The 68,344-nt window shown below is 41.8% G+C and overlaps 8 protein-coding genes across 22 annotated transcripts in view; 6 read left to right on the forward strand and 2 right to left on the reverse strand.

The window, feature by feature from the left end:
* Positions 1-2,455: 2,455 nt before the first annotated feature.
* LOC133955682 (uncharacterized) lies at positions 2,456-4,284 on the forward strand. The gene is made up of 2 exons (XM_062390650.1): positions 2,456-3,435; positions 3,511-4,284. The coding sequence occupies exons 1-2, from the start codon at positions 3,198-3,200 to the stop codon at positions 3,933-3,935; spliced, it is 663 nt and encodes a 220-aa protein (XP_062246634.1). The 5' UTR covers positions 2,456-3,197; the 3' UTR covers positions 3,936-4,284.
* A 1,199-nt stretch (positions 4,285-5,483) lies between these two features.
* On the reverse strand, positions 5,484-11,111 carry dnaja2b (DnaJ heat shock protein family (Hsp40) member A2b). Its single transcript, XM_062390086.1, has 9 exons — positions 10,952-11,111; positions 9,796-9,855; positions 9,207-9,433; positions 9,031-9,111; positions 8,773-8,906; positions 8,485-8,681; positions 8,017-8,161; positions 7,280-7,407; positions 5,484-7,164 (listed from the first exon to the last, which is right to left on the reverse strand). Exons 1-9 carry the CDS (start codon positions 11,027-11,029, stop codon positions 6,976-6,978), a joined length of 1,239 nt encoding a protein of 412 aa, XP_062246070.1. The 5' UTR covers positions 11,030-11,111; the 3' UTR covers positions 5,484-6,975.
* A 1,823-nt stretch (positions 11,112-12,934) lies between these two features.
* Positions 12,935-27,918, forward strand: ppp6r2b (protein phosphatase 6, regulatory subunit 2b). Of its 8 annotated transcripts, XR_009920894.1 has the most exons (28): positions 12,935-13,911; positions 15,293-15,448; positions 15,588-15,746; positions 15,864-15,962; positions 16,216-16,402; positions 16,949-17,086; positions 17,176-17,241; positions 17,335-17,447; positions 17,532-17,645; positions 17,868-17,988; positions 18,522-18,683; positions 18,764-18,997; positions 19,113-19,177; positions 19,263-19,378; positions 19,533-19,618; positions 20,150-20,227; positions 20,320-20,417; positions 20,502-20,559; positions 20,787-20,908; positions 21,020-21,195; positions 21,323-21,479; positions 21,893-21,972; positions 22,378-22,588; positions 22,794-22,817; positions 23,900-24,046; positions 24,397-24,437; positions 25,698-25,767; positions 27,316-27,918. XR_009920894.1 is itself a non-coding variant. In XM_062390560.1 (27 exons), exons 3-26 carry the CDS (start codon positions 15,619-15,621, stop codon positions 24,428-24,430), a joined length of 2,814 nt encoding a protein of 937 aa, XP_062246544.1. In that variant the 5' UTR covers positions 12,935-13,911; positions 15,293-15,448; positions 15,588-15,618; the 3' UTR covers positions 24,431-24,437; positions 25,294-27,918. The 8 variants fall into 8 exon arrangements, 6 of the variants coding, with proteins under 6 accessions (XP_062246544.1, XP_062246545.1, XP_062246542.1 ...); XR_009920893.1 differs by having other exon boundaries at positions 24,397-25,767; XM_062390560.1 differs by having other exon boundaries at positions 25,294-27,918.
* A 948-nt stretch (positions 27,919-28,866) lies between these two features.
* Positions 28,867-33,476, forward strand: LOC133955325 (MOB kinase activator 2). The gene is made up of 5 exons (XM_062390116.1): positions 28,867-29,330; positions 31,045-31,184; positions 31,298-31,394; positions 32,516-32,640; positions 32,734-33,476. The coding sequence occupies exons 1-5, from the start codon at positions 29,248-29,250 to the stop codon at positions 32,970-32,972; spliced, it is 684 nt and encodes a 227-aa protein (XP_062246100.1). The 5' UTR covers positions 28,867-29,247; the 3' UTR covers positions 32,973-33,476.
* Positions 33,477-36,647: 3,171 nt separating this feature from the next.
* Positions 36,648-43,974, forward strand: adm2b (adrenomedullin 2b). The gene is made up of 2 exons (XM_062390573.1): positions 36,648-37,515; positions 41,682-43,974. Exons 1-2 carry the CDS (start codon positions 37,412-37,414, stop codon positions 42,088-42,090), a joined length of 513 nt encoding a protein of 170 aa, XP_062246557.1. The 5' UTR covers positions 36,648-37,411; the 3' UTR covers positions 42,091-43,974.
* Positions 43,975-47,266: 3,292 nt separating this feature from the next.
* Positions 47,267-51,522, forward strand: miox (myo-inositol oxygenase). 4 transcript variants are annotated; one of them, XR_009920895.1, is made up of 10 exons: positions 47,267-47,424; positions 47,518-47,598; positions 48,388-48,468; positions 49,011-49,224; positions 49,320-49,387; positions 49,871-49,980; positions 50,303-50,370; positions 50,605-50,714; positions 50,788-50,837; positions 51,029-51,214. XR_009920895.1 is itself a non-coding variant. In XM_062390570.1 (10 exons), the coding sequence occupies exons 1-10, from the start codon at positions 47,407-47,409 to the stop codon at positions 51,329-51,331; spliced, it is 912 nt and encodes a 303-aa protein (XP_062246554.1). In that variant the 5' UTR covers positions 47,267-47,406; the 3' UTR covers positions 51,332-51,522. The 4 variants fall into 4 exon arrangements, 3 of the variants coding, with proteins under 3 accessions (XP_062246554.1, XP_062246555.1, XP_062246556.1); XM_062390570.1 differs by lacking the exon at positions 50,605-50,714 and adding an exon at positions 51,223-51,522 and having other exon boundaries at positions 51,029-51,141; XM_062390571.1 differs by lacking the exon at positions 50,605-50,714 and adding an exon at positions 51,223-51,522 and having other exon boundaries at positions 49,062-49,224; positions 51,029-51,141.
* Positions 51,508-58,147, reverse strand: lmf2a (lipase maturation factor 2a). The gene is made up of 14 exons (XM_062390569.1): positions 57,942-58,147; positions 56,688-56,941; positions 56,564-56,592; positions 56,207-56,400; positions 55,852-56,030; positions 55,444-55,582; positions 55,008-55,136; positions 54,735-54,840; positions 54,540-54,636; positions 54,233-54,415; positions 53,834-54,002; positions 53,319-53,430; positions 52,644-52,752; positions 51,508-52,515 (listed from the first exon to the last, which is right to left on the reverse strand). The coding sequence occupies exons 1-14, from the start codon at positions 58,033-58,035 to the stop codon at positions 52,141-52,143; spliced, it is 2,169 nt and encodes a 722-aa protein (XP_062246553.1). The 5' UTR covers positions 58,036-58,147; the 3' UTR covers positions 51,508-52,140.
* Positions 58,148-59,497: 1,350 nt separating this feature from the next.
* Positions 59,498-68,344, forward strand: part of LOC133955657 (beta-1,4-N-acetylgalactosaminyltransferase 3-like) — a 12,892-nt gene continuing 4,045 nt past the window's right edge. The window contains exons 1-15 of one of the 5 annotated variants that reach the window (XM_062390609.1): positions 59,498-59,682; positions 61,958-62,013; positions 62,114-62,185; positions 62,869-62,940; positions 63,491-63,586; positions 63,955-64,045; positions 64,147-64,247; positions 64,449-64,516; positions 65,162-65,240; positions 65,389-65,455; positions 65,671-65,799; positions 65,910-66,019; positions 66,767-66,861; positions 67,629-67,678; positions 67,767-68,145. In XM_062390609.1, the coding sequence (XP_062246593.1) occupies positions 59,550-59,682; positions 61,958-62,013; positions 62,114-62,185; positions 62,869-62,940; positions 63,491-63,586; positions 63,955-64,045; positions 64,147-64,247; positions 64,449-64,516; positions 65,162-65,240; positions 65,389-65,455; positions 65,671-65,799; positions 65,910-66,019; positions 66,767-66,861; positions 67,629-67,678; positions 67,767-68,145 (1,598 nt within the window). In that variant the 5' untranslated portion in view covers positions 59,498-59,549. The remainder of the gene's footprint in view (positions 59,683-61,957; positions 62,014-62,113; positions 62,186-62,868; positions 62,941-63,490; positions 63,587-63,954; positions 64,046-64,146; positions 64,248-64,448; positions 64,517-65,161; positions 65,241-65,388; positions 65,456-65,670; positions 65,800-65,909; positions 66,020-66,766; positions 66,862-67,628; positions 67,679-67,766; positions 68,146-68,344) is intronic. The other 4 variants (XM_062390610.1, XM_062390611.1, XM_062390612.1 and 1 more) reach the window with 4 other exon arrangements.

Genomic DNA, 68,344 nt, shown 5'->3' on the forward strand with positions numbered 1-68,344 from the left:
ACCTAGCTCCGAGTGATACCAGACCACGTGAGGATGTTGTTCTAAAACTAAAGTCTGGTGTTGTGATCAAAAAACTATTTAAGAGCTGATGATTTTAAGTTTAAATTTATTAGAGGAGAATTCATCCACCAAGGTCCCTTATGAAACAAGGTTTAAATTCACAAGGTCTGGATTTTTTATAAAGATCTGAAACAAATTACACACGTTTGTAAATATCAGTCCCTTTAACATGCAAGATTTATTTTCATCAGGATCCATGAATCATTCGCTGAGAAATGTTGAAAAACTTCACATCGCACAGTTAACGAAAGTGTTTTTGGATCTGGACAGAAATTGAATGGGCTCTCTCCTGACCCATACCACATCCTTCAACCAGGTTTCGTGATTATCCATCCAGTAATCATGCATAATAACAAAACAAACAAATGCAGATGAAAACATGACCTCCTTGACAGAAGTAACGATGAACAACTTCTTGTAACAAGCTAACCATCAGGTGTTGATATGGACGTGTGCTATGATTATGATGTTGATGTGTGTTTGGCTTTTTGTGGTCAGATTGGCATCAGAGGGTGCGCACAGCTTGCTGCCCTCTCCCTGGCGAGCCCAAAGCCTGAAGGTCAAAGGTCAGGCCTGGGGCTGGGTCTCCCTGTCAGATGTCCTCCTCCTGGTGGACGAGAAGTATGACGTTATGAGCCACTTGCTTTATTCAGAAATGCTTCAGGAGCATCACAGTAAGGAACAATGATTCACGCAGAACATTTTCACTTAAAGCACAACTTAGAACTTGTTCACTCCTTTTCGTGTGATAATTGTTGTTGTTGATTCCTCAGCCCCGAGCGTCTGGAAAACCTTGCTGCCATGTCAACAACGCTCAGAAGAGGAGGGGCTGGAGGACATGGCAGAGGAGGCTTTGGAGTCAGGTGACATGCTCCGTCTGGCTGAGCTGCCAGGAGCATTCAGGATGTACAGGTTACACACATGCATCAAGACTGCCAGTGTAGATTTAAGATTTAAAAGAAAATGTCCTTTTCCCAACCTGCAATATATGGAGTCTCTATTAGATATAAAAGAAAAAATGCAAAAGGACTATTTATTATTTTAATTTTAACCCAACATTTGAATAAAAACTGATATGTGCATCAAACAGCAGCAGTATGGTTACACCGATTTCCCTGCAGGGCCTGTCTGGGTGCATCCTTTAACTCCAGGGAGCTTTGCTGGTCTGCTGCTTCGTTCCTGTGTGAGTTACACTCGTCCCGTCAACAAGAAAAGGACAAAGTGGCAGTTCTGGGAGAGAGGTAATATTAATCTAAATCTTAAGTCAATCCTCATAAATAAAACGATGTCAGATAAGATGTCACATAAATACAGTCCGTGTTCTGTGACATCTATAGTCTCATGTCACATTCTTGCTCTTAGAATTCAGGTAACAGCTAATGTAATGAACAACTGATTAGTTCCTCCTCCTCCTTGCAGGCTGGACGGGGAGAGTCTGAAACTGTTGTGTCTCTACATCCGACTGGCAACTCTCAGAGCTCGGAGAGAGAAACTGTCCTACAGAGCTCTTCTGGCAGCGAAGCAGTCCTGGGACACTTGGTAAGTCAACTAACACTGAGTGAAAACCACTGAAAATGGGCTTCGAGTCACTTCCATCAAGTTGGACCCTGACTCCCTTTGCTCACTCAGTTTGAGCTAAACCCTGTCTGACCCTGGTGTCTCTGCTCAGGCCCAATGTTCCCAGTCCCTGCCGAGCGGAGCAGGCTGCTCTGTGGATACGTGGGGAAGAGGAAGCAGAAAATGAAGACTTGATTTCAGCGTCACCACAGCAGGTGCTGTAGCTCATTGGGCTGTATTGATCTTACAATGCACATATTAAGTTCTCTTGTAATGCTTAAAGTTTAAAAAAAACAGACACTACACCACAGCAGTGTTATCAGCAACAACGGATTACAAACTCTGGCCCTCTCCCAGCAGGCCGCGCTGCAGTTGCTGGTGCTGACTCAGGAGCAGGACAGGAAGCAGCTGGTCAAGCTGGTGCAAGGGGTTTCCCCAAAGGATCTGCAAGGTCCAGGTTGCACAGATTCTCAGAAAGACGGTAAATCAGTGTCCCACCTCTGGAGTCGTAAAGTTGATGTTCCGACTTTGATGTGTTCATTTGCTTTGTCAGAATGTTAGACGTGGACACTGTAACAAAATGTGTGTGTTTGATCTGTCTGAAGCTTTTAAATAACACATTGACACATATTTACAACATTTGCATTAAAATGAAGATCAAAGAAAAAGGATCAGGTGTGAGAGGCATATAAATAATTTAACACATAATAATAACACATACATTTTAGTAATATTATGTATTGTCTAAACATCTGGTGTTAGGTGCTTGTGGGAGATGGACATGCAGTTTCATTTCATTTATTTGTTTATTTGACAGGGACGATGCTCATCAATCGACCATAAATGAGTCAGAGTGTGGAACAGTCTAATTTTCATCTGTTGTCCCCGGCCAGGTTTTTAAATGGCAACCTAACATTTTAATGAAATGACACACACACAAGCAATATATAGAGATTAATATTCAGGCATGTACAATACATAACAATAAATAACAACAGAACATATTAGACAGCAAGCACTAGCACAGCAAGTAAAGATCAACAAAAACAAACTGCAGGCAGCAAAAGTCAAAAGTTAAACATTTGACTAGCTCACATTATAAGTTCTGATTTGCAGCTGTTTGTGAAATTGTGTTGATTGGTTTATAATTCATGATCCCTTGCAGGTAATAATACAACAGTTTTAAGGAGTGGCTGTATTAAAATGCTAAGGCAAATCCACGCCTGCATGCAGACGCACAATGAGACTCAACCCATCCTTGAGCGAGCTACCTCTGAGCCTCAGCTCCAGCCCCAGCCTCAAACACAGGCCCACATGTGCAGTAAGGCAGCAGTGTGTTCTCAACACCAGCTGGAGGAGTGTTCCCTGCTCCTCTTAACTCAACTGATGGAGCTCCACGACCTCCAAGCTTCCGCATTTCTGCCACTGTTAAAGAACAAGGTGAGTCAACCAAAGCATCAAATCCAAAAAGAATCCACAATGATGCATATTCTTTTAATGTGTAAAAACTCTGATGTGTATCTGTTAAGAGCGCACAACATCTCCAGGTTCTGCGAGATGAGTATGAATCTAAACTTCGGATGCAGAGCAGCACCAACCTGCTCCAGCTCCTCACCTCAGACGTGCCCTCTATCCTCGTCTCTAAGAGCTGCAACGAGCAAAAGACTGCAGAGTGCAGCAGCTCTGGAGCGGTCGAGACCCAGAATGTGAGTCCTGGGTCGACTGAAGTTTCGGCAGCTGTTTTTGTCAGATGGGCGGACAGTGAACTGAATGGAGTCCAAGCTGCTGATGTGACTAACACACAGGATGACTGCACAGGTACCTCAAACACGGCCAAACATATTTAATCGTACTCTCACAGCTGCAACTACAACCTTCTTTGAATTCCCCCAGACTGTGGAGCGGTCGTGGAGGAGATGCCCTACTTGGAGATAGTTTGTGTCTCAGATGCGACGGATAAAACGCATCTCGCTGCAGGAGGAGGATGCCAGGAGGAAGAAGGAGGCAATGCCACAAAAAGCCCCCAGTCTTATGAGAAACAGGGCTCTTTGATCACGCTCGCTTGGAGCAAGCCACCAGAGGAGGATGAGGTTGACTCTGACGCAGCGGCTGCAGATGGAGGTGCAGAAATGAGCCAGGCCAGTGAGAGGATCCAAGTCCTGCCGAGTGATGAGAGCAGGACTTCTACATCCGCTTGTCGAGAAAAGGCCGATGAGGAGCTGAAGCCCACTTTGTTCCAGTCTGGATCCACAGAGTCTGCAGCGGAGCAGTGCAGCACAGACGGACAGGTGCTCTGCATATTTGTAACAGACCACTAAACACTCTCTATAACTATATCAAGCATCTGATCTTATTCCCTGATTATTTTCTTGTCAGCTGACCCTGGAGGAGAGGACAGTGGTGGACAAACCACACAGGGGAGAGGATGCATTTAACCTGCAAACACATGCTCTCATAGCAGAAACCCTGCAGCATGTGCAGCCACATCTCTTCACCGAGCTTGAGCCGCACTCTGATGACCTGTGCTCTGGACCGACCGATGAGACAGCTGAGGCTGACAGAGATGGGGTTGGTGTGGAGGTACGTGCCACGGCAACAGAGACAGAGCTGTGGGACCCAATAGAGCCAGACCCCACTCCTACTGAGGACCCGACACATGACTCACAGGTGATGGTTGGTCCTGTGTTATATTGTTGTGTACCAGATCTTATTGTGCAGGTGAAAATCTCATGAACTAGAATGACACGCAGTAGAGCGCAAAAAATGTTTTACAATTTTAAAGAAAGTCCTGGAAAATCCTAGCCTAGGAAAATCCTGAAACCAACCCCTAATCTTGATCTGAACCAAAAATGTAAAAGGTTTCTTCTTTTACTTATACCACCTCCTTTCCGGGGAATCTGTTTGGTTGTTTTTGTTTTCTCACAAACATACAACCAGAGTGAAGACCTAACCTCAAATGTTTTTCCTGTTTTTCAAGTTTGACTGTGGCCGCGCAGAGAGGGATGCAAGGAGAGAACGAGTGAGAGAGCCAGTCTCAGAACTGGAGAGAGAGAAGACGATTCGCAACCTTGTGGACATGCAGAGGAAGGTGGAGCAGAGGCAGCAGAGAGACAGAGAGAGACAGATGCTCAGGGTGAGAGAGATATGGACAGACAGAAAGAATATGCACATCATTATGAATGAGAAACAAATGATGTGATGCGTCACTGACAGCGTTTGTCCTCCAGGTTCAGGAGCGTCTTTCCATCATTCAGAACAGAAAGGCAGAGGAGGACCTGCTGGGCCTGAAACACACCGACAGACTAAGGCACCTCACACAAGATCTACCACAGGTAAATATACTGAGGGATCCTGTCTGCATTATTTACTTTTGTTAAGTTCTGTATCACCACCAGTTTTATGTTTTAGGAGGATAAGAACCAGCAGAAAACAGTTGTCAGAGAGCGTCTGGAGCAGCTGAGACGAGAGCGCTCTTGCGTTCTGCAGTCCAAACGAGACAGGCAAGTGACACTCCACTCCTATCAGTTAAGATAGAAAACACCTAACTAATGTTCTCTACCCCCCCCCCCTTTTTATTTTATCCTTCAGAAATACTGCAGGATTCAAGGAACTCCTGGCTCCAGTTGCCCTCCACAGTAAAGAAACGGAGGACAGCGCAGACTGAGATACAACAGCTGCTTTAATTCAGGTGTTCTTATAAAAAATATTTTTGGCTGATTCCATTTTCTCTATAGCTGTGGAAAAATACCACAACAGATTGATGGTTCACTATTCATTTAAAATGTTTGAAGTCACTTTGTTGTTCTGGTAATATTCTTCTGCAAAATATGACAAGGCACATTGAAATATGACAGATCTCCACTAACTTGTATCGACTGTTTATTATAGTTTAATTATCTTCGACAAACATAAGCATCAACAGTAACGTCATTAATCAGTGACCCCCCCTTTAGTTGTGTACATATGAATCCCATGTGGCCTAAATTACATACACGATGGGCCGCAGAGGTGCATTTATAGTCTACAGAGGTTCTGTCAACGCTTCTTCACATGAAGTTAATATTTATATATTGGCCGTAAATCATTTGTGTAAGAAATAATCTTGGGATGACAGGAAGGACACTGCTCTAGACTCTGAATGCACCTATTGACTGTGGCTGTATTTATTTACAGGTATGGAGGGGGTTGGGGATAAAATGTCAAAGGACATATGTGTGGCTGACAACTCTACGATGCAGGGAAATGTATAGTAAAGAGGGGGTTTGGTGCGGTCCCGGTGGCGTTCCTGTCTGAGAGGAGGATCTCGGTCCTGGTGAGTGGAAGGGGAAAAAAGAGACATGTCTACGAGAGAGAGAGACTCTCGGCAAATCAACATTGAGTTTTTTCCTCGTAAATTGACCCTATATATTGTCCACTCACACTGCAGTCCAACAAAACGCAGAAGGATCTATCACCCTAATAAACCCGAACATTCAACAGCAGCTCCCACACAATGAGTCACTGCATTACACACATACAAAGTACACAAGTGTGGCTGCAACTCAAATGAAGAGTACAGTTAGCTTCAAGCTCTGTGGTCTCGAACACATGAACATTCAAACCAACAAAGAGAAAAAAGAAATCTTAATTTCCGAACTAAGAAAACATGGCGCCTGGCTTACAGGTGCAACACTCAAGGCTTTAATATTGTAGCGATGTGATGGCTGGGGACTGAGCAGAACCAGCAAGCCTCTTTTCTAAATATCGGGGATGAAGTGGTGAAACGTGCGGCTCTCAGCTGGGCTGTGAAGAGGACACTCTTTAAGGGCTGTAATCAGTTCGGCTCTTATGACAGCAGGACACCTTGATAGCGGTGACACACTGAAATTTACACAGGTGTCAAATTTCTCGGTTGTGTCCGAACCTTGGATCTACGTGTGCAAGACCTTCGGCGAGAAGCAGCATGCGCTTGTGTGAGACTTAACTACACCATATACAAGATAGTCAACATTATTTGCATTTTATACACTAGACGGGTGTTTCCCTCAGTGAAAGGGAAAAGCCTGGGATGAAAACAGGGAGGCATTGAGCCGTCAATGAACCTTCTTGCAGGAGGTTTTGATGAGCACTACTGTCCAAACACACAAAAAATGGTCATCACACGTCCAGCATCTCTCTGACTTATGGGCACCATGGAACTGAGGAGGGTTGGTAAGTGTATATATGTATGTGTGTTTATCTCTTTTTCATGGGAATCATGAAAGGAGAGAAGTGTGCATGTATGCGCATCAAGCCTTGAACAGTGTTAGCAACGAGACTTGAGGGATGGTCATGTATCTATGCTTTTATGTATGTGCATGTCTTTATGGATGAGTCTTTCTATTGGTGTGCGCATTGCACCCCTGGGCCATGATGGCCCCCTTCCTCATCTGAGCTATCGTTGTAGGCCTCTCTCCTGGCTCCACTTCCGGACCCTTGACTCTTGTCAAAATCTGTCAGGTCAACCTCCTCTGCATCAGCTGCGATGACTGGATTCTCAGCACGAGCAGGCAGCAAGCACTCCAGTTCCTGAAAGAAATGTATTGACTTAAAAAAAAAAAAACTAAAAACAGGTCACCGTAATCACTCAGGATTACTGGAGTTTAAATTGTGCAAATAGCGATATTTAATGATTGGCTCTCACATTCATTTTTTCAGGGCTGATCCAGTTGTTTTCAGGGAACTGGACGTCAAACTTGATGTAAAGGTCTCCTTTCTCAAAAGGATTTCTGTACTGAGGCATTCCCTCGCCCTTCACCATTCGAATACAGCCTGCCAGACACAAGGGGTACAACGGTAGGAAAACAAAATTAGAATTTCATGATGAAGTGTGAGACCATGGCTCCTGTAGGTACTGTGAACTTAGGAGATGTATATTTTATCATATAAACTGTCAGACAAAAACTAAGCTTGATTTAAGAACACCACTGTGCTTTTGAATTACATTTAAATACAATTCTACAATAATACTTTTCATCACATACTAGCATTTCACTTTTTTATTTTAAACTCTAAAATATTGACATTTACATATACACTGTTTATGTCATATTATTACTTTCCAGGAGACTATAGATTTTTGTAAACTATAAGATTACGAGAAGCTGCACAATGGCTGGCAGAGATATTTCTCACTATGCTTAATGCTGCAACGAACAGCTCAACCGTTACTCCATATTTAAGGGGATCAGCCTTCAAACACGTTTTCTTAAATACTTTTAATCCAGTTGGTCCAGAAATAAATGTTGGAACGAACTCCTAACTTGCAGCGTTAAACAGTTAAAGCAATAATCTCCCCATTTTCACTTAAATGGTCTCTGGGAATAAAGAATGCCTAACAAAAGAGATCAAATCCAAAAAAAGTGTATGAAGATGGTTTACCGGGCTCGATGACCTTGCCAGGTGGGTATTTAACAAGCAGCTGACGTCCGTCTAGGTGGGCGACCGTCATCTGGAAGCCACACAGAGCCTCCACCAAGCCGATGCGTTGGACCATGTGGAGATCACTGCCATCACGGCGGAATTCCTGATATACATTGGTGGTGAACAAAGTTTTTTTCTTAGGTTCATTAAACCTATTCTAGTAAAAAAGGTTTCCCACAAACAATGATAAAATATGCCTTTACAATAATCAGAAACTTGTATAGAATAATAATTTCAGAAATCTTTGTTAAACATTATAATGCTCAAAAATGTAAGAACAATTATGCAAAAAATAATTAGTAAAGCTTTTTTGATGGTTAGGGTTTGTTGAATCTCAACTAATAAACTGTTCAAACACTCCCTGTAGGTGGAATATTCAGATGACATATTTTTCTCTTTTTCAACGAGGTCACACAGTTAGGCTACCTCATGCTCTTTCTCTTGCAGCACCAGGACTATATCTCCTGGTTCCACGCCTGGTGCTTGGTCAGCTTCCCCAGTGAACGTGATCTTCTGTCCGTGCCTCATGCCTTTGTCCACATGCACCTCCAGAAGCTTTGTCTCCTTAGACACTTTATGACCCTCACACTTTCTGCAGCGGTCCTTCTCATTTATCACCTCACCTGCACAAACAAAGATTGGAGAATTCAAAGTGCTGTTTTGCTCATGACTATGCATCACCCCTCCAATATGCGGGTGTAGTGAATACATTACCTTCTCCATTGCAGTCTGTGCAGACTGACTGCATCTGTTGGACCATCCCAGGGGCCAGTTGTCTGAGCATGATTCTCATGCCTCGTCCTCGACATGCCACACACTTCTGCACTGCTCCTGCCTTACCCCCCTGACTACAAGGCAAACATGTATGTGCAGTGTTATTAGAAGGAAGATATGACAAATCACCATCAGTCCGGACTATATATCAATATGCTGTTTTTAATAATGAGACCAAAACTTTAAAAGCTGACTCACCCATTACAGGCACCACAGAGCACGTTCTTGCTAAGCTGCAGTTTAGTGGTTTTGCCATTGTAGAGGTCTTCAAGAGAAACTCTGTGAGACAAAAGAAAAATTTGAGTTGGACAATTGTATATTGTATTTGAAGCAGCCACTGAACCACACAAACAGCATAAAAGACAAAAGCTTACTTCAGAGGGTGTACCATGTCTTCTCCTCTCCTCTTGCCTCCGTTGCGTCCTCTGCCCTGTCCGCCCATGAACCCGAAAAGTCCTCCGCCAAAAATGTGAGAGAAGATATCATCCATGCCAGGCCCTCCGCCTCCTCCATCTCGTAGCCCTTGTTCTCCACAGCGGTCATAAAGCTCCTTCTTTTCTGGGTTTGTCAGTACTTCATATGCAAAGCTGATCTCTTTGAACTGCAAAACACGTGCATGAAACAAAAGTCAGTCAGTACATCACAGCAATGAGGGCCAAGAGGGTTTGTTTTTGAGGAGCACATCTTATTGAGTTAAAAAGGAATTAAAAAGACAGACTACTCCTGTGTCACGTGTGCAACATCTTAAGAACAGAGCAGTACAAATAAAGAACTGTTGCACTTTTCTCTAGGGAAAATCCATTTCATATACTGTGCACTGATTGTGTTAATCCTCAGAGTTGGGCTGTGTGATTATGATTCTACGGTGGCATTATTTCTCAGCCCCAATTGTTGACAAATTGAGCTCCTGCTGCGAACAATAATATCGCTGAAGTTACAAAGACATGCTTTGGTGCGTCATACCTTGTCTCCAGCATCAGGGTTCTTGTCCGGGTGGTACTCTTTGGCCAATTTGCGGTAGGACTGCAATTTACACAAAGAAAAGAAACGTGAACAATGTCTTCAAGAACTCAAATCACTAAGTCAATGAACTGTCCTGCCAAGACAAGGCCTGGACGTGTGGGCGTGCTGTCAAAAACATCAGGACACTGTCAAGAGCATCTCTGCTTCTGACACCTCGGCCCCTCAAGTGTGGTGGAGACGCAAACAAAGCTCCGTTCGAAATTCCGCATATTCGGAGTTCTCCTGCTTTACCAGCAGTTATGTTTAATTCAACGAGTATCTATGATGATACTCTGGTATATGAGTTGTCCACTAACATTTAGGCATTAACAAAGATTTTGAAGTGGAGAACATCGTCGCTAGTTAACCCAGCAAGATGAATTTGAATAGCCGTGTCTATCACGCAGCGATCTCAAAATAATGTAAAGAATTATTCGGATTTATTTGATGACCTAGAATGTGATGGTTGCACGTGATAAAAAGAAAATGAAGCGACGCAGTGTTGTAGATTACGAACATATCGTGACTACCTGATGTTTGTATGAACTTTGTGGCGAACACAGCGACGTGCGTAATGCTAAGTACAGTAGCTAAATTTTCGTTAGCTAGCGAATTCAACCATAACCCCTTTCCTCTGGCTACACTTCACACCACGTTCAGCGTCACCAAATGTTGCACCGACGCGTTGGTTTGCTTTACTGGCGCAGGAATCGAGGTGAACTGCTAAGCTAACGCGTATTGCTTCCGATTTGGTGAGGGTTATTTGCTGGAATGTATCATCTGATAGCCTCCCGGCTATCAGACTCGTGGTTAGCCGGGTTTTTAGATTTTAGGGCTAATAAATTACATCTTCCAAATTCACTGGTGTAGAAACAATGAAAATGCCGAACACCCACGGTAAATTAACCATCGACAAGGTGTAGCTTTAATGTTTTCGGTAAAAAAAAATAACATCGAGCCACTAAGTATTTAGCCGATATCTAGCTTAGCTTCCCCGGCTAGAGTAGCCGCGTCGATTAGCTTGTGTTTAGGCCACATTTCGCTGGTGACCTCTCTTCCTCCTTTATTCTGCTCTCAAACCGGCAAATCCCCCCTTCTCATTTCAAACGTCTCGTACCTTCTTGAGCTCATTCTCAGAGGCAGATGGTGAAACTCCGAGGATGTCGTACAGCTTGGTGTCCACGACGTTGGCCATGATGCTAACCGGCGACCACAGAAAGACCCTATGCGGAGCTTCAGCTGAGCGACAAGCAGACTCTACCGGCTGGGCAGTAACGGTAAGCTCAAATCGTGGCAGCGGTAGCTTGTAGAGGCACTTCCGGCAGCTGCCTTAAAACAGTGGCAGCTACCTTTCTTACCACTCTGTTTATAGCAGCTACCTGTTTGGCATCTGCCCCTGTTTGTATTCATGAAAGCACCGTTACAATCACAATCAAAGAGTCACAATCATAATCAGAATGAATTTTTGAATACGTTATGGTGATACATTATGTGCGGGGGGGGCAGAGTCAGTGTGATATGTAGGGGGCTGGTTTGTGAGCCCCACTGCCTGTTGTATTCGATGTCTATGGATAGGTAAGAGACCATAGACAGTGTGACACAGGAGCCAAAATCATGGAGTTATTCAACATCTTATGTTTGTGTTATGCTGTACAACTGACAAAGTATTTGCAATATAAAACACTATAGGCTAACAATCTAAATTGTCTCTACCACAATACCTAAAGCTGCTAGACAAGACAAGAGAAGGAAAGACATGTTCTACAAATTTTGCAGGCACATGGAAACGAACAATAAATTCAAAAAACTATTTGATTAGCATATCTGCAGAAAAACACCAGATATTGAATCAGATAAAGATGTGCACAATAGGCTACATAAATACACATATTGAAATACCTGAATGTACAGATGGTAATGTAGTGAAGTGTCCACTTGTCACATGTTGCACATTGTTATGGTGCAAAGTAGTAATTATGTCCTCCAAAGTTATTTGACAGCAGAACATGTAATTTTTGAATGCAGTTCAAAAAATACAATTACTAAGAATTATGAGGACACTATACTTATATAACAACTATATATATATATATATCATTAGCTTGTTCTCCTTCATTTTTAGGTAAAGCTAGTGTGGGTAGCCCAAGTGCTCTTCTACATTATGTGCTGACTAGACAACATATTTTTCCATGGAGATTTTTTGGGGTTTGAAAAAAAGATTATGATATTGGTTCTGTCTCACTGAGGAGTCTGGGGTGTGGCACAGACACATCTTATAAATTAACAGTAGACAAAAATAAAAGGCATGGACCCATAACATGCTCAATAAATGTTTCACTATACAAGTGGAGAAATAAAGGTCAATTATTCTTGCTACTACTACGAACAGTAACACGCTGATAAACATTTAAAAACTACGTATAAATCCCAGAGGATAAGTCATAAACAGAGGTGGTTACCCTCAAACAGGGTGGCAACTGTGGCAGCTGCCTTTACATATAAGTGGGAGTTTCCACTGCCACCGGAAGTGCCTCTACGAGCTGCCGCTGCCACGATGTAAGCTTGCTATCTCTCTGGCTGGGTCCGTGCAGAGTTGCCAGATCCGGCTGTCACAAACACCCGCTTGGAGTCAGGTGCCCTAAAGCTGCAGCCATATTATGCTGAAGACATTATACCACATCACAACAAGAAGTATACATTGATTAAGGGTTTTCTCACCTAAATACTTTTTGAATAACCTGACAGGAACTCTGTTTTTTTTGTGTCCATGCCCGACCGGTCGCAGACATGTGCAGCATACAAAAATATTTCAGAATCTATGGTCTGACAATTCATACTCTTGGTTTCTAAAATAAGTGTTGTTGGTGCTACATTTTATCTTTCACATCATTTTGAAGTCGAGTTGAGATCTTAAGTGGACTCAGATTTGTGAACAAAATGTTCTTGATCCAATCATCTAACTGTGCCACCAGTAATTCAATGGAAAGAAATAGAAAACTTATTCAATTGCCCATTTGATAATCACCATGATACTTTATTACAGGTATCCAAATACAGATATTTGTAGGGACCACATTTTTGCAGATTCATTCTTCAGAAAGTAAGTCCAACATGTGTACAATCAAATCAGTTCATTCCTGGATATTTCAGAGTACTATAAAGTACTTTGCTCAATTAGTCAGAGAGAAACTGATATTCCTGTGTTCAGGATCTCTCTGACTGCCTACATACTGAATATCCTACATATTTACTGTTTAAATTAAGATATTTTTCAAAGTAAAGTCCAACATTTCACTGTGGAATAGATCATTTCAGGATACTTCAGAGTACTGTAAAAACTCTATGCTCAATAAGTTCAGAGAAAGACTGATATGTCTGTGTTCATGACCTCTCTGACTACCTACATACTGAATATCAAACATATTTACAGTATAAAGTAAGACATTTTTCAAAGTAAAGTCCAGCATTTTCACTGCGGAAGTGATCATTTCAGGATAGTTTAAAGTTTTATTGCAAACACTTGAATCAACATCGGACCCTGGGTTTTTCGTAATAAAACGGGTGATGTGAGGAACAGAGCGACAGCCAATATGCACTCGTCGCACTTGTCTAGAGATCACACCAATATTGTGACAATACTGAAACACTTTATCACATTCATTACCGCAAACTCAAACTTCAATACGTGGTTTGAGGACACGTCTGTTGTGTTAATTTAGAAATGTAAATATTTAAAAGATAAATAACCAGACCACAGTTTTCAGGGGCGACACAACAGATAAACATGATCAGCGCTTAGCCGAACTTTTGATTACGTTTTGGTGTCCGCCATTTTGATGTGTAATGTGTGACAGTTATATTGTTATATTGACATCCGGCCTGTCAGCTTGACCACAACACTGTCCGCGCGGCTCCAGCCTCCGTGTAACGGCGGAGCATCAGCATTAAAGGAAACGAGACCGGGCGAGCTAACGACGCAGTCATGAATAATCAGCCGCGGGCCTCCTCTGGGTGACCGGACCGGCTACAGTCGCCGCTCAGCCTGCACATGACGACGGATACAGGGATGCAGAAGAGGTAAGAGCAGCGGGTGCTTATGATGGAGAGAGGAAAACAAACGGAACATGTGACCTAACGTGAAACCGGCGCGCGACGAGGGCGGTGACAGCTCGGGTGGACATCGTCCCGTCCACCATCAATGGCCCCGCCGCTGTAAATAACTAAGCCGTACTAGCTTAAAACCCAAACCCCGTTTACCCCCGCCCCACCACCACTGGTGCCCGTTAGTACCGAATTACTCCGGTAACGTCAGCAGCGTGAGCGAGAGGTTGCTAGCGGGCCGGTGGACGATGGACAGCCGAGGCGAGTGAAAGACGATACGCGGTGGAACAGGTACAGACAGAGGTCGGTATCGTGAAGCTAACTTAACGTGGGGCTATGATAACAACACGGATAAGCTAATTCATCCCGGCCACCACCGATGGAACGGTTCCCCTGCTACATAGCTAACAGTGACCGCCACCAGCTGATCTCAGGATGGGAGAGGCCCGACCATTGTTGTTGTGCTCTTGTAGAACATTTAAAATTCACATGTATTTGTGAGGAGACACTCAAGACCTTGAAAGGACAGTGTGAGCGTGAAAACACCTGTTTGTTTAGAGTTCATTTTATTCAATCAAATTCAATGATGTCTAGAGACGAGCCTCCTTTTACATTTTAATACGATGCATTGACCGTCATGTTATAGTGTCCATTAGAATCATGTTGTTGTTAAACTGTGATTTAGAATATAGGACAAGATGTTGAATATCCCCTGTACTTGTCCTATACTGTAAATCATTGACCCACATGCTGTAGTGTGTGACTGCTGACTTAGCATCATCAGAGATCACATCCATTTTCATGCCAGGCTTCATCCCCAAACTGGATAAACATGCCATGAGAATCAATTGTTTAAAGCAAATGGACTAATGCATAATCATATGCCAGTTCTATTCAGACTGATTCTTTAGTATAGCTGTGGTTTAATGTGGCTCTGCTGGATATGATGGGAACGTCTCCCCCTCAAAGGCAGTGTCCAGTGACACCTAATGCTTCAAGTGTTCGGGCACTGGCACTATTCAGGCACTATTTCAAGTATTACACACATATCACACACACACACACACACTTAAGTGTTTTTCTGCATGAGATTCATTTTGTGTTTTGATCATTCTCCCTCCCATTTATTATTTGCTAATGCATCTGTACCCAAGAGGCCATTCTCCAAGCAGGCTTGGTAATGTCGGTGTCGTACAGATGTGCAGCACTAACTCAATTACACATGCACTGCAGAGAGCTCTACAAGCCAGGGCTCTGCACTTCTGCTGACTTCAACTCTTCCTCTGCCTCTCAGGATTACACAGCGAATATTCCTGGAAGTGATTGTCACGTGTTTTGTTTTTGTCTCATTTACCAGGTCGAAGACATTCTCTCCTTGTGTCCTGTGACCAGTGTTAAACTATGATTGAAGCTGCCGTTTGTGACTTCATCGTGTGAATTTGCTAATGCTGATTGATGTGGCTTGATGGCTATTTAGCAAGACTTGACTGAGGCTTCCAATCCTTGTTCAAAAGTAAGAGCGTACACACATATTGGGCATGGTACCACACAATTTTTCGACTCAAAGATAGAAATAGTGTAATTTGTTAACTTGCACTTGTATGCTGCACAGTCATGATACTGATCTCCATCACACATTCTCTCTTGTTCAGCAGCTAAGTGTATGTGCCGGTGACGTCAGCCATGTTTTGGAAGTTTGACCTGCACACATCTTCTCATCTGGAGGCTATACTGGACAAGGAGGATGTCACACTCGCTGAGCTCATGGATGAGGAAGATGTGCTGCAAGAGTGCAAGGCTCAGAACCGGAGGTCGGTTCACTGTGAGCTGTAGAATTCCAGCAGCAAATTCATATAATTACACTCCATCTACAGTCAGTCCTGCTAGTGATAACTGTTGTGTCTTTTGTCATCATTGCGGATTTGTAGACTTCTCCTGTTCCTGTGCCAGGAACAGTGCATGCAGGAGCTGGTCTGTATGATTACTACAGAGCCCCCTGCTGGTGGAGAGGAGACACAGCGTTTCAAGTAGGTGTCCTTAGGTAGAATACTCTTATGAAGTACAGTATACTGCATACAGGAAAAATTAGTTGTGGGGCCGCACTTTATTATATATCTTTTACGTCATTTTAAAGTGGAGCTGAAATCTGAAGTGGATTCAGCAGTGGAAACATAATGTCCTTGATCCAATCATCTTACTGTACCAACAATAATTCAATGGAAACAAATATAAAAACTACTCAATTGCCTCTTTGATAATCACTCTGTTACTTTATTACAGGTATCCAAATATAGCTTGTGAGCTGTTGACATGTGATGTGGGAGTGATCAATGATAAGCTGGGTAATGAGGAGTCCCTGCTGGAAACTCTATATGCCTTCCTGGAGCAGCCGTCCCCACTTAACCCCCTCCTGGCGTCTTTCTTTAGCAAGACAATTGGGAACCTCATCACACGGAAAACTGAGCAGGTAACACCAACATATACTATCACACACTCAGACAAGAGAACAGCTACTTTTTTTGTGCTGTCGAGATTTACGTCATACAGTTTGAGGGGTGATTACATTAAGATAAAATGGGGATTACTCCAAGTCCCAACCAACATTGTGGTTGAGTTTTATCTCTCTTAAAATGGCAAAATGCAGTCTCTCCAACAGACAAAGCAGGTTCCACCCTGTAGGTGGCAGGGATGAGGCCTGAGGATGTCAAGGTCAGTCTGTCGGAAGACTTGAGCCAACCATGCAGCTAAATGACTATAAAGGCAGAGTGAAACTGTCTGGGCTGTATATAAATCTGTGAGAGACGAATTAAAAGAGCAAACTGACTGATGTGCACTTTCATGCGGACATTTCTGACTTTTATCAATTTGTCCTTCAAAAAATAATATCACACTTATTCAGGAAGATATTCTGCCTCTCTATATAGAGAACTGTTGACAACAAGGTTGCATGTCCCTAATTGTGTGGACGCCAGTGTTATATTTTGTGTTTGGGTGTTTCCTCTGCTTTGTTTAGGTGATTAATTTTCTGCGAAGGAAAGAGGGATTCCTTTCTCTGGTCCTGAAGCATATTGATACATCAGCCATGATGGATGTGCTCCTACGACTCATCAGCTGTGTGGAGCCCGCACCTCTTCGACTCGAGACTCTTACTGTATGAAATAAACAGACCCAGATTCATGCTTTTACAGATTATACACTGATATTTTGTGCATTCATAATGTGAGCTTTTGTTCTTAACAGTGGCTGAATGCAGAGAAGTTGGCAGAGAGACTCGTAGAGCTTATTCACCCTGAGAGAGATGAAGAGGTATAAAATATACTTTCACCCTCAGTCAGAGACCAGTGAATAGACAGACCACGAGACTGAATGCCGACGTGTGTTTTCTTCTTTCTCTCACAGAGGCAGTCCAATGCATCTCAGACTCTGTGCGACATCATTCGTCTGAGCAGAGACCAGGCCAATCAGCTCCAAGAGATTTCACAACCTGACCCTCTGCTGTCTGTGCTGGAGTCGTAAGTCAGACATATATGCAACCACATGCAAACACACTCTATGAAAGGATGTGGAGATGACAATGTACTCCATTGTTTCTGCAGGCAGGAGTGTGTGGAGCAGTTGTTGCAGAATATGTTCTCGGGAGAGAGGACCGAGAGCTGTATCGTCAACGGGATTCAAGTTCTTCTCACATTGCTGGAAATCAGGAGGCCTGTGTGAGTTGGAAACTTGAAAGCAGTTTTAAAAAATGTATAAATAATATAAATAGTTTAACTCCATAGGGATCACAAATGTGATTTTTTTTATTTGATCCCTGACTTCCATTGTTTTTCCTAATTTTCTCCAGGTGAAGTTGGTCGCATCTCTCATGTTTGACCTTTTAAAAAAAAAAAAAAAAATCATTGTGTCCATTTTCTGTTTTGATATGTGGTTGACAGGGTGGATGGTGTAATGGATGCACAGGGTTTTGAGAGAAGTTACACTGTTAACAGCAGCATCTTGTTGGCCATTGAACCACACCTGGTACACTTCCACCAACTGCTTCTCGAGCCTCCTAAGGTAAGTGGTTATTGGGCTGCATTTATATAGAATTCTTGAATTTGGAGCACAGTGTTGACATTGCAATGTATAGTAAGAAACATTTGCAACAATGAAACTTTCAGGCACAAGTAGCATGTTATGAACGCTGTTGTAATATGAAATAACTCATGATAAACACAGTATGATAGGTATCAATTCAAAAATAACGAAATTCCTGTACAGTGATTTCATTCGGGTACCAGTAAAACCCATGGGATCAGAACTGAAGAGGGGCTTGCCTCACACTAAAATTGTTCTTTCATTTGCAGAAAATCAGAGCACACTATAAATATCAAGATATTTTAAGTTGGTCCAAAGCTGAGTTTGATGCGCAGCAAGCCTCTTTTTCAGTTATTTAGTTTGACTGCCACATAGATACCTTTTGCTTCACTCTCATCACACCTGTAAGAAAAAACTCTGCTCAAGCTTCGAACTGTTATTTCCTAAACCCCTATATGCCATCTGTGTACACTTTAAGTAAGCAATTGTCTGTGTGTTTTGAACACGTTTAGAGACATCCTATACTGACCAGCATGGGTGTGCTGGAGGAACCACTGGGAAACACGCGTCTGCATGTAGCTAGACTAGTTGCCTCCCTGCTGTACACCAGCTCTGCCAGCCATGCAGTCGTAGCACAGGAACTTTGCAGACTTAATACAATGGACCTGCTTCTGGTGAGTTGAGCAATACACTTTCAAAAGCAATTTCCCCTACAATGCGAAGTCCCTTTGGAAAATGTTATGCTTTTTTTCAGGATTTGTTCTTCAAGTACACGTGGAACAACTTCCTGCACCTGCAAGTGGAGCTTTGTGTTGCAGCCATCCTCCGACCCTGTGCCCATGAAATGAGACTCCAGCCTGGTTTGGGATCTCAGGACAAATTCAGGCTTCATCAGGATGCATCACAAGAGCAGGCTTTTACTGCGACCCCCACTCCTGAACCTTCAATCACCCCTGAAAACTCTGCACATAACTTAATGGTGACTCATGTAGGTGTCTGTGTTTGTAGCTCGAGGCTTACGTGGCATTTGATCTACTGGATGGGCCGATGTGGCTCTTTCTGAATTAAAACAATCGATTGACCCCTTGTTTTTCTCTCACAAGTTGTTTCATCACTGCCACCTTGTCCAGAGGATTCTACAGGCTTGGGAAGACAATGATAAAATACAGTAAGGAGCTGTGAGATGATGATTCTGTGGATTTTAGGAATAGGCAGACTTGTTTTACACTTAAGTTTGTTTCTTCTGTTTCCAGATCAGAAGGTGGTATGAGAAGAGGGTATATGGGGCATCTGACCCGGATTGCCAACACAGTGGTCCACAACCTGGAGAAGGGCCCGGTTCATACACAGATTAGTAGCCTCATCACAGGTGTGTGTGGACTGTAAATATAACATGAATACATGCAAGATAGTGATAATAAAAAGAGATAATCGAAGAAAGCAATTAGGGTAAATTGATGAACGTGTCCCTGAGCTGTAGTATTGTTTTCTAAATGCCACTGTCCTTATTTTTTTGGATGTAGATCTGCCAGAGGACTGCAGAGGACGCTGGGAAACCTTTGTGGACCAGACACTGTCCGAGACCAATAGGAAGAACACCATAGACCTGGTAAACTCTGATGAATATTGACAGTAGCTGGTTGTAATCATACACACACATGTAAAACTTTAAATGTTATATTTAGGACTGTAGGATTTAGGTATTACAACTGATTTTCTTATGTCCCTTGGGCACTCAAAACAGGTCATTCTGAGGAGGGCTGTTTTAGACAGGGTAAAAAGGGTGCTGTTTTAAATTGTCCTTTTTGGTGTTATACTTCCCACAGTTTTTCACCTGCACATTGCACATCTTTCTCGTCTGTCTTCAGGCTTGATGGTGCCTCCAGTGGAGCAGCTCCCACCACGTTAAATGCCCCTTGTGAGGCCAGATATTGTTTCATAAAAAGGCTGGCTTCACAATACTCATGGCTTTATGCTTATGTATCCAGGGGAATAGAACATTGACTGTAAACGGAATTAATAAAAGATTAATATTTGGATTTTATGAGTCTAGTTTAGATAATTGAAATGAAGATAGATAATAGAAATCAAATTTAAAAACACAGCCGAAGTACATTTGTGGTGGCATTTCCCTATTTAGGTTGGCACGGGAAACCCACGTCCTTCCTCAGAAGATGATATGGAGAGCCCCTTCCCTAAAGAACTGACACTCCAGCAGGTACACGTGCAAAAGAACACACACAAAACACACAGTGGGGCTTCTTTTATCAGCTATCGTCAGATAATCCAACTTTGTGATTATTATTTTAGGCCTTTTCAGACTACCAGATTCAGCAGATGACGGCTAACTTTGTGGATCAGTTTGGCTTCAATGACGAGGAGTTCACTGATCATGACGACAGCATTGGGTAAATCAACTGATATTCACTTTCTGAGTGTCAGTGTCACCTTGTCATTGTGAGATGATGAAGTGGTTTCTGATGTTGTTTCAGGGCGACGTTCGACAGGATTGCTGAGATAAATATCAACATCGATTCAGGCCAGGACAGTGTGAGTTTACTTACATTCTCCACTTTATCCACACATTTGTATGACATAGTTGTGTTCCTGACATTTGAACAGAAAAACTGACCAATACAAAAAATACTTTTTACATTACAGGATTTTATTGGATGCTTACAAAATGGTTAATTCAGCATTTGTTGTACAGAATTACATCAGTATTAATGCACACTGCTAAATCTTGCATCATGAAGATTCCCACCTGTCCTTTGCAGGCTAATACCGCTGTGTTTGAGGCCTGTTCCAAGGAGAGGATTCAGCCCTTTGATGATGATGAAGAGGACATCTGGGAGGAGAAAACGATCAACTATGCAACACAAACAAAGTCCCGAAACAGGTAGACGCATAATCAGAGATGCAGATGCTCTCAGCGTTTGGAATTATTTGTTTTAAATTACTTTTTCTTTGCTTAATCAACATACTTAAATGTTTTGTTTGTTTCTTCAAGGTTCGGTGGGTCACAGTCCTCCCAGAGCCAAGTAGACAATAAGGCCTGTGACAGGGCATCAGCTTCTGGCACTGAGGCCTCTGACAGCGCAGCAGACTCCGACTCAGAGGAAGGAGAGGAGCCCAAAGACGCCTCAGATCCTTTCTCAAGCCAAAGCCCGACTGAGACAGCAAAGAGTGAGACAAGTTACATTGTATTGTAAAGAAAAAACTGTCCTCCATGTTCTCAGGACTAAAATAGTATAAAAAAAAAAAAAAAAATTGTATAAGCACCTCATGCAGATGGCACTGGGTTCATATGCAGGCACTGGCTGGATAGCAGACTTCGGGGAGGTGAACTCGAAGGCACCTGCAGCAGGCGTGGGCTTTGCAGCGTGGGACACTCCACTCTCTCAACCAGCTGCCGCAGATGGAGAGGAGAAGGGGTGGGCCAAGTTTACGGACTTCCAGCCTTTTTGTTGGTGAGTCTGGGTATGGTCTTAACATGTGAGCAACATAAAGATGTTTCTGATTAAACTGATTATACTTGAACAAAAGCCCAAGCATAATAGTTTCTGTTACACTTAAAGACGTCAACTCTTTTAACTGAAATATTTCAATATTTAAAATAACATCAGTCACTTTGCCTATATCAAGCTTAATAATACAGTTTATGTGGAACTGGTGCTTTCTTTCTTCCCAGTGATGTTTGACATGAAAATGAATTGACTGCTCTGCATCGCTAATCACAACTCTGAAAAACTCAGATTATTTTGCATTAAAGCCTATTAGTAGAATTGCAGCTATAAACACACAATAATGAAAATACTCTACCTCAAATAAAAAAATGTGTGTTGTGTTTGAGCAGGTTTACTTATCTGTTATAAATTCCCAGCTCTGAAACAGGCCCTAGATGCAGTTCTCCTGTGGACTCTGAACTCAGCGGATCAGAAAACACCAAGACAAACCAGAACCGTAAGTTTCTACAGTATGGTGATTGTCTTAAAGTGGTGGACATTTTTTATTATATGTCATTTAAATACTCATCTTCACATGGATATAAATATGAATTTTGTGTTTTTAAAATACTGAGTCTCATGTTACTCACAATCACATTTTATACAATACATGACCATTTCATCACAACTTAATTTGCTCAGGATTAGAAACTGTTTTTGTTTCGGTTGGTAAACCTCTGCTGAGATAAAAGAAATGTGACAGTATAGCCCATAGAGACACATGAGTGCTGGATAAATCTATGTGCATGTGGCAGCTCTTATCTACTGCATCTCTTAGCTCTGTGATCATTTCACTTTTCCCTTGAAGCAAACGTTCATCTAATGTTTAAATGAGAGGATTTCCTCTTCCGTCTGCCTGCAGCTTGTGTGTGGAGTGTGTGTGTGGCGAGAAAAGCTCCACTGGTGGCGTCAGACAGCTCTTCCTCCAGCAGTTCTGATAGCGACGAGGAAGAAGGCAAGACTGTGTCTACATCCAGTGAGACGGTCACCACAGAGACCATCACTACTGGTGCTGGCAAAGAGACCATTCGGCTCACCATGGATGCTAAAAATGAGAGGGCAGTCTTCAGCAGGTACACATGCTCACGGAGCTCACGAGTAGTAGCTCTTTCTAATTGGTGCCCTCCATTTCCTATTGAACTTTCATATGCTTTTACAGACCGTCCTTTCCCTTCCACACGTTTTCCCACACAGTTTTACTTCCACCTTCCCTGTTTTTCTTCTGATATCGTCCTCCTCCTGTCTGTTCCCTCCTTTCTCATCTCCCCTTGACTCCAGAGTATTCAGACCAGCAGTCAGACGGTATGTCTCTCACTCTGGAGTGCGGAATGCTTTCCCGAAGTTGTATGAAGGATTTAAGAGGCCATCACAAGTACAGATGTGCCATATGTTTTTGTTTGCTTGATGTGTTTAACAGGATGTGGAGTAACAATTCGGGCCAAGCCATAATGCCATAATTCAGGCCAAGTCTCATTCATAAACAATGTACTAACCTAAGGCTGGTGACTTGCAGGTTCTATACTAGGCTCATCCCATATCCTCAAATGACAGCAATGACGCCCAGCATGAAACTGTTCACTCAGCATTGTGTAAATCTAAGGGTCCCTTAACTTGTACAGTTACACCAAAAACTGAGATCAGTGTACGATCATGCAATGTAGTTTGATGAGACAGATGATTTTTGTCTCAGTCCTAACACTGACGAGGCTGAAGTTTATGATTTGTTATCTTTCAGAGAACCCACACTACTAACAGTTTGTCAGATAGCATGCGATGAACAAAAGCTACTAGCAATCCAACATATCAGCATCTTAACAAATCAATACATAAGCAAGTTACTAACAAACAGTGCACCTAAGCATGCCTCAATTAAACCCCTCTAAGTCCTGTAACTCTCCTACACTCTGACTGGCCATCAGGATTAGCAGGACACATCACGGTGGGATGCTGAATGGGTGGGACAATTAAAACATTGAAAAGAAACAAACTTCTCAGACAACAAGGCTCTCAGGGAAAACAAAAGCAAAGCGAGGGTTATAGGGAAACAATTAATATGCAGATGATGTTACTATTCAATAGTCATTACATTATTCAAGCAACACTAACCTCATGATGATGAGTTAAAGGTAAAAACTTGACTGTTGCCACCTAATCTTAATTTGAGAGGAACTATCTTTTCCTTTGCAGTCACAGTCTGTTGTGTGGTGGCAGCACCAGAACAATGGACACATTGGTTACTGTGTGCACTGGACATATTTAGGACCACTGTGGACTGAGTTGAAACCAACTGTGATGAACTTCAGCCACTATTATCTACACTTTAATTGCAGTGACATCCCCCGGCTGTCATTCTAGTTTGTTCATCGTTTGTTTGTTTCTTTCAGTGAAGCGGTTAAGGTGCCAATAGAGGGGCTCACAGTGCAAGACACAGGGACAGGCAATGATAAAGACAACGAAAAAGGAAAGAATAATGAAGACTGTCCCAACCCAACTACTGCCAGTCCATCTAACCAGTCAGCTGCTGTCACACAGTAAGTGTTTGGCTGTGTGTTTCAATTGGTAACATCAGCACACAAATGCTTGAACAAAATGCTTCAAATCCCTGGTTAAGCTAAAAAAATGGGTATATTGATGATACTTGTCCTCTTAAGCTACATTATTAATATATTAGAAAGATCTTGCCCTGGTTATGGGCTATTTTTGTAGTTTAGGTCGTTTTCCTCTTTTTGCTGAGATCGTAGAGATGTTGACTTCTTCAAATCTTTCATTTCATTGCATTTAGGATTAGCAACCAGATTCCATTTGCATCTTTTGTATTTGGGTGATGGAAGAACTAATAATTTCGGAATCTCTGTCCCCTTTTTTTTTTTTTTCCTTACAGAGAGACGCAGGCCTCTGCTAATGGACCGGCCTAGTGATACGGTACAGGGACACACACACAAGGCACTTATCACCACTTCATTCAATATACAGCCATGGCCACGCATCCTTTGCTACCCGTTAGCGTCTCTTCAAAACCCTTGTCTGTGTCAAAAGAATGGGAGATCCTTAATGTCAAACAGGCCTTGACAGTATGTATGTTGGATGGCACAAATCTGCAAATGGGCTGTTGATGGACTTCATGACACGATTAACTCTGATCCATGTCAAAGGAGAGTGTGTGTTCTGAGCATATCATCTTGCCGATTGCCACGTTATGTTGCATACGAAAGATTTCTAGATCAAATTTTTACATTGAACCTTGGAAAGTGAAGCCCTCTTGGATTCTGTGAGGAAGAGAGCTGACACTAGGTGTGTGAGTGCCAGCTGTGTCCCTCAAATCTTAAGAAAACAAACAACTCAGTCGGACATTTCGATTAAGATTATGGATTAAATTCACCTTCAGATTTTCAGGGCATTAAACCACAGCCCAGTGCATTTTTCTAGAAAAGCATTTCATTGTTTACACTTTAGTAAATAAATTATATTTCAATTGTCAGCCAAGATTACAGAAGCCAAGATGTTTGCAAAGCTAGCTGCCATTTTGTCTTGAGCATTTGGATGTACATGCCGGGCAGATGATTTATTAGTGAAATGTGTGAGTGATAATTTGGCTTTTGTTCAAACTTGCAACCTGAACATTTCTCTCTCGACTATCTCATTAGATTTCTTTACCTTTCTTATGTGAAACAGGAATTCTCCCTTTTTTTTTCTTCAGTTAGGTAGTTTAGTTAAACTGTTCTCTCTCTCTCTCTCTCTCTCTCTCTCTCTCTCTCTGTGTGTGTGTGCTCTGTCTAAGGTACAAGAGTGCATTCTCAGGTCTAAGGAGAGGTATGCAGATATAAAGAAAGCACACCTGTGTAACACACACACAGACAGTGGCATACACATGTATACATGGCCGTACACACACGTGCAAATGAACCTGACACACAGTGATGTGCACATACCAATTCATATCACCCTCAAAGCTGTTTAAATGTAATATTGTGAAATTTGAACCTGTATTAGGTTGTGGCTCTTCTTGGTAACATGTAATCGTAATATAAATGTATACAGTATATATATAAACATTATATCTATTTTTGGAATAAATCCAGTGTATGGGAAGGCGGTTGTTTTGCAGGTTGCAACGTGTGTATCGTATGTGTGTGTTGTACTGTTGAAATGAGGCAATAATGATGTCTGTGTTTCGGTTACTAGCCCAGCATCAGCTCCTGATCCTCTGCTACATGCTTCCTACATGGAGGTTTGAAAGCGTGCGAGCATGAATGTGAGTCTGCAGTATGTCTTCCATATTGTTTACCTAAAGGATAGTTCTGGTTTTTGTCAACTTGGGTCACGAGATTTTAAGTCATAGCTTTGAAACAAACTTGAACATAAAGTAATGGAAAAACATTAATCGCAGTCCGTCTGAAATGTCCAGCTTCAACTTTGACTTTTTGTCATATGTGCACACTGTTCTTTTCATGTAAATGAAGGATTATTGACAACTAGAGCAGAAAAAATGTGTTCTTTGATCCAATCTTAATTTGAGAGGAACTATCTTTTCCCAATCTCTGCCCAATTGAAGCTCCTTTTTAAAAAGTCTAGTGTGTAGGATTAATGGGATCTATCAGCAGAAATAGTGCATAAACACCTGGAATTAACAAACATTGAGTTTTTTAACCTTCCAAAGAGTCTACCATGTTGCACCACCACTTTTTTACAGTAGGCCAGACCCAATGACTGTATATAAAGATGGCTGAAATTACAGTTGGTTGAACGAATGCAACATAGGTCATATCCACCATGTTGGCAGATTGGACATGGGCTAAACCAAATGGACAAATACATTTTTTCCAAAGAAGTTTTCTGTCATTTTAGGTACTTATTCACACAGATGTATGTGTAACTGTTCATTGTCCTTTAAAGTTATTTGATGCTATAAAAACCGCCTTTTCATGTTGGCCATCCATCCGTTAACTTTATTGAACTTAGAACTTCAACATTAGATGCTACTAAATCACACACTGTTAAACTTTAATGTGAGGATTTGTAGCTTTTCTTTGTCTAATGTGATAATAAACTGAACAATCTATTTCCTGACAAACAAAAACACTTTAGATCAAAGATGCCCTTTAGAGTTTTCTCCTAAACAACTAAGGGATATTTATATTCAGTGTTGCTCACAAAATGCATCGTGTTTATACCAAAAGATGTGTTGAATGCATTTCCTTTTTTTTTTTTAAACCTCAAAGTAGACATTTTTAATCCTCTACATTCATGTTTACTTGTTTGTTGTCTTCCGCCATTGAATTGTTTAGAATCTGTCCGATTGTCTGACGAGTCGTAGTCAGTCCAGCCATAACCAACACAAACCATCAAATTGCTTGGCCCAAGTTGAACTAAACCAGACTGATCCTTCAAGTCTGCGAATGCTGTACATGTCGTGCTTTTCTTTCTCTTTCTCCTCGTCTCTCTTTCTCAGGGCAGGAGTTGATCTTAGTTGTGTAAATGCCAACAGAACGATACACCTAGATTGTTGTGTTTATTTTAAAAGCACCTTTTTCAAAGAAGCACTTTTGGTTTGTATTTAGTGGTTTGGCTAACCACCATATTATTCCCTGGTGGGAATGTTTGACTTGAACGCTTGAATCATGTAGATACTTAAGATATATTTTCTCTTCAATGCTTTCTGCCAAAGTGTGTCTTCCCGCCAGTGTACAACTGGTTTTCATATCTGTGAAGTAGCCTCCACTTTCTCGCAGTAGTCTTACAGGTCTAGATTTATCTGAAGCTGTCTCTGTTTGATCCCTTCCTCTTGTTTTTTCTTTGAAAGTCATGTGACGGAGGTTATCAGCGGGAGAAGACGATGCCACATGTAAAAAGACTTTGAAGTTTCATCTCAGATCACAACGCTTTTATGTGCTCAGTGCTTGTTTGAAGTGGAACTGCAACGAGAATTAGCGCCGCTGTAAGTCAGGGTTAGAAGAAAAAGAGGGCTGGGTTTGTTTTGTCAGGGTTTTGTGCACTGTCCATTTTTTAGTCTGACCCTTTTCTTTGTATTTTTGTTGCATTGTGTATTTCCTTCACCTGGTGAGTGTGGTGCGTGTGCAGTCTAGCTACGGTTAGGTGGGATGTTATGCATTATGACATGAGGTCCGATGTGTGTTAAGCTTTTGCTTCATCCCGTTGTCTGTTACTTACACTTTGGTTTAAATCTCTCCTAATTTAGCTTCTTAAATCCGTGTGCTGGTGTGCGTGTGTGTGGGAAGTGGAGTGAAAGACATTGTGTCGTACAATGCTCTTCGTTCGCAAAGCGGACTGATGCTGGTGATTTTATTTAATTTGTTTCATTTAGAGAGTAATGTGTCTATTACCTGTTGTCAATTTAGCTTGAACATTCAGATATGAACTTAATAAATGTCAAGATGAAAATAAAGCATGAGCCTGTTATTGTTTTCTCTCTTTCACACATACAGAAACTCACAACCCCCACACACACACTGCAAACACACAAGAATACACACACACACACAGAACAAACACAGAGACAGGACTTGATCTTTTAAATATGTTTACCTTTGGGGCAGGTGAGCGTGTGGATTATGTTGCTTCCCGCTTGTCGCTGTACATCTCCTGCCCCACACACAAAATCCACGTTACACCATCCCCTCCAGCTGTAACACAAACCTGCTCAGCACAAACTGTACATCTCACTGTGCCGCAGGGCAGAAGTGAAGTGTGTTCATGTGACAGTGGGGGAGGGAGATGAAGACCCCCCTCTTCTTTTGTCTTCACACACTTTTCATGTTCTAAACTTTTCGGCCTGTGAGTCAATGTCCATGTATCATTATGCCTGTTGTGCTGGATGTGTGTTTTCCTTCTTTGACTCCGATGCACCATGTATGTCATCACATTCCTCTGTTTGTTACGGACACTGAACACACCTGCTGCTCCTCTGCTTCTTCTTCTCGCCCTCCTCCCTCTTTACAATCTCTTCCTAACTTCTACCCTGTCGAAGGAAAGCCGCCCTTAGTTTGCCATCTGCACTTGCCTGCTGTGTCCTCGTAGAGTGAGTACATGTGGAGAAGTGTGTGTGTGTGTGTGTGTGTGTGTGTGTGTGTGTGTGTGTGTGTGTGTGTGTGTGTGTGTGTGTGTGTGTGTGTGTGTGTGTGTGTGTGTGTGTGTGTGTGTGTGTGTGTGTGTGTGTGTGTGTGTGTGTGTGTGTGTGTGTGTGTGTGTGTGTGTGTGTGTGTGTGTGTGTGTGTGTGTGTGTGTGTGTGTGTGTGTGTGTGTGTGTGTGTCATGGGTGGAAAAGAGGGAAGAAGGCGGAGTTGTATTCTGTACTTAAATGGGTTGTGGAGAAACCAGCCTGTCTGCTTGGAGCTGGGAGAGGAGGAGCCTGTGGGGTGTGGGACTCCAGACAAAGGAGACATATACACACTGACACTGGATCTGTGGAGCTGAAGGAGACGCAGACAGCTGCACAGCTTCACTTTCCGCTCACGATCCTCAACCCCTGCACCACTTTTCTCGCTTTGTGATTTCGTAAAACTTTTTCTTGGGTGTGTGTTTGCCAGAAGGGGAAGTTGTGTTTGACAGCTGAATGGCTCAGTTAAGAGAGCTGAGAGATAGTCGTGTTGGCACTGTGGTGGTTGTCTGATGCTGCTTGTAGTGTGTAGAAGTGTGCAAGTGAGTGTGTATGAGTATGATTGGGATGGAAAGGGGGGGCTGGCTTGACCAACTGCTCTGGACTTAGCTTTACGCCATGGGGGGTTGCCATAGTTACCCCTCGGCGACGGAGGCAGACGGCAAGACGCTCCAGCCTTCTGACATCAGCAGTGACAAACAGTGAGTGAACTATCTTCTTCATGTTTCAGTTTCCTGTAAGGGTTTTGCATCAACTTTTTTTAAAACTACTTATACTTCCTCATTATTACAGAACAAAAACTACCATTGGAAAAAAAAAAAAAAAAGATTTAGTCATAACCCTAACCCTAGCTGGATATTGTTGAAAAACACGAGTACAAATCTTGATGCACATGGTTTACTGAGGAATGTTCTCCAGATAAAGGGAGAGAGAGAGAGAATGTGTGTGTGTGTGTGTTACATATTTGTCTGATGGCATCAGTGGAGGTGGATTCCTTCTGCAGCGGGAACACACACAGCCTGACGAGAAAAACACTATGTGAAAAACGCACTTTTATCACAGTCACTATGCAAATGTTTGCTCTGGGATGAATCTTCTGAGAGACGGCTGGAGCGAGCGCACTGGGGGGGTGTGGGGGGGTTGACTGTTTATCTCACCCTCAGCGCAGAGGTAAAGGTAAACAGGCGCCCGGGAGCAGGAGAGCAGGGTCACAGAGGACCATGTTTACATACAAACACAACATGTGTGTTGTGTAGCTCCAGGTTCACTGTGTTGTTTGCGTTCAGACGACTAGTAGCCGAGAGGCGATGGCCGAGTTAATACCATGGAGCCGGAGCAGAACAGGATGTTAACAAAACAAGTTCCTGTGGACATTGGAGAAGCTTGTCACGGTTTGGGTTTGCACTGCTTCGCTTTGCACAGTTAATGTTTACATTCTGCTCTATTCCTCCCTCTCTACCTCTTCTGACCTCTACTTTGGACAAAGAGCTGCTGTTTGGAAAATTAAAACAAAAATCTCCCTGCTCTGTCATCACACACACATTCACACCAGGGGGGAGTGAGGCCTCATAGAGAGCACAGTGTTTCCCTTATCACAGCAGGCAAGGTCACACTGAGTAAACGCTCAGCTGCCGCATGTGTGGACATATGAAAACTGAACCTGGCAGCTGCTTTATTCCAGCGCACTTCGATACATTCCCCACAATCCAGTGCAGCGTGTTTCAAAACAGACCCAGAGCTCAGTACCTGTGTCAGAGAGGCCTTCCTGTTTTGCATGAAGTCAAATCCTGCTGCCAAGGTTGACTTTCCAGTACACTTTCCATACACAAACAGGATTCATTCCCCACACTCACTCTACGTAGTTAGTGCCACTGATAACATAACACTACCAGTAACTTATCAGTAGCGTTGTGAGCTGCAGGCCTCAGCACTGATGTTTCCCAACATTACGCCTCCCATTCATTTGCGATGACCACTTCAGTAGCTTCATTAATAGTAATTACCCCGGCTCTGAATTGACTGCCTTCATTACATAAACTGCTGCTTTATTGGACGCTCGTGTGTGTGTGTGTGTGTGTGTGTGTGTGTGTGTGTGTGTGTGTGTGTGTGTGTGTGTGTGTGTGTGTGTGTGTGTGTGTGTGTGTGTGTGTGTGTGTGTGTGTGTGTGTGTGTGTGTGTGTGTGTGTGTGTGTGTGTGTGTGTGTGTGTGTGTGTGTGTGTGTGTGTGTGTGTGTGTGTGTGTGTGTGTGTGTGCGTGTTCTCCAGCCACAGAGGGCAGGCCAGACTGTAAATGGTGTTATCTACTGACTGCAGCAGGAGTAATTAATCCTCTGACCTATCGATTGTTATACACAGCTATATTTTCTGTCCCTCCCGTCCTCCTCTGCTTCATTACCTCTGCCCTGTCCTCCCAAGGGGAATTAATAACAATAATCTGGAGGAGCGTCCATATCTGCAGCAGGAGCATGTGTGCCAGCAGATCACACGCACGGACATGTTGGTCCTCACGTCTCTACCGCCAGGCGTAGACAAGGCCGAGTGGCTCGCCAGCAACAGTGAGTAAAAGCCATTCTTTGCTCTGCTGCTTATCCTTCCACACAAAACCGCAAACAGACGGAAATAAGATTATCCACAATGTGTAATTTTGCTTCCTCTGGATTTCTTTCAGCGGTGGCATTTTTCAAGCACATAAACCTGTTCTCCAGTGCGCTGTCCGAATTCTGCACGCCCACCACCTGCCCAACTGCGTGTGGACCTGGCAACATGTATGTTATTTCAGAAATATGGCACAGCACTAAGCTGAATGGTAAATCAACCCAAATCCCAAGAAAACAAAAAAACATTTATGTGGCCAGCTCCACCCACAGGTCTTAGATTAACAAATGACAGAGAGGACTGAATAAACCAGAAAGTTGTCTTTGTAAAAATGAATTGATGATGAATACTTCTAATCACAGTTTCTGATACTTGTGTTTCACAAATTAAAACTATTCACAGCCGATGTAAAAATATTGTTTTAGACATTTCACCAAGCAAGTGAAGGTTTGAAAGCCTTCATGACTTGGGTGAATTTGCCCTTTACTTCTGAAACATCTCATGCAGTTATTCTACTACAACGCAGCAAATGGCTGTGACATTAAAGACCATGGTGCTGTTTTTATCATCTACTTTAATACATTTTAATCCAGGAGTGGTGATATTTTGAGAAACACTTCTACTGGTATGTTAAACCTAAACGACGACAGTGGCAGTTCATTTTTCACCTTTTTAACGACCATCCATTCATTGACTATACTGATCATTCTTTGAGAATCATAGGGGGAGCTGGAGCTAATCCCTGCCGACATTGGGCGAGAGGCGATGTCATCAGTGTATCACAGGGCCAACATACAGAGACACAAAACCATTCACTCTCACATTCATACCTATGGTCAATTTAAAGTCTCCAATCAACCTAACAACAATATGGATGTCTTTGGACTGAAGCACCTGGAGAAAACACACACAGACATGGGGAGAACATGTAAACCACTCACAGAAAGAGAACCAGGATTCAAACCTTCTTGCTGTGAGGGGGCAGCACCACCCACAGCAGCAACAATTAAAAACAAGACTTGAGCTTCAGCCACACCTTTGAACCACATCTCTCAGTCTTCATCAAGGAGTTAACTCAGCTATCATCATGTGATCCAGGATCAGTGTCTTCACTTTAATCCTCGATTCCTGCTGGAGTGTTTTAGCTCTGAGCATAATTTTCTTCTAACAACAAATCGAATCTTACCCGATCACATTTTGTTTGAACCTGCAATACTTATGACCATTACTAAATGTTTACTATTAAAGTCCGATGGTTGTCCCCAATGACTCTGTGTGTTGGTGTTGTCAGGATTTTTGTCTGGACTGATGACCACGGCCGGAAGCTGAAGTGCTCGGCTCCACTTTACTTTGACTATGCCATGTCTTACATTCAGGACCTCCTCACTGATGAAGATGTGTTCCCCACAAAGACAGGTGAAATTGCGTTGACATCGTCTCGTGTTGCACGACTTCACATCTCATTACAGTTTAAGCGATACGTTTTTGTCTCTTCCCCTCTTTTCTCAGGTTCAGCGTTTCCAACTGGTTTTATCTATCTGGTCCAGAAGGTGTTTCTGCTGTTATTCAGGAGCCTGTCCCACATTTACTGGTCCCACTACAGAGAGACAGTTGCTCTGGGTCTGCAGGCGCACCTCAACACACTCTTCACACATCTCACGCTCTTCTGCCAGCAGCACGCGCTGCTCGAGCTGGAAGACACCAAGCCGCTGCAGGACCTCATCGCAGCGCTCAGAAAGCAAGGCTGAAACTGAAGAGCACACACACACACACATTTTCAACACACATTTATTGAATTTTGGAATGTGTCTCTGAACTCTCTGGGCCAAACTTCAGCTTCATTCACCGCATGGATTTCTCTTAAAGGTCTGGAAGTTGTATCCACTTGTATATAATTGTCATTGGTTATTGTGATTATGTGTAAAACATAAATATTGCATGATAGTGTATTTTAACCTAATGGTGCATTTTTATATTTCGATAAGGTCAAGATCTTCAACGTCAATCACGTCTTCCTCGTTGACTTAAAACAGGAATCATTTTAAAACAGAATTGTCCCCCGACTCAGACAATTCACAGTTAATATGCACAAAATTTGCCATAGTTACTTTCTGAATATTTTCCACAAACGTGTAACGGTGGTGTGTCCATGCAAATGTGATGACATTGTTGTGGCTGCATCTATATTGAATCTCACAGCTCCTCTCTTAATGTATGAATCTGAGCTTTGTAATAAACATTTATCAAGGACACATTTTCTGGATATAAGTAGACTCAGTATCTGCTCAGTGAACTGTATCTTAATACTGCAGTACCTTCTGATGAACTACTGTCAACGTGTCTCCAGCTCTTTGGTTGGACAGCAGCGCTCCCTGCTGGCCTATTATGAACACAGCATATATCACCGTTTTTTCTCACCAAAGGTACAGTTTAATTTGTTGGCTGCAAAATATCAACATTTTTCAGACAGACTAAAATCTGATTCATGACAATTAAGATTAAGATGCATTTATTAGTCCCAAACACATGCACAGACATGCAAAGGCACACTCATGCAGGTAGGGAAATTTAATCTCTGCTTTTGACCCATCTGGTGCAGGACACACAGAGCAGTGAGCGACCATATATGGCGCTCGGGGCAGATGTTGGGGGAGTAAGATGCCTTGCTCAGGGGCACTAGACAGGGTAGGGAGACTCTTGGATTTTTGGACAGATCAATCCAGGTTCTTCTTTTGTTGTCTCTCCGTGGAGTCGAACCAGAGACCTTCTCTGCCCATAGTCCAAGTTTCTGCCACTAGACCACCGCCTCTCCATTTTAAATTAAAAAATATATAGAATTCTTTTTTTTTCTACTGTCAGAAATAACAGATAAATGTGGAGGGGAACTGACAATGAGGCCAGGGATCTCTTAATTTCAATGTCAGTAGAGCAGCCCACGTAACATTAGTGCCACTAATGTAATGTCACTAGTAGCGCTATTCTAACTTTGCAGTGTCAGAAATTTATAATATCTCTGCTAATGTTGTTTTTTTTTATCAAAGTCTTTGCAAAGACAGATTTTACACCCCCAATCAATTTAAATTGCAGAATATTATGAATTTATGACGTTTTCTTTCCCTGGGGGTGTGTAACCTCACATTTCACCACATAGAGGCACCAATATTCCACCACACTGTAAAGGGAAGATGAGTTCAACACTGGACTGTAAAATCAATCTTCATGAGTCAAAAAGGGCCTAAATAAGGTGACAATAATTCCATGATAATAGCCAACATTTATTTAATAGACTTTTGGTAAAACATTTTGCTGACATCACTCCTAAATTTGTTTTGTTAATGATGAAGTATCAAACTTCTAGGAACTAGCAAACTAAATCTATGGAATTGTGCTTATCTGGTTATGCATTGAAATCACAGATCTACTGAATGTATAAAGTGAAAATGTCCTTGAGAAGATCTTCAGATGAAAGAACACTGTGTCTCCTTAGTCCCTGCACATCACTGTCACCTTACTCAACCTCCTGCTGCACTCAATACACCTGGCAGTGAAGATCTGCTTTCCCTGTGAGGACCAATCGGAAAAAACTTTGATTGTGATCATCACAAGCTGTGTTGTGAGTTCTCGGACTAACCGTGATGTCTGAGGAATGAAAAGAGGGATCAAGATGAAACATTGAGATCCATTTATTCATCCCAAACACATGCACATGCAAAGGCACACTCATGCAGGTAGGGAAATTTAATCTCTGCTTTTTACCCATCTGGTGCAGGACACACAGAGCAGTGAGCGACCATGTACGGCGCTCGGGGAGCAGATGTTGGGGGAGTAAGGTGCCTTGCTCAGGGGCACTAGACAGGGTAGGGAGACTCTTGGATTTTTGGACAGATCAATCCAGGTTCGTCTTTTGTTGTCTCTCCGTGGAGTCGAACCAGAGACCCTCTCTGCCAATAGTCCAAGTTTCTGCCACTAGACCACCGCCTCTCCTCACATGTGGTGAAAGCAACCTGGATGTGGTTACGATTCTTGCTCACAGGTCGTGAAATGTGAGCAGACATTCAGCAAAGTCCCAGCTCAGACTGAAACTGAAACTCAGTCTGTCTAGTGAGAGGCCAAGCATCTGTGTTTGTGAGGAGATGAGAGTGTCTGGACACACACACACGCACACACACACACACACACACACACACACACACACACACACACACACACACACAGGGTAGATAAGAGATGTGTTAATGCACATGTTGGACTGAGTTGAGGCTCACAGTGTTGGAAATTGAGCTTCGAAGGTAATACCACAAACTGCTGAGTCACACACGCACTCGGCCCTTTAATTAAGACCTGAAGCCTCCTCCACATAACAGAGCATTCTTTAATCGGGTTCACACTCTGAGCCTCTCGTCTGGGTCCTTGCTTCACAAAAAAGAATAGACAAGTTGTTACAGAAGGAAAACGAGGAGAACCGGATCACTGCGACCAATGCTGACCCACACTCAGTCTCTGCAGGGCCTCCAAACTGTCTTAGATGGACTCATACAAATCAAGATAGACCATGAGGATAGAAACCAGGCTGGCTGACTTGGACTGGCTCACACAACTAGATTAATTTGCCGGCGCAATTTTGCAATTAGTGGCCATTTTTACTTTGATGAACTTGTCCCAGGGCTCTCATCAGAAATTACGACTTGAAATCACAGCGCCCCCTGGTGGAAACAGGTAATGTCTAGGTCGCTCACTGCTCTGTGTGTCCTGCACCAGATGGGTCAAAAGCAGAGATTAAATTTCCCTACCTGCATGAGTGTGCCTTTGCATGTCTGTGCATGTGTTTGGGACTAATAAAATAAATGCATCTTTATCTTGTTTTTTGCATATATTACACTTGGATGTATTCCTCATCCATTTAAAAAAAAATGTTTTTAAAAATATATATATATATATATATTTTTTTTTTTTTCTAATACTGGCAACAGGAAATAAGTTTTGTTTTACAACTATCATTCGATTTACTTTTACAATTTTCACAGTATGATGTGCAATTGATAGAGTGGACCTTAATGAGCAATTAGCAGGCAAGGATCGACATCGCTCGTTAGTGTTTAAATCTGCTCAGTATTGAACCCTTATTTATTTTTCATTTTTATTGAGATTGAATCTCACTCGTTTGTAAAGGCAAATGTCACGTCTTGCGTTTCACTTTACAAATGTCACAAGCATTTTGAAAAGGGCATGTGGGCACGACTGGACCCTGACACAGCGTTTACTGTATAGCTCAGAAGCAACATGTGATATCTGTGTTGGGCAACAGTCAAGAAGGCCACAACCAGGAGCTTTGTGGTCTTTCATCTGTTTGTAATAAAGTTTTACTGTGTGCTAATTATTGACAGATATGTGGATTTATCAGTTTACAATCAATCATGCACACACACCGTCACACTTAAAGGTCTGACTTGGATTCAGTTTGGATTCTCTATACCTCAGTATCACCTCTTATAACTGAATAGATTAAGTAGCTTGAAAATTAGTTAGGTTTATTTTTGTCCAACACATTATTATCTGCACAAACTCTGCTTATTCATCAAAATAGCATGCACAGATATGAAATCCCGAAGTAAAAAGAAACTGAAGGCAATAATCAAATCCACAAGGTCACCACGACCGCCACAAAATAAAAACATTATGTTGTGTACTCTATTGCCTTTAGATTAAATGAGGAAACAGTCTTTCCTGAGGTTCAATGAGGTAGTGGGATTCATTAGAGGTGAGGTCTCAGAGTAGGACACACAATAAGCCTTCCTCCCTCCCTCCTCCTCCTCTTCCTCCTCCCTCAGCAGGGTTTTATAAATGGCAAAGCTCCACTTGCTCCCGATGTGAGCCCCAATGACTTTCTGAGTTTCCACCTACATTGTTGTCGGTTTCTGCGCAGAGTGTTTCCATCAGCAGTGAGAGGAGCAGTGTTCGTGTGCGCGCTGAGGATGCAGCGCGCAGGACTGAGGATGCAGCCGGTGTCACTCCAGCAGGAGAACCTACGTGTTAAATAGAATTTTGACACGTTGTCACTGGATTTTTTTTACGCATCATATCGTTTTTACTCCACCCTCACGGGGAAAAAAATTCACATTTTGGTCGCAGGAGGTCCCCCTTCTCTACCCGCCTCCTCCCCGGGACCGTGCGTCTCTGCTGAGCCGCGATGTGTGCGCTCCCGCCGGCTTGGCTGTGGCTGCTGCTCGGCCTCCTGCCTCTGGAGATCCAGGCCCGCGCTGTGACTCTGAGGAGCCTCTCTCACAGACACAGGTACCACTGCCTCACATCAAGCTGAATGTGGAGACTGAGACTGATGGAACAAAACTTTTATTAAAAGTCTACATTTAACTTATAGCTTGCTTTGAAACGTATGGTTCGGGTTGTGCTTTCTGCATGGAAACACACTGGAATTCTTCATGCATTTGAACATATTGTGATGATGCTTTCTTAGTTCTAAACTAGTTCATTGTCACTAATTAACTAACACACTTTGATAACAACTTGGACATAACTTTCATTTTCTGGCTCCAGCTTCTCAAATGTGAAGATTCACAGTTTTTCTCCGATTTTCCTTTGTTTCAAATCACAATCGTTTTCAAGACAGCACCTTGGGGAACTATGGTCACTTGTGATGGGCATTTGTCACTCTCCTAATACTGAGTTATCGATCAACTAATCAAAGGTTAATCATTAAAAGTTCTGCTTCTGGTCTCCTGGCAGTCATTGATGTGAGAAAAAGGTCCAGTAGCAGAATGAGGTAATTCCTCTGAAAGCAACAGGAGGGGAGACAGGGGGGAGGCTGATTTACTGGGATTTGGGACAAGGATACATGGCACATTCCGAGGGGGCAAACAACACTACAGCACACATACACACACACACACACACACACACACACACACACACACACACACACACACACATACACAGCAGTATTTTTTAAGATAGCTGTCACATGCAGACCCATGCGTTATCAGTTTATTGTCTAGTCTAAACAATTCTTTTCACTGTTTATTATTTTGTGTTTATGTGCAAGAGAGACAACGGGGCAGATGTGAGTAAAACAAAAGTGTTTTTCTATTATAGTGCCATCTGTTATTATTGTGAATCCAGTTAACCCACAGTTCAAGTGCTTAAGTTACAACAAGGTTAAGTTGGACATCTGAACTTGTGGAGCTAAAAGCCCAAGAGCTTGTTTAATTTAGTGATTCAGTAGTTCAAAGCTATTTAACTTTAAATAAGACAAAGGCTTCATAAAGGTCTTTGAAGGTTGTAGGAGGTTAAGGAGGAAAAGAAGGGGGGATTTAACCGTGATGAAAAACGCTGCTTCTGCTCGATAAAATGACGGGAAAGAAAGAAAAGAAGAAAGGAAGAACAATTTAAGAATCCTGTAGTAATTTAGAGACGATGGAGAGAAAGAAGCAGAATAGACCCAGTAACTTTAATAACAGTAATGAAACAGTGGGGATCTGATTGGGACAAAAAGTTGAGTAGAGTTGAGGACTTACGACAGGAAGGTGCGCATGTGTGTGTGTGTGTGTGCGTGTGTGTGTGTGTGTGTTCAGTTCCTCTTCGAACAACCCCATGCTGCGCTCTAACTTAGGAGGAATGTTGAAGAAGCTCCTTCTGCTCTCAGGCTCTCAACATAGTTCACAACCTACAATGCAACACACACACACATGCACACATACACACACACACACACACTAACACACACACAAACACACACACACACACACACACACACACAATGCATGTCTCTCTATAGTTTTGAAGACACTCATTGACATAATGTATTTCATAGCCCCTTACCCCAAACCTGACCCTAACCTAATTCTAACCCTAACCCTAAAACCGGATCTGAACCCTCAAAATGGTGTCAACATGTCCTCACAATTATGGTATTGAACCAAAATTGGCCTTCATAACTATAGATAGACATGCCCATGAAAAAAACACACACACTCAGAGAACAGTGTACAGAATCATATGATATACGGCACCAACCTTAAGCGCACACAGCTCGTGTTTTTGAGTTCATACCTGAAAATGGCTTATGGTGTTGCCAAGAGTGAAACTGAATTATTATCCAACTGCCCACCTCCTGTCAGCGATGTGAGTTTCCCATGTTTCTCGTTCACTGCTCATCAGTGTCATGCTGCTGAAAAGCTTTGATAATCACCGCACGTGAAAATGTTTTGCTTCATCTGCTGTATGAGGATAAAGGCTGTTTATGAGAAATAAAGACTTCAATATTAACTTTAAAGCTTATGATTGGTCAGTGTATTTTTTACCAGCTTGTGTCTGTGGCTCCTGAGTGGCCCAAAGAAGTGATGTGGCACCCCCGGCTTAGAGACAACAACCCCTCCACCACAATGTCTCCAGGTCAGATCTGGAAGCTTTGTTGAATAACCCATAGCCTGTATCCACTATCAATATCTAATACATTCGTTAAAGACTATGTAATACTATTATACTAATTTACTAAGAAAGTAACGTATACAAGTCCTCATCTCACTTTTATTTATTTGAAACTAACTGTATTTGAACTTTCTTCTGCAGAAGAACCAAATAAACATTTGACAATTTTTTCTGTCAATGACACACAAACTTGTTAGATCTTGTTTGTCTGTTAGTACAGATAAAGCCTATATCACAAACCTATATCTGTACTGGTGGTGTTAGGTCTACGTTAAGAGAGGGAAGCAGTTCAGAGGCCTAGATTGTACCTCTGCACCAACAGTTTTTTCCTTTAGACAACTGGGTTTAACCCTCTAAGCAGGTAGGCTTTTACTCGGATGCAGCAATTGTGTGTGTGTGTGTGTGTGGGAGAGAGCATGTTAGGCAGTGTTAATGAATATCAGTGAGCAGGTTTTTGTGTTGGAAAATCTCGGTTGCCAGGCAGTCCCATGTGACTTGCACGTGTGTATTGATGAATTCCTTGCCAACCAACATTATGCCAGTGTACGTGTGTGTTTTCTTGTGTGTTTGTGTGTGTGTGTTTGTTTTTGTGTGTGATTTAGTATAGTGATGCCAGAATCAGCTTCCCTTAAACACAGTTCAATCTCAAAAGTCCCAGTGACTGTTCTCCAGTCACTGGTATAACACACAATAGTGTGTGTGTGTGTGTGTGTGTGTGTGTGTGTGTGCCTGTGTGTGTTGGCTCTTCATGAGGTGAGAAGTGAGAGAGACAGTTTGTGTTGGTTTGGTGTGAAAAGTGGGCCAGAACCTCATATGATTTTTATCATATCTGGTAACTGATCCCTCCTGTATTCTGATCAGTCTTCTGGCTGGACACCTTGAGCCTTCTCTGCCAATACACGCACACATGCACACGCACACAAACACATACCCATGCTCCCTAACCAACTCACACACCCACACACACACACACACACACACACACACACACACAGACAGGGATTTTCTGTTTTGCTGTGTGTTTTTCTCTCTCACTCCCCTGTTGTAAGTTGTGACAGCTCAGATCCTGCTGATCATTAACAGAAAACATTGCTTTTGCTGTGTTGGTGATACGTGATTGGAAGACGGTGTCAGTCAGTTTAAACCACTTCAGGCTGGATAGTTGCAGGAAGCTGGACAACATCTAGAGGTCACTGACGGGCATTTTAGACTGCTTGAAAACATTTACAGGCTGTCACTCCTGTGTTTAGTGGGTCCACATGAAGATATAGTGAAGATGTTGTATGATTATGCAGTCTTAAGGGTTCCAAGAAAGTCCGTATTTTAAGGGATCTGCTTTTTTGACCCAGAGTTAGATAAGAGGATCGTTGTAAGTTTCATTTCAGTGTATTCAATATATAAACTGGAATGATACTCTGAGTGTACATACCTCCACCAAGGCCCAACAGTCCCCTGAGGGCCAGCTTTGCATCGTAATTCTTAATCTTAATCTTAATTTTGTTCCCTCAAATCCATGCATCATTGCCTGAGAAAATAAGAAACTGCCCAACCAAAAAACCCAATCTATATCACAATGTTAACAATTTTATTAAAGTAACAAGGGTGATGCTCACGTCCAGGTTAGCTTACAAAAAAGTGTGTCGAATACGTCATCAGTTCAGCGTCCAATAGTCACTGACATACGCAGACAGTGTCATTGTAAGTGAAAAGGAATCTGCCGCACTATCGTGAAGCAGACTCCCACCTGCTCACCACCCTCCGTCTATCTCTGCCTCCATCTTTCCTTCTCACTTTCTCCTTTAATCACCTCTTTGAGCCCCACCGATTGAGTAGAGTAGACATTCCTGCGGCACAAGCCTGACTTCCTGTGAGGCATTTCATCTTGTCGTAGGGATCCACTGTCCATCAGAAACCCAAGCAGGTGACATGCGCTTGACCGCCCCCCATCAGTGAGTGTCTGTCCTGCTGCGTTTATGTTGAATCTAAACAGTTTTCTCTCTTTCTGTGTATCACAGGTTGGGTTTATCCAGAAGTTCTAAACAGCCAAAGTCTTCTCCTCACACCCCCGCCTTGCCTGCTGTGTCTGATCAGGCTGTTACCACAGACAACCACATCCCCCTAGGAGACAGTCATGTCCTCTGGAGAGCCCTGCTGCACAAAGAGGCCCAGCTGCACTTGTCCGACCAATTGCTTGACCAGAGCAATGTGCTACAGGAAGCGCCAGTTCTGCCACGCAGGTCAAGAGGTCGTCGTCATGCCAACACTGGTGGTGGGCGGGGCCACAGCCACCTGATGAGGGTGGGCTGCGTTCTGGGCACCTGTCAGGTTCAGAACCTCAGCCACCGTCTCTACCAGCTGATTGGACAGAGCGGGAGGGAAGACTCCTCCCCCATTAACCCTCGCAGTCCTCACAGTTACGGCTAAGATCCCACCTCAAATCGGACAGCATGTCGACTGAGACACGTTGGCAAGCTACCCAGGCCTCGTGGCCTCAGTGACACAGCAAGGGACTAAATAAGGCTTTGATGTTCGTCCATAAATGGGCTATTGTGGTTTAATACAACTTATGTCTTATTTCATCTACTACTGATGATAATTTTCATTAATTATAGAATCTAGGAATGTCGACATTACAAGAAGCACAACCAAAACAAAGGGGAATAGTAGGACTAGCACCTAAACTAACTATTGTTAATGTCCATCTCAGTTTAACACAAACTTTCAAGAAATTAACCTTAATCAGTTATTCTTTCAACTAAATTTAGATTTGACAGAGCAGTGCCTTATCTCCGTGATTATAATGTACGAAGTGCAAAACTTAAAAAACTATAATGTATCGACAATGATTAAAAACAAACAAACGCATAAAGACTCATAGCAAGCCACCGTCCCTCTAAAATATGACATTACATCATCGTCATACAAACCTAAACTTTGATTATTTATATATTGAAAACTTTTAAATCAACTACAATCAGTATTTATTATAATAAAAATGTATCTTAACGAAAGGGCAGAACATTTTTACAGATAATTATCACCTGAATCTGTAGCTCCCATTAGCTTTACAGAGCTTTAGCAAGTATCAGCTATTTTGACAGCGAGAAGCTAGTGAACATTGCGGAGCATTTAGAAGCTATTTTAAAGCTATATCTTCCTCAGATGTTGGTAGGGACCAAAACCCAGAGCCAAAACACACTGACTATTTGCTAGGTGACCGGAAACATGGCACCAAATGACACCAATGATAATCTGACTGAGAACAAATGGCATCAGACTATGGTTTACCATGTTGACAGATCTCAGCAAATACTCAAATTAGTGAAATCATACTGATGGCCATGGTTAATACCATGAAAATAAGTTTTAATAAACCAGAATTTCTACATTTTTTACAATATGACATTTCACTGCAGTTCTGGCCTGCACAAATGAGAGTCCTTTAAGTAGTCATTGTAACTGGCCACATTACCACCAGTTTACTTTAGTGAAATCTAATTATTTGTGTTGTAGTCAATTCCACAGTAACAACGATTTCAGACACTATGTGTGTAGACAACAACTGCAGTGAAGCCTCTGTCGAAACTAGGCGTCCAATGTCTGCTATCGTCATCCTGCTGATCTGAATTTACCTGAGCCCTGAGCTTATCCAGCCCATCTCTCAAAAGCTCGAACAAGTAGCTTTACCTCAGCGTCAAACCCAGTTAACCCTTCACCCAAAACCCCACTGTGCAGTCCATCAGCCAAAATAACCGCTAACCCTAATCCATTATCTGTCTGCACACTTCTTAACAGATAACTAGTCTTCACAGTCTCAGAAAGCGAACCAGAGAGAAGACAACAATGCTCTAGAGTGCTTTTGACCTATGAAGTGCTTATAAAACATAATATTTTAATTTCTGCCACTAGAAAGTCAGTTTTTTTAAGCCTTAATTGGTTTAATCAATTCATTAGGCCTTATATTTTGCCTTTCAAGTGTTATTTAAGGCTTCATAGTCTTGTGCTTTTCTGTGTGTGTCAATTCAGCATAACTCCAGTTTCAGTAGGTGCTCCTACAGGTCAAATGTTCATAGGAATGCATGAAAGCACTTTATTCTCCTGTATATTCACCATGACTTGAATTTCAAACGATATTTAACTTTAAATGAATGAGACCAGTTTGCTGTGAATTTTCCACTTTACTAACTCTCCCTGTTTATGTGACCCCCCCAAGGTATAAGTGTCCTTCTCTGAACCGCGTGTGATACTGTTCATCTGTCTTTGTTTATACAATAGCAGCCTTGTGTAATAAAACCCCAGTCAAACTTTCACATGTGTTTTATCTGTTTGATCTTGCAACACTGAGATGCAAATGTGACCTATTTTATATATGTCACTGACTTTAGGACTGGAAAATTGGTCTCACCACATTGTAGTGATAATGATCATTTATATTGGCTACTACACACGCACACACGCACACAAACACACATGGAGGTATGTAATGTCATGTTGGCCTTGACAATTTCTATGGCATTGGACTTTTGACTTGACCTTTTCTTTACTCTCATTTGCCTGTGTGTGTGTGTGAGAGAGAGAGAGAGAGAGGAGAGAGAGAGCAAAAGGAGGGAGAGAGAGAGAGAGAGGAGAGAGTTTTAGTCAAGATTGAAAAGTGTGTCAATCAAATAAAAAAAAATATTAAGACATTAAACCTTAAGTGTCAGACTTAAGGTGATGTTTGAAGTTGTTTAACCACTTTAATGTAAAACATTCTTCCTTATATTAAACCTATATTTCCCAGGATGCAAATCAACCACCGACTATTTTCTTGGAGATTTAAATGTGTTATGTGGTGGCTAACGTGTAGCTTGTAATAAAGTCCTCTGCAGCAGAGAGCGGGCACATTTTCTTCACACCTCCAGATTTTTTTAATTTTCAAACTTGTGGTTTTCGTCCAGTCTTCGCCTATTTGAAGCTGATTCGGTTGACTTCATCACCTATTTTGTTTCAGGAGTTATAATTGATCTCTTTTAAAAGTTTTATTCACTACAAATTTAGTTCTTCACAAACACACACAGACACACAAAAGGAAAAGGTTTGTTTACACAGACGCAGGAGCATGAAGCCTGACTCAGAGTGTTCAGGCCCTCTACCCTTTCAGTTTTTATATGCTGTCCTTTTTATTATATGAGTATCTTTTTGGTTGACACACATTTACACTGATTCGATACGAAAACCAATATTTTCTTTCCCTTGCAAACACAAGCCTACTTTATCCCTGGAGATTCCCAGAACTCAGCGAACCTTTTAAAATCGACCCTTTATACTCACCTCTGCTGTGCAGACTAGGAACTGTCACCTTCCCTTCTGTTCCATGGACAGACTAGGTGTGACTAATGTAAATATCCACAACACTGTTCACATATTTCCCAGGTTACTTAGGGCAGTTTATTGGATCATGTTCCTCTCCTTGTGTGCAGACAGCCCTTCTGAGGAGACCCTGGGTCCAGAGCGGTCCGTCCCATCCTCCTGACAACACCAGGAACAAGACCCATCTTCATTTATCTCACTTATAACATTCTGTTCCCCTGGGGGAAGTTAGATGATGAGGTTTAATATCTTTTACATGATCGTGGAGAAGAGTTCCACACAAGTCTCCTCTCTTAACATTCAGTCAGCACCTTTTGTCAGAGTTACAGAAACATTCATCAAAATCCGACCACTTTCCTAGAAAACTCCAATCCAAAACATTTCCCCGGAACCGATGATTACACCACAGGAGCTCACATTGCCGGACGTAATGTCTCTCTTGACCGACGATAACACACACATCATAGCCACACACAAACAAGAAAAAAACAATATCTGTTACATGGTGAATCGTCAATTCCCTCACACAATGCGCAGGGGGGCAAGTAATCAGCTCCAGAGGCCCAACACTCCACCACACAGCAGCTGTAAACACTTCATCTGCCAACTATGAGGCTCATAAGGATTGTAGGCGGAGGCTGTGCTTCATTTCTCAATGAAAACGCACATATGTATCCAAATAAAGCCGGTTATTTGAAATGCAGGCTCCAGATCCATCTCTGGCATATCGGCCGAACTTGGAGAAGACTGACAACACAGACTACAGAATCTTTTGGGTAATTCACACATTCTGTCTCTCTTTAGGAGATGACACAATGTGTATATACACAAAGTTTTCTGGATATGCGAGACTTGTATGTAAAAGACGAATTTTAGAAGTGGTTATAATAACTACTGAGTTATTCTACATCAGTCAAAACAGGCAACCCGTTGATTATTGGAAAACACAAAAACACACACAGACACATGCACACAGAGACTAGTAATGTCATTGTGAACCCCAGAGATTATTTGGCATTGGTTTGGACTTTCTCTTTAACTCTACTTTGTCAGTGTGTGTATGTGTGTGTGTGTGTGTGTGTGTGTTTTTTTGAGTTTGAAAGTTAGACCTCACAGAGAGGGGATATTTGGACTGGTACTTACTTTCTGACTCTAATTCAAAGGCCGTTTCAGGGTTAAGACCTTTCTGTTGGGATAATGGCACAGAATGAGCGGCGGACACTTTAGGAGCTGGGCAGAAACCTGCTGAGATGACATCTGGTCTCACTTAGCAGGTGGGTCCTCTCATCTTCAACTCCAATCAGCCAATCAGATTTCATTGTTAGACCAAGCAAACTAAGTCTGCTTGTCTGGCAAATGTGAACACAGAAGTAGAGTTTAACAGATCTGTAAATAGATTTTGCTTTTACTTTTTATTTTATGTTTTACAACACTACCTGGGACCGACAAAGAGCAAATGAGCAAAACACTCAAACTACTCAAATATTTGATGTGTCTGCTCGGGCTTGTGTGTCTGCGTATCCAGGCAATGACCTCTCTGATAGTAAGAGTTATCTGCAAACTAAAAGTAAAACTCTATATAATTATCCATCAATCCATGAGATGTCGCATCACATAAAAAGGCAATATAATGTACATCTCCTAATATTGATTGTAATTGATACAATAAAGACCCATTTGTACATTCAGTGCAAAGAATAGGAGAGGGATACCTGTAGGCCTGGTGCCAAACGGGATGTGTGTGTGTGTCTGTCTGTGTGTGTGTGTGTGTGTGTGGACCAGGAGATTTGATATTGAGAAACCATCGGCTAGTTCCTGGTAATAATGTGATCGATACTCAGAAATTGGAACATCTCCATGAAAGTAGGACTCCTCCTATTTCATTAATTTTGCTTCTTTTTCTTTTAATGTGTGTATAAGTAGGCTACATATACCGTGGCTGCAGGTACAGGTGTAGTTACAGGTCCACTATATATACTGTGTGTAACAAGTACGCAGGTTTTTGAAGAAACTAAAGAGATAAATATGTTTACAAGTACTTTATATGCAATAAATAACCAAATCATAAAATATAATATCTGGTTAAAATAAGCACGAAAACTATGACAGAAGAACTACTGAGTCATTCCACATCCGTCAAAACAGGGAACCTGCTGATTATTGGAAAACTCTGGGGGCACACAAAAACACACACACACACACACATGACCAAGGTTCAACTCAGTGTACCCAATTAGATGAGGGTTGGGTTAAAATGTGACTTGTCTAGTGTGTCTTGTATGTATACCTACCGTACAGGTCAAAAGCAGGGTATATATATGTGTACTTGTGCAGGGAAGCAGACAGTCAGTCTCAGAGGAACAACACAGCAGCTGCAAAGACTTCATCACCATGAGGGTCATTAGTATTGTAAGTGGAGGCTACGCTTTCTTTTTTTGGTGTATGCTATGTATCTGTGAAAAGCCTGAACATGTTTTTGGCACTGTGTTATTTTAAACCCAGGGTCCAGACCCATCCCTGGCATATCGGCCGAACTTGGAGAAGAACGAAAACAAAGAGAAGGAAGACTTCAGGAACTTTGAGGTAAGCATTTAAAGCCTGTCTTCAGGAGACAACGCTCCAAATAAGACTTAATGGGCAAACAAAGACGTACAACTTTTTATAGGGGTTTAGTTATGTATGTTCTGTATGTTTACTTCTGCAACAAACTGTCTCTTTATCACTTTAATCACTACGTTTACACTTTTAGAGAACCTTATGCTGCTGTACTTAAAACATGTTGTATGTTTACTTAGTATTAGGAAATTAGGAAATGTGTTATCTGTTGTGCCTGTGCACTTTATATGTTTCACTGTGGTAGAGTGGGAAACGTCGTATCGATTCCTTGTATGTTCTGAACATGTTAAGAAATTGACAATAAAGCTACTTTAACTTTTAACTTTTAACTTTAACTTTAACTTTTAACTTTAACTTTTAACTTTTAACTTTTAACTTTAACTTATGTATAGAGTCTATTTGAACTTATGAGCAGCACTTTCCGACTGAGATTTGGTTCTACCACCCGAAACGGGCACAGCTCTTCGTCTCTTCCCTGATTCTCCAATCAATGCCTTGTCAACCTGCTCAAACATAATCATCTATTCATTTGAAGAAACTCAGTGACTCCCCTTTAGCCTGCACTGATGAACCATCCCTCCAGCATTTAGCAAAATGTGCTGCATTGCTAAGTGAGTGTTGGTAACTTTTTGACAGAAATGCAGATGTTGCAGATGGATGATATTGTTGGTTGTTTGCCATATTGATTCAACTCAGAGTTCTGAGTCTTTACTTAAGATAAGTAGGATGTTGTAAGATAATTGATCTGTGTTTCAGACTGGAAGCCTCATTGACCGAGTCTTCAGGACGTATACGTTGATGCACACCAACCAAACCCTGGACTTTGTAAAGAAAAAGGTGAGATCTGAAGTAAAAGCAACATGAAACTTAACAACTTCTGATCACAGACCTGCTCAGAGAGGTTTTGTTTAGTGTATTTCTGTTTTTAACTAGAAAACCAAGTGATTGTGTCAGACTGAGCCGACAGATTACAAGTCTTCTAAAGTGAAAGCTGTCGGGCAATAGGCCAATAGATGTTCTGTCTGGACTTAACCTCGGTTCAACGACCTCAATTTCACTTAGTTTGAATGTTACACAGGGACATTTTCCTGTTAAGTATCCTGTCTGGGTCACTTACTCTGGACTTCTGGGATATTGTAAAAACAATTTACTGTTAAAAGAAGACAGAATGCCCTTTTAACATATTAAAACCAGAATGAACAGTAGAATATTAGACTATTGGTAGAATATGAGACCTTTTGGGGGGGTTTAGAAAATCTCAGGGGCTTAAACTGAGTAAACATGAAGTGATTCAATCTGATTCAAGATAAACTTGAGTTTTCTATCCCTTAAAATTATCTGAAAAATATTTTTTCTGGGCTTTTGCTTGCAAGTTTTAGAGAGAAAAGCCCCCACCCCCCAGTAACAACGTGACTCTCACCTCCCTGCAGCACTGTGAGTGGAGCGGCTGCAGCCACAGTCAGATGGGGATAATGGACGCCGTCATGTCCCTGGACCAGGTGGTGGATGAGTCCGACCCTGACGTGGACTTCCCCAACTCCTTTCACGCCTTCCAGACCGCAGAAGGCATCCGCGAAGCCCACCCTGACAAAGGTACCACACAGGGAGAGACAGACAAACACACAAATACACGTTGTACAAGCATTTTTGGTATACAACTCTATCCATATTTACTGTCCCTCCTCCAGACTGGTTCCACTTGGTGGGTCTGATTCATGATGTCGGGAAGATCATGGCTCTTTGGGATGAACCTCAGGTAAGAGACAGGTTCTGCAGAGGAAAAGCTAGATTCACAGCCTCACTGAGGAATAGTTGTTTTCCAACATTGCCGTAATGCATGTATATATTTAATGTTGAGTATGGTTATTTGTCGTCTGCAATTCATGTTTTATCTTTTCAAAACTTTCACTGGCACTTTTATTTCTCTTCTTAGATCATTTTTGTCTGTTTATATGACGCACATTTGGTTTAGTTAAAATAATGTGTTTAGGTATATAGATATGAAAAAGATTTATTTTACAGAAGAAACAATTGAGAAAAGATTTATGTTCACATTTACATTAAAAAAAAGCTATAATTTTTTACTTATAGTTATTTACCACAACGTTTTTCAGTATATCTTTTTTTACTTCTATCTATTGGCATGCCAAAAAACAATTACCCTTTGAGATTTTAAATTCTAAATAAAATATATGGACACATGTATCCCATTGTACTCGTGTGTCTGTGTTCTCTGCAGTGGGCTGTAGTGGGCGACACCTTCCCTGTGGGATGCAAGTACCAAAACTCCATTGTGTTCAGAGACACCACCTTCCTCAAAAATCCAGACGACAAAGATCCAAGCTACAAGTCTGTTCTCTCATGTTCCCTCATCCAAGTTATTAATCTCAATTTGATGGTTTACTTTGTTCATTAAAATATGCACTTTGCAGTAAGCCCTTTAGTCCTATTCTTTAATACATTAATGTTGAGCTAAAGAGTCAAACACATTCTCTCTGTTCATTTTGTTAGTTTAGGAAAATGAAAAAGCAGAGATTGAAAAAACCCTGATGAAATGACATGTCTGGAAACAATAATCCATCAGTTATTATGTACTTCAGCTCTACCACAATCAGTACTGTGCATTAACAATTAAATGAGCAGGGAGTTAATTGATTTTTTCTCTCTTCAGCACTGAATATGGAATCTATGAACCGAACTGCGGGCTGGACAAAGTCCTCATGTCCTGGGGCCATGATGGTATGAGAAATCTTAGCACTCCCTCACTCACTGCTGCTCCCTTCATCTCTATCAGACATTTTCATATGTATTATTTATTTATAGTTTAAGGACAGAAGATGTTGAACCTTATTAAGCCCTATTAGACAAATCGTGATTTGTGAATATGGGCTATACAAATAAAATGTATTGATTACATCACTCTTTCACTGTTATTCACATGCGAAAACACCTCATCTCATAATGTTAAACTAGGAACAGAAACATCCTGGTTCCACGTCCTGGCCTGCATCCGCACCAAAATTGAATGGGTTCTTCCTTGACTCATACTACATCCTTCCACCAAGTTCCCTGGTACCTCCGAGGTAAAAAGATGTGTGCTCCCATTGCAGTGCCTGTTTGTCTTTAACATTGTTTGACTTCCTGTGTTGTCCTCAGAGTATCTCTACAGAGTTCTGAAGTTCAACAAGTGCCAGATCCCAGAGGAGGTGAGTGACCTTTTACCGTAAATCACTATTGAAAAGTTTTAGGTGATGGTGCACAAACAGGAGTGAACAAACAGGAGTGAACGCTAGTGATTCTTGTCATTCTTGCATAAAGAATAAATATCCAATTACAGTGAAGCTGCCGTGACCTCCTGTCCGGTCCAGTGCTCATAGGCTCAGTTCTCTCTCTTCAGGGTCTGTACATGATCCGGTTCCACTCATTCTACCCCTGGCACACCGGCGGGGACTACATGCATCTCTGCAACGACAAAGACCTGAGTATGATACCCTGGGTCCAAGAGTTTAAGTGAGTGTCCTCCCATTTCATATTCAAATGATCCTAGTCACAGTTCTGACCCGACCCTGGTCTTTCATATCCTCTCCACAGCAAATTTGACCTGTACACAAAGACCACCGACATGCCCGATGTTGACGAGCTGAAGAGCTACTACCAGTCGCTGATCGACAAGTACTGTCCTGGAATACTGAAGTGGTGAAACAGACGATAGCGATCTCAATGATGAAAACGATATGCGTTCTATAATACTATAGCTTTGCTTATCGTTATCACAGAATATATCCTTAGCAACTGTATATTTTATCTTGTGCACACGTATGTTCTAAAAATGAAACTGGTGTATATGTAACCTAATTGCGACACATTTTCAATAAAAACTTTAAAGAAAAACTTTTATTACAAGGCATTTTCATCTTCTAAAAATACATTTTTTTTAAGTACTGCAACATTTAGTGGAAATATTTCATCTTGAATACTGAGAGTGCAAAAAGGCACAGTGGTGTGAAAATAAGGAAAAGGTATAGAGTTGCTTTTCAAAGTTCTGTGCATACAGCAGTAGAGGCAAAGGACAAACACACATAAAAACACAAGTGCAACTACACTTTACACAAACAGAAGACAAAGTGGCACAGTAACATGAACAAATCAGAACAAGTCTTATAATTCAAATTCAGTGTTTCTACTTTGATTCCACATGATTTGATCTGCTGAATCACTTTTCCTTTGAAAGTTGAGCAATCCAATGAGGGAAGTTTTAAAATGTGTGACCTGTTACATGAGATCTGTTGAATGAAAACCAGTGACCTACAGGGATTAGGTGACTGGTTTGTAGACAAATGACTTACAAACACTGTACTGCAGGCGGTCACAGTACAGTTTTACATTATTTTTTTCCTGTCATTTAGCTTATTTGGAAATAAAATTAACATAGAATGACAAAATATTTCTTTGGTTATTTTGGAATTTCATTAAGGCAGGCGGTGATAGTAGTCATTACCTGAAACTTTATCATAACTTTTCCTTTTGGAAGATCTCTTTTTCTTCGTACTCCTCCTCTTCTTCTTCTTCCTCCTCACCCTCTTCGTCATCACCAACATGGTCCTTCTCTTCTTCCTCATCTTCACTGTGCTCTTCTTCATCTTCCTCCTGCTCCTTATGATCATCTGAATTGCCTGTAGGATCATTCACAGTCGCAGCAGCCTCATGAGTAAGTGGGGTCTCTTTGTTCCCTTTAAGCAATCCCTGGAGGAGACAGAGGGTGGCGCTGCAGGCAATGAGGGTCCAGATCAGTATGTGGGCAGGAACTCCTCTGACCTGAGAGCGCACCCACCTCACCCCCTGGGCAACGGTCCTGTTGGACCTGGGACGTGGTGGCGATTTGTCCTACAGACAAATTAAAACCATTTCAATTAAGCAGGAAAGCTGGCATTTCTTTCACATGTTTTCCAAATTTCTAATGAACAATGTATCATAGATAAAAAAGAGAAAAGAGATTTTAAGGAGGTATTCACCTTGAGTCCGTGCTGATTGAGCATGCTCTCCAGGGCCGTGTGGCCCAGGTGCACTGTGGGATAGAATTCTTCATCATAGACCCTCCTCCACCAGCGCTGTGGGTAAGAACTGCCAACAAAGATCAGCCAAAGAGTTAATGTCCTGTTGTTTGTGTACAGGTGAAGATTTGTGTTGTTTTATTATGAAAAGACTGAAACGAAAACATCATGTCACGTAGGAAGCGGGATAACAATAAAGTAAATGAAATAAGTATCAAACATTGTGTGATATTCACATAATAAAGAATGTACTTACAACTTTTTTGGGATGTTTACTGAGGTCAGTTAGAAATGTATCGAACTTGAAAATGCCCCGTAAGGTAAAATGAGATATTTTAAGTTTGATCCCTTGCAAGGGAAATTCAATGTGACAGCAGCACATAAAAAGTAGCAGCGCAACGGTATGTAAGAAATAATATAATGGAAACAGAACCTAGAATTGTTTTTATATTATATACAATGACAACATACAATGATGCCTGACAACGATTCATTTTAAATCATTTCAAAACTGTGACAAATCATGTTAGTACTTGTGTATTTGCGAGTAATATTTCCCACTGTGTTGACTGCGAGCTTTCAGTGCAACACTCTGAGACAGAGGGAGAAGGACAGAGAGAGAGAGAGGGCACTAACCCATCAGCTTTGGGTTGAGTGAACCAGTATCTGTAGCGATGAGCTCGGACGTAGGCAGGAGGCTCCTGGTGGAACGGATACTGGGACACATCCGTCTGAATCAACTCGATCACTGCAGATACACAAAACCATTTATCAAAACCCAATTAGTGAAAGACAAAGCACCCGCTGCAACATCACAGTAAGGGTGTTGGCAAAGAAATACAATAAGCTAATCGGTCTTAAATCAGCCCAATTATCCTCTTACTCTATTATCTCCCCTCACATAGAGCAAGAACATACGTTCAGGGTGAGGAGTGGGAATGAAAGAGGAAACATTCTCCCTGTTTCAAGTCTGAACCATCATTAAAGCTGATGTTTTAAAAAGGTAAAAGAGGTTTCTTAGTGTTGCTTTAACATCCATACACAGTAGTGCTGTAGGTTCCTGTCCTATTTGATTCAGAGATGAATCTCTTTTGAAAGATTGAAGGGAGTCGGAGCATTAAAATGAACTGCAGTACTCCGAGGGAGCATACCATCTCTCTTTCCCTGCAGCAGTCTGTACATGAGGCTGGTGAACCACGGAGCCTGTGTGTGAGGCCCAAGGGCAGCAAACCACATCTGCCAGTCCAACCTGGGCTGGTGAGGCGTCACCACAGCGGGAGGTGCACTTAGGTTCCCGGGCTTATACATGAACTCAATCTCCTAGAAGGGAAAAAAAGAATAAACAATATATATATATATATATATATATATATATATAAATATATAAACAACTTGGAAAGATACAAACAACATGGAAGGATTTGTAGTGCACAATTACAGATCTTTGGAAACTAAAAGCATCTTTCTTATACAATAAGTGTTCATTAAATGGATCAATTCACAGACATAGTTAGGGCCAGTTTAAACCATCAGGATTTGTGTCCTCTCACCGTCCACGTGATTCCATCATGGCTTCCCTCGATGACCACTTCTGGCCGCCCGCCAACACCTGTCATTCTTCTGAAGAGACCGTACGAGTTGACCAGCTGGTAGCGATCCACAAGCTCATAGGTCCGACGCACTCCTGGCCACAACCTGTCATGAGAGTCACGCTCCATATAGGTGTAGGGCACCTGAAACAGAAAAGAGAGAAAACACTGATAATCTGACTTGCACCTATACAAAGATAGCAGAATTTCAGTGAGTAGTTATATAGGGACTTATACTGACTTCTACTAAACTTCCAGCAGCACTCACCAGACTGACAGTGAACATGGCAGCAGCAGCAGCAGCGAGCACGGTCCACTGAACGGTGCCACAAAACCTCTTCAGGAAACCAGAGACGCATGCACACCTGCAAAATCCCATCGGGTATATCATTTTTTTAGTGGTACTTTAAATCAACACATATTCTATAAATGAAAAAGCAACTCCACCCCAGGAAAGACTTACCTGAACATCGCTGTTATCATTTCCCAGGTAAGAGAGAGAACCCCAATCCAGATAGAGGGGATTGTGACAGCCTTCAGAAACTGGTTAAACTGGTGAAATGTGATGGCTGTGAAGAGAAAAAACGGCAATGTCGACAAATGCAAATTGCGCCGCGCCCCACACACACACACACGCACGCACGCGCAAATTTTACCTTCCTACATTACGGAAGGAAAAGGAAATGCGTTGTCCATCTTAATACAGAGTCTACGTTTGACACCCACAGCTCAATACCTGTCCTGGAGGAGATGGCATTCTTCGCCATATCCATCTTCAGATCAAAGCACATAATTGATCCGAAGACTATGAGGGACCAAACTGCCAGTTCCACCAGGTAACACAGCCACGCCCACAGTCTGGACTCTGATCAGAGTGAGGGGAAAAAAGAAAGGGTTGATTCTCTGGTAATTAAACGACACCAGAACGTATAAACGGTTTAAGTCCACATTGCAGCTCAGTATGGTTCATATGAATTAGAATTTACATTTTCTGATCACAATTTGTAGGTGCTGATGGGGGTTAAATATAATAACATATGCTTCAGAATGTTTCTGGATTTAAAACATGGATATTCTTAAAGTAATCCTTAGCAGCCGACAAACAACTGATAGCAACATTGATTTTCTTCTAAATTTGAAGCGCACAAAAATATACATGTGTTTAATCATACTATTGTTGTCGGTCGTGTCTGCCCTGCGTAGCCAGAATAGTACATGCTGATCATCCAGCAGTGACAGGCTGAGCGCCAACGTCAGCAGGTTGAAGAAGTTGTAGTTTCCGGACAAGATGATGAGCACCTGCAGCAGCACCTGCACCAAGGAGACAAAGAGGAATCAGATCAAACAATATGCACACAACGCGATTTGGGGAGTACATCGGTTCTATAAGAAAAACCTGTTAATTGTAGACTTAAGAGACAGTGTGAAGAAAGTCTAGGTGTATTTATTACCACTTTGCAACGGTTCACATTGGTATAATTCAAGAAGTAAACCTGAAGTTGATAACTCAAGCTCAAGAAGGAAAACAAAAGGAGAGAAATCATAAGACTTCAAAATGAAGCATTTGAATTTTAACCCACCTGCAAGTAAAAGGAGCCGAGTCTGAGCCGACGTAGAGGACTGAAGAACAAAAAAGGTGCAGCGATCTCGATGACTAATGTTCCCACCACGCTGAACTTCTGCCACCACACGGGCAAATGGTGGGCAAACCAGGCCAGAGGAGTGGGAATACACTGAGTCTCATAGTGATACGTCAAAGCTATTCATCACAAGGAAAAAACACACAATGGAAATTGATTCATTGCCAGAAGTAAATAAGAGACCGCAAAGATCAAGATCAGTGACAGTGACAATGAGATGTCTTTTTGTCCTCTTCTCCTTACAAATCACTTATATATGACAAAAATCGAACTCAATATAGAGAATTACACTAACCTGTCAGGCCCCACCACGTGGGACAGCGTGATGTGAGCTTCACCACACCAGAGGCAAACATGAGCCGGAAGAGAAGCCAGCGGGTCAGCCAGAAGGTCACGCGATCGTGCTCCCTGACCCCTCGTGACCCTCTGATTATTGTCAATGGAGCAACGAGGATACAGAGGAACCCGGTCTCTAGGAGCAGGTTGTCCCTGTTGAAAGAGCAGAGGGAAACAAATGTGTGTGGAGTGGTATTTAAAACCGTTTTGGGCTCCTTCTTCCAACTATTATTCAAAGAAGCAATGTGTATATACACATACGTGCTATAAACATCAAAAATATTAAAAAAATTATCCCAATGTCAATAACACTTACCACTGGAAGTAGAGGAACACCTGGCCCACCTGAAACAAAAAATGAACAATTTGATGAGGAAGAGAATGACAACTGGAAACATTGTGGAGGAGAGAAATACTGAGTACTGCTGATATAACTTCACCTGGTACATGGACAGGTACAAGGCCCAGAGGCAGAAGAAAACCACGCTGTCTCGCAGGGCCTCCACCAGCATGGCGGCGAGGCTCAGCGCCGCCCCGATGAGACACAGCAGCTCCATGGCAGTGTGCGTGTCCAGGCCGAGCCGAGGTCCGAGCCACAGCAGGGTGGGAGAGGACAGCAGCTGCTCGGTCAGGGTCTTGCCGCTGTACGGCAGCTGCCAACGAGCCGGCAACAGCCCGTCGTTACCATACAGACCTGGAAATAAACATGTAAACCACGTTGAAAAGCGCCATGTGGTAAAAATGTGTCATGTCACTAATGTCAGAAAAGCTTCAGTGCTACAAAGGCAGCCAGATGCAGGAAATCTACAGAACAGATTAATGATGTTAAGTGTTCAAATAGCTTCAGGAAAAGGGCTTCAGCTCCAAACTATTGTCATTTTAGATGATCTGCTCATTAGTGTTTATTTGTTAATAGTTTGTTCTACAAGTCTGTGAGAAAATGATAAAAAAGGCCTCCATCACAACTTAGCAGAGCCAAACGCCACATCCTCAATGCCTTCTTCATCCAAATACCCCAAAACGGCTGTTTACAACAATAAAAGATCATTCCGAGCAGAAACGTGTCATTCCAGAGGCTGTAATCAGAGAATATTAGTTAAGTAGTTGTCAATTATTTCCCTAATCGCTGAATGGACTAATCTTTACAGCCCTGTGTGGGAAGGGAAAGCATTTATGTGTTCAAATATTCATTGTTTTCACTGTATTCTATTGAATGTATACAATTAAAACCACATAATGACATTCATCTCCAAATCCGACCAATGGCAGCTGCAGACAGAAAATACATGTGTGGCATGAAATGAAATAAACTGAATTAAAGAAAACTATATGGAATTAATATTATATATGAACCAAAGTCTGCTTTAAAGATTAAGGAAACAAGGGGGGAAACAAAAAATAACCAAATGACTAAGAATAATCAAAGTGAGCCAAACAGAAAGTTGTTCCTCTCTCTCATGGGTGTGGGCGCCCGGAGCTCAGCCGCACCTTGGCAGGAGGAGGTTTTATTGATACGGTACTGTTTTTCATCAGTGTACGTGTGTACAGTGTGTTTACAGCAGGCGGAGTCAGCAGCTGGTTGAGCAGGAACAAGTTCAACTGCCAGGAGGAAGAAAGTAGGACAGTGATCGCAGCTAACAAGCTAGCACACACACACACACACCGTGGGTGATAGTGGCAGTTAGCTCACTCACCTGGTATCTGCACGTACAGGGACACAAAGGCGGCTAAATAGATGAGCGACATGCTCCAGAGGAACATGCGCCTCGGTAGGACTATTTCCCCCATATCTGGACCGAGTTGCTAACCCGAAAAGCGGCTGTGTTCCCAGCTGACTTTCCGCTGCCTGGTTCCCACGAGCCGAGCGGGATTTAACGTAGCCGGCGGAGGGCGGACACGTAGCCATGAACGTCAAGTGAAGTTCACCTGTACGCCTTAAGATGTCGCTGTCGTTCGTTATGGCCATTATGCTGCAGTCAAGCTGCACCGGAAGAAACAAACATTGGTTGACCAAATGAAACTCCAGTTCAACTTAATATTAATAACATATTTATAATAAATATAAATAAAATATAAATAAATATGAATAATACATCTAAAGAATTTTAGAGAAAAAATGTTAATCTTCTTTATCCTGACAATATATATATAAATATACATATTATTATTTATTTTGTCCTTTCCTAATGTTTACGATCAGTATAGTTTCATACACTTGTACGTCTTTGTTTTTAAATTAAGTTACAATTCGCACTGTTTTTCAGTTTCAGTAAAAAAAAAGGAAAAGCAAAGTAGTACTTGAAAGCAAGTTGAACCAGCACTTGTTTCACTTTGTCGGAATAGAGTGTCTCTTGTCCTTTTGGTTGACTTAAGGAAAAGGTCAGAAGAAAGTCAACACATCCACTGCAGAGTAAAGACACATCTCTATATATAGCTCTAACTAAAGAGGCTGTCAGGGAGTTTGGCTATTTCTACCTGATAAAGGAGGTTTAGATCTGCAAATCGTAGTGATCCAAAATTGTTGAAAATCCAAGAATCTTGCAAATTTAACTACTACCATGATGTATTAGTGCACTTAAAAATGCATGTCAGGTAAAATCGAGACCAGCTCCCCCAGTATAACAATCTACTTTATACCAATATCACTTGAAATTCTCAACACAAGGAGAATTACTGACCCCTGTGAAGGGCTCCTAGACCAAACGTTCAGCCTTCTCAGAAGAAGGAGTTCAGATGGATTATGTGTTTGAGTCATTACTGTATGTCAATTCATGAAAATATGAAATTAAATTTGATTCTGGATGGTGGAAAGCAAATATGGCACCTTCTTACATGGCTTCAATGTTGAAGAGATTCTGGTCTGAGATAACATTTTCTGTTGTTTTGCATAACCATCAAGGGTCTCCTTGTGTTTGACGTGTAGTTGGTGCCAATACACTTTCTTAAACAACGTTGAGACCATTAAAACTCCAGTAATTTCCCGAACTAAGTATTGTAGCATAGCCAGCAGGAGACACTGGACCTGTGGCGTGATTTTGGTGAGAACATACAGTATAAATGTGTTACTTATTGAATAATAAATATTTTGTTTCCCACTGGATGTGTGACGTGATTTGATGACAATATACGGTAATAGAGGGAAGTTATTCTCACAGCCGGCTGCACCTAGAGCAATACAAAATGCGCTCTCTCTCTCTCTCTCTCTCTCTCTCTCTCTCTCTCTCTCTCTCTCTCTGACGCACAATCAAATTGACAACGGACACATATCTGGAAACCCAGGCTGTGTAAAAAAGGTCCAGAAGATGACGATAGATTCACCCCTGACGAGGCTGCGGCGCAGAGACAAGTGTCTCATGTTCGGCACGATCTTGCTACTCGGAACTTTGGCAGTCTACCTTGAGATGATCGGTACTCAGGCATGGAACAATAACTCAAGTAAGTTTATGTTCATGACTTTTACCTACCTATGTGTAGTGGTCCAAAGTTTAGGGTGACAGTCGGACAAATTATTTAAAAAGACCGATCCAACAGCACAGGCTCATGTGCCTATACTTGATATAAATAACAGATTAAAAAGAGAGAAGTGAAAGGCTCCAGACCCAATCACATGCAAACGATATTATACAAGGAAATTATACAAGGAAACAACTCACCAATATTCAGGCAACTAAACCAGGATGGCACAGTTCCCGTCAACCATATTGCACATCGCCCAGAGAACATAGAACAAAAAGAAGATAAAACAAAGCAACCAGAAATTTAACCAATTAATCAGAAAGAAATTAAATTTAAACAAGGTCAAATAAACTAAATGAAACAAACATGTTGTTTTCGGTCACACAATTCTTAAAGAACTTGAAACATAAAATGTTTGAAACATTTAAAAACATAAGAGTGGCTCATATTAAATATACTTATGTATCAAAAGTATCTGGTGTTGAAATGTACTTGAGTATTAAAAGTAAATGTACAAGTACCTAAATTGAAAATGCTATAGGCTTTTTATAGTAGGCCTCTACAGCCACAAAACAACCCAAAATTATAACAACAATAAACATATAATGTATAATTTCCCAGATGCTGAGGTTCAAATAGTATTGGACTAGTGCATCTGAACTTCTGGGGACAACGAAGAATCAACACAACAGACTAGACAAGTGCCTCTTTTGTCTGCCTAAGAACACTAATAAACCTTTCATCAGTAGCAGGAGTGATACACAATGTTCCTTATGATAACTCAGCAAAGGGAAACAAGTTATATTAATTAAGATAGTTTCTCTTTTGTTGACAACCTGCAGAGGGCTAGTACAGAGAAGAAAAAAATCCTTGGACACAGTCTCGTTTTGCTGCCAAATTTCCGAGCGAATAATAGAGACTGAACTGAACCGAGCTCCTGATTAAGTCCCTGCCCTTTGTACACACGTCGCTACTACCCATTGGATGTTTTAGTGAGGTCCTCGGATCGGCCCTGCCAGATTCGGTCACGGCCCTGGAGGAGCGCCGAGAAGACGATCAAACTGTACTATCTCGAAGAAGTAAAACTTGTTTCAAAGTTTCTGAAGGCAGCCCGCCAACAGCTTCTCGTGCATCTCCCGAGGGAGGGAGCAGCGAGTGAGCGAGAGAGGGGTGCGCCGTCTGTAAAGGCTGATGGCAAGCCGATTGAGCATTTATTCCATTTCCTTGATATCAAGTTTCAGTTCCCTCCACACTAGTTCGTACCTTTGTCAAGCCTGGATTAGTGTCCAAAAACCGAACTGATAGGCCCAAATGTTGCAATTATACTACCCCCCCCCCCCCCATTTCATTTTGAAAATTGGAAATTTAAAAGAACTTAATTAGTGTAAATAAATCATCATCAGTGTTGTGGGAGAAATTGTAAAGAAGCGACATCAGGAGAAGGGTACAGATGATGACCGATGTACTCCAGTCTGTATTTTCTCAACCTCCACAATAGAAGCACTTGGGCTGACAAAATTACTCAGTATTATGGCGCTTAATACAAACAATCGTTTTAAATACATAAAACCTTATAATTTGAGACAGAAGATGTTTGGTCGAGCAGATAGTGGCAGAGATTCTTTGCTGACATGGGAATGACCTCCGAAAAATGTGCGGAAAAGTGGGTTGTCTGGATCAGATGTGTTCACAACAACAAGAAATTGTCTGGAAGGTTTAGGCGAGGGGTGGTGCCTTGAGCACGCAGGAGGCAGGACATAACGTATAAATCCGGCTACTAAGTGTTTTTGTGTACAGCACATCGACAGAGGCATCAGCCCTTTCGCGCAAAGGTTTCGAATCTCATAGTTTTCCAAGATGTCATAACCCTTCGAAACTTTCTGAGTGTATGGCTCCTCTTTTCACAAAATATTTGTCTCCTTTTTATTTTTGTTACATATGATCAACTTAGCAAATTCTGCGTATATATATATATATATACATATTTATTAATATACAAATAAAGGCTCAACTAATTTCCTTGTCATAAGTGATTAATAACAACATCTTGGGGGTCATTGCCAATTAAAAAAAATATTATATATATATCAGCCGTTAAAGTTTTTACTCTCTTATATCAGTATGGTTAACCTCTCTCAGACCAATAGAATTGTAGGATCAATATCTTGTGACAGCATTGCCCATCTGTGTACAGTCGTTGCATATTTGACTGTCCCAGCTGAATTGCTCTGATTGTTTTCACTCACTTCCTCAGGCCTGAAAGCTTACAGTGTCAGCAACATCTGGAGGAAATACAATTCTGACAACTTGGTAAGGATAAAGAAGCAGTATTGGAAAATATGGTGACGTAAGCGTGTGTGTTTGTGCAGAGGAGCTAAGGAAAAGTGAATTAATTGTTTGGGTTTTGCAGGACCAACCAAACAACTTGGAGGACTCAGCTGCATGGAAGACCAGCGATACTCCACAACCCTGGAAAACAAAAGTGTGTGTGCATGCGTGTGTGTGCAGCCTTCATGTTCTTAAATACTCATCTCCTTTGAAGTCACACTAACCTCCAGTGCACTTTCCTTTATGTTCATGGGTCCCATACATCCTGGTAAACCTTGACATTTATACATGGCTGTTGCTCTATATCACAATGAAAAATTATCCAATACTTCTTATAATCTTATAATCATCTTGTCGTTATGATGACCCCTCAAAACAGTTTTGCTATTCACCTGTTTATACAAAGATTCATACAATGCTTTTATCTGCAGCACTTTCTGCCCCACACATCACTCTCACATTGCCGGCACAGCCGCAATTTGGGGTTCAGTATCTTATCCAAAATAAGTTCATCATGATTTTGGAAATAATTCAAGTCTTCATTCATTGAAAGAAGACAATTACAAAAACGCTGTTAAATGCTCAGTGTCTGGAAAACTTCATATTGTTTTGGACTTTTACACAGTGACAGCAAAATATTGGAGTTCTGCTCTTTCAGGAAAACTAAGTTTGAGAAGGCATATTATTTGTATTAAATCGGTTAATGGGTGTTGCTTCTCTACTAGTAGTTTATGTAACCTGGGAAGAAAACATATCCAAACAACGAAGTATAGCACCCCAGTCAAATCCAAATTGATAAGAGAAAGTGTTAAAGCGCGTTCCCAAATGTGTCATCAGGCAAAGAAATCTCAAAGAGAGAAGCTCAGAACAGAGAGACAGGGACAGTCAGACAGAGGCAGAGGCTCTCAGGTAAGTTTCTTGGGTTTTTTCTCCAAGTTATGATGCAAAGGCCCTCTCTTAAATAGATAAAAGTAGAGAGTTTAGTCTTGTTGTTGTGTTGAACCGTGTAGTTATGATAATTGAAAACAGGTTATTTCTCTTCTAGGAGAGAGACTGTTCACTGAATTTGTCTTTTGAATTAAATGAGCTACGCAGACATCAGAAACCTCCATTACACTGTTGAGGAAGTAGAAACAAAAAACTACTAATCACACCATGACAACTTCATGACCAGATAATCAGCTTTCAGGGTAAGGGTAAGGACAGAAGTGCTGGTAAGGGTAAGGACAGAGTGCTGGTTTAAACTGTCCAGCAGATCCTAACAGTCCTTACAGGACCTGCTTGACAGTTGAAACCAGCACTCCTGTCACTTTATCACCAGGTGTTATCTAAGGGAGTGTACAGCTGTTGATTTTAGTTTTTAAACACTGAGGCCAGATGGTTAACTGATCCACCGCAGAAATATTGCAGAACAAATCCAGTGTGTTCACAACTTCCTCTCTCTCCTCTCTTCCTGCAGTATAAGGGACGGGCCAATCTGCACGCGTTTGAGGACTGGTGCGGCAAATCTATAGCTGAGCTCCGCAAGAACCCGCACTACCCGCTGTATCCTCACGTGAGTCAGAACCTGACCCTAGGACCCCACACTGCATTAATTCTCTTCAGTGAATCGTTACCTCAGCCAGGGAGGGTGTGGCTGTGCCCTTGTCCATTGGTTTGTTTGTTCTTCAGAAGGATTACACTGAAATACTACTTCAGCAATATTCAAATGGATCACTATGAAATGTCATTCATTCATGATCACCAGAGGATTAATCTTGACCTAAGTGATTCTCTTTTCTTCTTCAGTGTCACAGTGAGGTGTTTTTACACAGAGGTACATTCTTCATCCTCATGTTAGATCCTCAGGTCCCTGGACTGAAGAGGTTGTCCCCCTTTGAGTAAACATGGTGGCTGATTCTTTGTGTTTCCTCACTCTTTCAGTCCAGAAGTACAGTACTGAAGCTGGCCGTCACTCCTAAGTGGACTAACTATGGCCTCAGGATATTTGGCTATCTGCATCCATATACTGACGGTACCTCACCAGTCCCTTCTTGTTACCATGCTTACACTTCATACATTTCCTAGATATCTCTGTCTGAATCCTTATAACCCCTTGTTTCCTTTTTCTCTAAGGAGAGTTTGTTTTTGCTTTGAGCTCTCAGGACAACTCTGAGTTGTGGCTAAGCACAGACGAATCCCCCCTGAATTTGCAGTTACTGGGATGGGTTGGAAAGGTATTCATCTCAGTCATCTTCTTAAGCAGCAGAGGAACATTTCCAAATTTCTGTCACTGACATTTACATGGACATTATAATTCTGATTATTGATCTTATTCTGAATTAGACTTGAAAATTGAAAATGTGTGTCCATGTAAATGTTTGTTAATATTTGATTTCTTAATAATGATTTATAATTGATTGCTTCCTTTTTATTAGACTGGCGCAGAGTGGACCGCCCCTGGCGAGTTTGAGAAATATGTTAGTCAGATATCCAGACCAGTGGCGTGAGTTAAATGTGTGTCTATGTCTCTAACAAGTCCCCTGTGTTAGATTTTGCATACCTTATCTAAGCTTGTTAGCACCTGAGGGGCTGGGACAGAAGTATTGAAACATATCCGGGCTCAGTCAGGAACAGAGAATTAGGGACCTTACTGCCCTCTGCCACGTATCTATGGAACTGCTTCACTTGCAGGAGTACAACGTTACCAAAACTCATGTCTTAACATAAACACATCCAGTTTCATAACCTGTAAGATGTCATAACCTAGTTCTATGTAACATGCATATGTCCCTCTGGGAATCCAACCCAGAAATGCTGATATAGTAAAAACTCTATGTAGTTGTTGGAGAGAATTAAGACGACTGTTTGTGGTGTGGGTGTGAATTACACACTGTGTCTTTGTTGGCTTTGACAATCAGGTATGAACATCAACATTGACTTAATGCACTGTACACGCCTGGTGACATTGTCTGATGTGTAAATGTGTATATACAAATTGTGTTACTGTTTATTCAACATGTGTATTTTAAAATGCTCAAGGGTAAAAGAAATGAGAAGTAATCATTTACTTAGTTTTTCCCTCTATACTGTTGTTACACCCTAAAATAAATAAAGGGAAAGAACAAAAACTGTCTGAACTGTCTGACAGGCTTTCTGCAGAGAGGAAGTACTTTTTTGAACTCCTCCACAAGCAGGACCATGAAGGGACGGACCATGTGGAGGTGGCTGTAAGTAGCTTGTCACAGCTCATTTAGACTTTAAATCCAAATGTCACTTCTCTGTTTTCTCGTGTCATTTGCAGCTGTAACATTATGTGTAACCTGAGCTTTTAAACAGAGAAGAGACATGTAGTTCTTTGTCTCTGTTTTCACGCAGTGGCAGCTCCAGGGTGAAGGCTCCAGATTCACTGCTATTGACTCCAAGCACATCTCTCTCTATGTTGGTAAAGACATGCATCAGCCCAGACATCATTCCTTCTGACACTGAAATGGCAGAGACACCTCAGAGTGAATTTGCACCACAACGCGTCTCAACCACAACTACTTCTTTATCATTTCTGCTCAGATGCTCACACTGTGTATCAAGTCAGTGGTTTTGTGGCACATTTGAATGTGGAGCACTTCTCTGATCTTATTGTCCTGTGGCTTCATCCCACAGATGAGTCTGCTATGGTACCAGGTGATGTTGAACACATACCTCAGACGGCTGCAAGCCACTCCAACACGAAACAGAGCAGCTCTACAGTCGACATGCTGAGGGAAGACCCACGAGACGTTCTCCTCCATGGTGAGAGACATTTCTGTGTCTCGTTCTGTTTCATGTCAGGATGAAAGTGATTTTCTACGATTGAAGCACAAAGTAATCTCTGCCCTAATTTCTGTTGTGTTGGTTTGAAGTGCCTTTGATAAACAGCAAGTTCCTACAAGATGTTTTGCCTGACTGCGAGTACAAACCCAGCTACACATACAAAGGTTCTCATCTGGCCCGCTATCAAGGACTAAATTATGTATGTATTTTTATGTGTTTGTGTTTCTGATGGATTGACAACCTGCTCATACTGTTCTTCAGAATACAGTTTTGAAAGTGGACAACCATGTTCTCTACAAAAGTTACAGGGTAGCACTGTGGACACAATTATTTTTTGCTTCCGCACTGGTGAGATCCAGTGGCCGGAGGCGTCATGATTTCAGGTTTTACGTCCGTCTCATTCTTGTGAATACGTAGAAGACCGTGAGGGAATTTCTTAAAATGTATCAGATTCACAATTAGATTTTGGCGGTCAAAGGTGTGACCTCATAAAACCTATTTGGAGCCTTGTGAACGTGAAATCTCAGAAACACCTCCAGGGAATCTTTTCAGATTTGTAATTGGTATTGAGCTATCTTGCTAGTGCTAACCTCCGCTAGCTTAGCCACTTCTGGTGGACGTTTAGGCTGATACACTGTTTACCCCTGAAACTCCTGCAGTGTTTTATGAGCTCAAACACTTCACCACCCCTCTAACGGCAGAGGGGTGAGTGGATAATGAGTGAGTTATCATTTTTTGGGTGAACTATTACTATAAAGTTAACAGATCAAATTACAGTGGTCAAAGGCAATGGTAGGATTATTTAAATATGAACACGTGTTGTGCTCTTTGATCTGGTCCTTGAGAACGTGTCTTCATAAGCTTCATCAAACAAGACCTCATGTTCTTCTCCTCTCAATAAGCTCTCTGGTCTTTAACAGCACGTCATTTCATTTCATCTTACCAGGTCAAATCGTCCTTCATCTACCCTAATGATCATACCCGACTCACACAAATGGAGTCCGAGAAAAGCTGCTTCTACCACGCCCACATCTTGGAAAAGTGAGACCTCCGGGGATAAACGTGACAATTAAATTATAGATCCATTAGTTCATTTTAAATTCACTCATTATTAACCACAAAAAGAAACAAAATATCTATAAACCTTGTGCCAGGTTCTAAACCAACAAAATGCATGATTTATCATTTGTTTGCATGGCACACATTCCATTTCATCAAACATTTATTTGTTTAACGGCACTACCTTTGAAAATAAAGTACGTTGTTTCTCCTACTGTTGATAACATTTCAAAATAAAGGCATCAGACTTCAATAGTGCATCTGTTTGGACAAAATCAACACAGACTCCAGAGGATCGCTGTAAAATGTAGAATGTAATATCAAGAAAAACATATGCTTTAGGCAATAGATTTTGTATAAAGATGGACGATGCGTCTCCACTTCCTGGAATATCCTGGATATAAACGTTGCCATCGTGGACATTTGGAGCCAGAATCAGTAACAATCAAAGGATGCCATGGTACAAAGATCCCATCGATACACATGCTGGACCAATCATCGCGAGTCACTCACTAATCATGACTTTTCATGACATTTATATATTAGAGTTATACACATAATAAACATCAGTCTGACTAGATCTAGCTCAAACGATATAAAACATCTTTTAGAAAAATGTATTTGATATAAACTTTGACTTTGGTTCATGTCCTATCCACCAACATAGAAGATGTTTAAGTGTGTCATCTGAAAACACAATGTAACTTCAAATTCTCATTTGTTGCATAATCTTGTCTCCTTATCTTCAGCTCCGAAAACATGAAACTAGACAGTCCAGACCTGCAGGAACAAGACAGAAGTATTTTCTCACTTTTTCTTATTTAGAAAATAGTTACTTTTGTTGTCAGACCAATTCAGTCTAATTTTCTGTTTTTTCCTCTGGTAAGTGATAGATCAGAACCTGATGGAGGAGAAATCGGCAGACTACTATGAAACAGATTATGAGACCTTTGCTGAGAAATTCCGGCAGGTACTTCGGTCCTTACCCGTGCATGAAGACGACAAAAAGCCTCATCCTCAGAAGACCCAAATTGTGGGTGAGGAGCGGAGGATTGTAAAAAGATCACTTAAGCTCCTGAAGGTAAAGAATAATGTCAACAAGCACTGGAGTCAGACCTTCCAGATCAACCACCTGGACTATCGGGCACATAATTCAGATGCTATGGAAATGAATTGCAATATTGCTGGCAGTCTGCTTATCAACTCCGATGAGGTTCTGCCAGTGGTCAAGAATTTCATGGACAAACTCAACAAAGAACATAATGGGTAAGGGTATTTGTGTCTGCACCAGCACATCACCTGGGTCATAGAACTAAAATTGGTGTCATTTCAATGGGAGTTGTTCTGCCTCCACACTGGTCACAGCCAATGACCAAAAGCATCACGTTTTCAGGTTGTCCGTTTGTACATAGCTACGTTATATAAATTGATTAATACTAGATCTATCTTAAAGGGCCTGTATTGT

The sequence above is a fragment of the Platichthys flesus genome, chromosome 6 (genome assembly GCF_949316205.1).
Source record: "Platichthys flesus chromosome 6, fPlaFle2.1, whole genome shotgun sequence".
Taxonomy (NCBI): Eukaryota; Metazoa; Chordata; class Actinopteri; order Pleuronectiformes; family Pleuronectidae; genus Platichthys; species Platichthys flesus.

Bases quoted from the DNA above. Each gene is read 5' to 3' on its own strand.
- LOC133955682 (XM_062390650.1), top strand. From the start codon at position 3,198: ATGCAGAGCAGCACCAACCTGCTCCAGCTCCTCACCTCAGACGTGCCC. The intron at 3,436-3,510 runs GTACCTCAAACA...GAATTCCCCCAG, and splicing joins CACACAGGATGACTGCACAG to ACTGTGGAGCGGTCGTGGAG.
- dnaja2b (XM_062390086.1), bottom strand. From the start codon at position 11,029: ATGGCCAACGTCGTGGACACCAAGCTGTACGACATCCTCGGAGTTTCA. The intron at 8,162-8,484 runs GTAGCCTAACTG...AATGTATATCAG, and splicing joins TGCAAGAGAAAGAGCATGAG to GAATTCCGCCGTGATGGCAG. The intron at 7,165-7,279 runs GTGAGAGCCAAT...CATTTCTTTCAG, and splicing joins TCAGCCCTGAAAAAATGAAT to GAACTGGAGTGCTTGCTGCC.
- ppp6r2b (XM_062390558.1), top strand. From the start codon at position 15,619: ATGTTTTGGAAGTTTGACCTGCACACATCTTCTCATCTGGAGGCTATA. The intron at 18,998-19,112 runs GTAGGTGTCTGT...TTCTCTCACAAG, and splicing joins ATAACTTAATGGTGACTCAT to TTGTTTCATCACTGCCACCT. The intron at 21,480-21,892 runs GTGAGTCTGGGT...ATAAATTCCCAG, and splicing joins GACTTCCAGCCTTTTTGTTG to CTCTGAAACAGGCCCTAGAT.
- LOC133955325 (XM_062390116.1), top strand. From the start codon at position 29,248: ATGGGGGGTTGCCATAGTTACCCCTCGGCGACGGAGGCAGACGGCAAG. The intron at 29,331-31,044 runs GTGAGTGAACTA...TGTCCTCCCAAG, and splicing joins GACATCAGCAGTGACAAACA to GGGAATTAATAACAATAATC. The intron at 31,185-31,297 runs GTGAGTAAAAGC...GATTTCTTTCAG, and splicing joins CGAGTGGCTCGCCAGCAACA to CGGTGGCATTTTTCAAGCAC.
- adm2b (XM_062390573.1), top strand. From the start codon at position 37,412: ATGTGTGCGCTCCCGCCGGCTTGGCTGTGGCTGCTGCTCGGCCTCCTG. The intron at 37,516-41,681 runs GTACCACTGCCT...TGTGTATCACAG, and splicing joins AGCCTCTCTCACAGACACAG to GTTGGGTTTATCCAGAAGTT.
- miox (XM_062390570.1), top strand. The intron at 48,469-49,010 runs GTGAGATCTGAA...TGCAAGTTTTAG, and splicing joins TGGACTTTGTAAAGAAAAAG to AGAGAAAAGCCCCCACCCCC. The intron at 49,225-49,319 runs GTACCACACAGG...TCCCTCCTCCAG, and splicing joins CGAAGCCCACCCTGACAAAG to ACTGGTTCCACTTGGTGGGT.
- lmf2a (XM_062390569.1), bottom strand. From the start codon at position 58,035: ATGGGGGAAATAGTCCTACCGAGGCGCATGTTCCTCTGGAGCATGTCG. The intron at 56,942-57,941 runs GTGAGTGAGCTA...GTTTATTTCCAG, and splicing joins CCTGTACGTGCAGATACCAG to GTCTGTATGGTAACGACGGG. The intron at 54,841-55,007 runs GTATTGAGCTGT...TTCTCTTCACAG, and splicing joins TGCCATCTCCTCCAGGACAG to CCATCACATTTCACCAGTTT.